This window comes from Mytilus edulis, chromosome 6 (assembly GCF_963676685.1).
Source record: "Mytilus edulis chromosome 6, xbMytEdul2.2, whole genome shotgun sequence".
NCBI lineage: Eukaryota > Metazoa > Mollusca > Bivalvia > Mytilida > Mytilidae > Mytilus > Mytilus edulis.
Genome location: NC_092349.1, coordinates 68155166 through 68216113, shown reverse-complemented (window position 1 = coordinate 68216113; position 60948 = coordinate 68155166). Strand labels below are relative to the sequence as shown.

The 60948-nt window shown below is 32.0% G+C and overlaps 1 protein-coding gene and 3 long non-coding RNA genes across 4 annotated transcripts in view; all 4 read left to right on the top strand.

Moving 5' to 3' along the window:
* Positions 1-323: 323 nt before the first annotated feature.
* LOC139528230 (twinkle mtDNA helicase-like) lies at positions 324-27145 on the top strand. Its single transcript, XM_071324112.1, has 14 exons — positions 324-466; positions 4211-5037; positions 6284-6374; positions 6804-6960; positions 9651-9823; positions 10331-10487; positions 12057-12178; positions 14378-14549; positions 15819-15953; positions 23151-23224; positions 23567-23684; positions 24588-24773; positions 25933-26058; positions 26811-27145. The coding sequence occupies exons 2-14, from the start codon at positions 4383-4385 to the stop codon at positions 27009-27011; spliced, it is 2367 nt and encodes a 788-aa protein (XP_071180213.1). The 5' UTR covers positions 324-466; positions 4211-4382; the 3' UTR covers positions 27012-27145.
* A 10584-nt stretch (positions 27146-37729) lies between these two features.
* LOC139528229 (uncharacterized) lies at positions 37730-47004 on the top strand. The gene is made up of 3 exons (XR_011665551.1): positions 37730-37851; positions 39195-39330; positions 40378-47004. It is a non-coding gene; the product is annotated as an uncharacterized lncRNA (long non-coding RNA).
* A 3247-nt stretch (positions 47005-50251) lies between these two features.
* On the top strand, positions 50252-57663 carry LOC139528228 (uncharacterized). The gene is made up of 4 exons (XR_011665550.1): positions 50252-51417; positions 51810-51877; positions 52860-52923; positions 56612-57663. It is a non-coding gene; the product is annotated as an uncharacterized lncRNA (long non-coding RNA).
* Positions 57664-58163: 500 nt separating this feature from the next.
* The window catches only part of LOC139528227 (uncharacterized), a 5315-nt gene continuing 2530 nt past the window's right edge, over positions 58164-60948 (top strand). The window contains exons 1-3 of the long non-coding RNA XR_011665549.1: positions 58164-58233; positions 59886-59950; positions 60598-60948. The exon at positions 60598-60948 is cut by the window's right edge and continues 1006 nt beyond it. This is a non-coding gene — a long non-coding RNA (uncharacterized lncRNA). The remainder of the gene's footprint in view (positions 58234-59885; positions 59951-60597) is intronic.

Genomic DNA, 60948 nt, shown 5'->3' with positions numbered 1-60948 from the left:
TCTACATAATTCTTCTTAACTTCAATATGTTGAAGATTACAAGATGTCACATACTATGGATTTTTTTTTAATGTAAGATCAGCCAGGGACTTTCTTTACTATTAGAAGTCAGTATAGAAAGTCCCTGGTAAGATGTAAGTTAACAGAGACATATAATACAATATCTCTGGTTGTAACTATTAATACATTTTCAAAATTAAAAGGAGGTCTGAAGTGTCGTCATGTATTTAGCAGATCTTCTATTTTTGTGGGTAAAATCTTCACAGCATTAGCTGCTATCAAGAGGTGCTCCGAATAACGGAGGAATCTACCAGCAAATACAAAGATACATCAACATTGGTTTCTTTCCCCTTCACTTGTATCTCCCTGGTAAAATGCGGGTTTTCAACTTTTTGTAACAAGTTCAACAAGTTTATTATTGATACAAAATAGAAATGTCACATGTTGACATTCTTTAAATAACAAGGTATAGATAACATTAAGTTTCATAATATTATGATACGCCAAACGGAATGTATTTTCTCTAACGAGTAACGTCACGGTACCCAAATAGCACCGTGTACCCAAATTGCACCTGTTTAGCAAACACAGAAGCGGAAATCTTAGAAGATTTCCTAATGACTAAACAATTTGTATATTTATGATTTGATACTATGCACGTTTTTCAACATAGGTTAAAACTATTTACATTTACACAAAACGTTTACAGTATTTAACAACACTCAATAGATGAAGTGATTGCTGAAAAAGCAAAATGTACGTAAACATCGCCATGCGACGTCATCAAAACGTCATCTTTTTAAAATTAGCAAACTTTATACAACATGTTACAAGTATCCATTTCTTAAAAAAAAAAAGAGAAAGCATGGACATATTCAATTGTAAAAAATCAACAAAAGCTCTGTTATTCGACATGAGACAATGTGAATTTAAGCATGGATGCAATTTGGGTACTCCTCATCACAGAATCATTGATAGTTCAGACCAATTTTTCTATGATTCCATACGGGTATGGATTCAAAATTAAATTGGTGAAACCATTAAGTAAATAATGATACACCTACAAAATGAACGCATAAGGGAAACTCTTGCCTGGAGCATGAATAAACGTAGGTTAAAAAACTGTCAAAAATTATAGGTGCAATTTGGGTATACTCACGTTAACATGAGGGTACCCACATTGAACCTATTTTGACAGTTTTTTAACCTACGTTTATTTATGCTTCAGACAAAAGTTTCCATTATGTTTTTAACTTTATTTTGTAGATCGTATCATTATTTACTATATGGTTTCAGCTGGAAAACTTGTAAGATTTCCACTGCCATTTTTGCTAAATAGGTGCAACCTGGGTACTGTGATGTTATACACAACACACAGACACATGCACTTGTTTCGATGGGAAGGTCGACTACCCATAATTTATCATATATATGGATAGTCCATCTTCCCATGGATAGAAACAAGTGCCTGAGGTACTACATGGGTTTGTTACAAATTGCTGTTTTTACTATCCATCTTTACTGCGTAGCCTGTAAAGTTAAATTGAGACCATCAAATCACCAATTGATGCCGTATGAGCTCAAAATAATACAGTTATCTCCTAATTGTAATAGCATAAGATTAAGTCTCTTTGGACGAGAAAACAGAAATTACATCTGATAATGTTGATAAAAAAAATTATTTATTCTTCAATGCGAAAAAACAAGTTCAGATATATGTAATTATGTATCTTCTTCACAGTTAGTTTTTGTCAAGCCTGCAACTTTTGTTGCAGAAAGCTCGACATAGGGATAGTGATCCGGCGGCGGCGTTAGCTAACTTCTTAAAAGGTTTATATTTTAGAAGGTGAAAGACCTGGATGCTTCATACTTTGTATATAGATGCCTCATGTTACGAAGTTTCCGTCAGTCACATGTCCAATGTCCTTGACCTCATTTTCATGGTTCAGTGACCACTTGAAAAAAAAGTTCAGAATTTTTGTAATGTTGAATTCTCTCTTATTATAAGTAATAGGATAACTATATTTGGTATGTGCGTACCTTGCAAGGTCCTCATGCCCGTCAGACAGTTTTCACTTGACCTTGACCTCATTTCATGGATCAGTGAACAAGGTTAAGTTTTGGTGGTCAAGTCCATATCTCAGATACTATAAGCAATAGGGCTAGTATATTTGTTGTATAGAAGGACTGGAAGGTGTACATGTCCAACTGGCAGGTGTCATCTGACCTTGACCTCATTTTCATGGTTCAGTGGTTATAGTTAAGTTTTTGTGTTTTGGTCTGTTTTTCTCATACTTTATGCAATAGGTCTACTATATTTGTTGTATGGAATGATTGTAAGATGTACATGTCTAGCGGACAGATGTCATCTGACCTTGACCTCATTTTCATGGTTCAGTGGTCAAAGTTAAGTTTTTAAGTTTTGGTCTTTTATCTAATATTATATGCCAAAGGTCAACTATATTTGGTGTATGGATATATATTATGATCTATATGTCAGTCCCGCAGGTTTTATTTGACCTCGACCTCAATTGCAGGGTTCATTGCACAGTGTTAAGTTTTTGTGTTTGGTCTATTTTTCTTAAACTATAAGTAGTAGGTCAACTATATTTGTTGTATGGGAACTTTATTAGCTGTACATGTCTGCCTGGCATGGTTCATCTGACCTTGACCTCATTTTCATGGTTCATTGGTCTTTGTTTAGCTATCTTGGTTAATAAAATTGAGAATGGAAATGGGGAATGTTAAGTTTATGCATGTTATGTGACAGTTGTAATTAAGCTTTATTCTTAGGACTATCAACATAATATCAATGATTAGTAAAGAAGGCGAGACATTTCAGTGTGTGCACTCTTGTTTAGTTTAATCACGTGTTAATCGCATAATCAAAATCACTTCATAAAAGGGTTATGAACTGGCAGTTTTTGTATTGGCCCTGTTATAGATTCTAAATCAGCTGTACTGGCCCTCGACTACAGATATCCCTAAATCTAAAACCGGGCCAATACAGAAATTGCCAGTTAATTATATTATAAAATTTCATAAAACAGTAGCTTTATAATAACTTCATGTTCAAAACCCTCGGTTTATCTACAATGTAGCAAAACCTAAAATCATACCTACAATCTTTGCATGTACAAGATATTCATCATAAGTATTGACATGCCGTCGTTTATTAATGGAAAACCTGATTTTTTTATGCCCCCACCTACGATAGTAGAGGGGCATTATGTTTTCTGGTCTGTGCGTCTGTTCGTCCGTGCGTTCGTCCATCTGTCCGTCCGTTCGTTCGTTCGTCCGTCTGTTCCGCTTCAGGTTTAAGTTTTTGGTCAAGGTAGTTTTTGATGAAGTTGAAGTCTAATCAACTTTAAACTTAGTACACATGTTCCCTGTGATATTATCTTTCTAATTTTAATGCCTAATTATATTTTTTTCCAATTTCACGGTCCATTGAACATGGAAAATGATAGTGTGAGTGGGGCAATTCTTGTTTCTCTCTAATTCAGTAGTACTATTGCTTTTATAAATGTAAAAATGCCATGCACAGGACATAAACTGGAATTTAAAACATTATGTTATTTTTTATGAATTTGCTTTGTTTCAAAATAACAAGCTTTTTAAAAGACTAAAAATTGATAGCATAAATTTTGATGAAAATGGTTCTATCTATGTTTTTTATACTAATAACATTTTGACCTTCTTTATTTCAAATAATTATAAAACATAACAAGCATTGTATAATATTTTTTTTAAAACGGCTTTGTAAACTATATCTTATAAAATTAAGTACAAAATGTAGAGGTTAGCTCAATAAATGATCAGCAATACAAGATCTATTCTAGGCTTATGTTGGAAATTATGTGATGAGGCACATAGACCTCAGTGAGTGACACAGGCTCTTATGATTCTCTTGTTATTATTACAAATCTAATACTGTCAAAATTTTTCGCATTTTAAATTTTATAAAAACATTGCAATAATATTTGAATTTTTCAGTAGTTAATTAGGTAAATACATTTTCCCTTGATAAAAGTAAAATAATAAAAAAACACAAAACTCTGAGGAAAATTCAAAACGGAAAGTCCCTAATCAAATGGCAAAACGGAAAGTCCCTAATCAAATGGCAAATTAAAATAAAAATATTATATAATTATTCACCATTTTGATATGATATATATATAATTCAGAATTTTCTTTTTTATATTTGAAGGAAGAAAATCAACAACTAGCTCAACACTACAACTGTAAATAATAACAGAGTAATTAAGTTCAATTGGAAGGGATGAAGTTTATTTTAACAAAAGTCCAATTTCCAAAAAGATGTACTGCAAAAAGAAAATGATCATATCACAACCAAAGATAAAGCATGTGAGAAAATAAACATGATGAACATTAGTTCTTTTGTATTGAGCAGACTTGTATACACTGATTTACGGCTTATTGTTCAACATACAAAAGTCAAACATTATTCAACGTTATCTGTCAGAATATGTCATAAAAACAGTCATGACAGTGCAGTTAGAAATCTGTTAGTGTATGCATGTAGGGGGTTATCTGGAATCTCAGATGGAGGAAATGAACAAAATGTACCAGGAAAGGATACACAAGACAAATCTGGTGATAAAACAAATGATGGTAGTGAGAAAAGTTATGAAACAGTAGAAAATGTGAAAGTGGACATTGCTAAAGCAACAAAAAGTTCTAAAATTACAAAAATATTGCCAGAGACAACAGCTTTGCCTGATGAGAGTGATATCGATCCAGAAACTACAAAAACAAAGAGGTCACGAACTTCAAGTAAAAGTACTACTGAGACTAAAGAAGGAGAAAAGAAAGAGAAACAAGTGAGAAAGAAAAGAGAATCAATAATTGACAATGAAGATCTTTCAGGGCTAGATACAAATGTAAAAAATCTTTTGGAAACTTACAAACTAAGGCGTATAGCTGGACATACATGTGTTATCATTAACTGTCTTAAATGTTCCGTGATAATGAAACCTGTTGTGAGTGATGCCATATATGTCAATAAAACTACAGGTAAGACCAATTAACATGATTAAAAAGATATGTGTGTTTCCCTATCTACCCTATCATGCCTATATTCATGATATTTTAAGTTCAGATATAGCCTACCTTAAAGTTTTAAAGTTTTTTGGTCATGATTCATCAATAAGCACTCTTGAAATCAGAATTTCTTTCCCATAGACAATTTAAAAAAAAATGGTAAAGTTAAAAAAATCCTACCTACCCTATTTTTTTCAAACACTTAATAGAAAACACACATATTATTTTATTTGGCCTAATAGTAACTAATGAGCTTGTATTATAAAACAAATGGAGCTATTTCAAGATTAAGGATGTCTGCTTGTCTGCCTTGTCATGTTTTGGAATTTTTGTCAGATTTTCGGAATCCTCTGGTCATGCTGGTGTTATCCATTTGAATGCATTAACAAATTTTCCCCATGAACCCCCATTTTTCTTTTTATAAATCTTTTATATGTATAATTATAAGCCATTTGTTAAAGTCTTATAAAATTTTATTTATTTTTTAATAGTATTTGAGAACCTTAACAAGTCAATGATCAATGATGATAAAGCTATGAAAAATCAAGAGAGAACATTTTCCGGCCAAACTTCCAATGGCTAATATCTCGAAAACAAGCACATTGACCCCAATATTTGTTTTGCTTTTTGATTCCTCAATTTATTCCCTATCAATACATACTAGTTTTATGAAAAGTTATTTATTTTGAAATTGAACAGCGATCATCCTTAAGAATTTTCTAAGAATCAAGATAATAGAATACGATTTATTGAATAATAATGTTATACATGTATAATGTTCGACAGGTTAAATGAATTAATTTATGATAAATAGGATCAACAAACAAGCACAAATTTGCTGTGATATAGCATTTTTGTGCTGATTTCGGCATACAGCTATGATCAATTACCAATCAATTAATCATGTTCTAAATGTCATATTGAATTTTCACACCAAGTAGAATTGAGAGTTAGAAATATAATGATCTATCTTGAGTTAATAAAGAATAAAGTATGTAGTTTTTAAGTCCTAGGATAGAAAAAAAGAGAATGAAACAAGTCTTAATCTCTTGTTTTATGTTTATATGAATTCTAATTCACAGTCATGACATTGAAAAATATTCAATTATGCAATGAAAATTATTTTAAGTGGCAGAGACTTGAAAAGATTTTAAATGTAGCTGTAACCCTAACTTTGTCAAAATTTTATGCTTCAAGAATTTATATATTGTTTTTATAGGGTATTTTTCATGTTTTACATGTAAAAAACATGGTCCTTTGACCTCACTACAGGAAAACTTTGAAACATTGATAAAGACAAAAGGTGCAAAGTAAGTATTTTTGAGATTCTTTTTTATAACAATAAAATATTTATTCATTGTTGACTGTATACAGAGAAAAACATATACCTTAGTGTTCTCAGAAACACCCTGTAGGTAAATAGGAAATTATGGGAAACCGTAGCACCACATTCATGACACTATCTTAGTATCTACAAATGTATATCATTGTCTATGAGAAACTATTTTTTTTTTTATGCTATAATACGGATAATATTGTAGTATATTGACCATCCTAGATGATGATATTTTATTAAATCTGATAAAAAAATAAACAATCTTTATACATGTTATATACATCGCAAACAACTGAGTTTGAAGTTGATATAATCTTGTTAGTATAATTATAATACAATTATTTTTGTGTAAAACTGCATATTATATTTTCACAATATTAGTTTGTATGTGTACTGTTTTCAGAAAGAACTTTGTGTGTTTTAATGACAAAGATACATACAATGTTTATGATTGGTCAATACACAATGAACAAGCAGAGGAAGCTCTTCGTAAAGGTGAACAAATGAAGAAATTTAAAATAGAGGAGTTCAAACAGATTGCAGAAATACTTGGATTTGAAGTAAGAAATGATTTCTGGCCTTTCTTTTTCAAATGATATATAAATTCAGTGTTCCTACCTTCCCTAAATAGAAGGATGGCCCACTCTTGGTGCCCTTTACCCTGCCTTTCTGCCCACCAGAGCAAAAGATTTCCCCCTCTGCCTTTTCAAACTGTATATTTTAATGTTGTGGTGTTACACAACTTTTAAGCATTAAGCTCTTGGAAACATTTTTAAACAAACAACTTCTCATAATCTGAATGTGCCTATCTGAAGTCATATTCCTGTAATTCAGTGTTTATCTTTGACCACTGTCTGTTTTGTACATAAATAAGTCTATTTGATTTCTTGTTTAAAATGTTTGAAATATTGTCATTTCAGAGCTTTTTATACATATTGTTTTTATACGACCGCAAAATTTGAAAAATTTTTCGTCGTATATTGCTATCACGTTGGCGTCGTCGTCGTCGTCGTCGTCGTCCGGCGTCCGAATACTTTTAGTTTTCGCACTCTAACTTTAGTAAAAGTGAATGGAAATCTATGAAATTTTAACACAAGGTTAATGACCACAAAAGGAAGGTTGGGATTGATTTTGGGAGTTTTGGTCCCAACATTTTAGGAATTAGGGGCCAAAAAGGGCCCAAATAAGCATTTTCTTGGTTTTCGCACTATAACTTTAGTTTAAGTGAATAGAAATCTATGAAATTTTGACACAAGGTTTATGACCACAAAAGGAAGGTTGGGATTGATTTTGGGGGTTTTGGTTCCAACAGTTTAGGAATTAAGGGCCAAAAAAGGGCCCAAATAAGCATTATTCTTGGTTTTCGCACAATAACTTTAGTATAAGTAAATAGAAATCAATGAAATTTTAGCACAAGGTTTATGACCACAAAAGGAAGGTTGGGATTGATTTTTGGAGTTGAGGTCACAACAGTTTATGAATTAGGGGCCAAAAAGGGGCCCTATTAAGCATTATTTTTGGTTTTTGCACCATAACTTTAGTATAAGTAAATAGAAATCTATGAAATTTAAACACAAGGTTTATGACCATAAAAGGAAGGTTGGGTTTGATTTTGGGAGTTTTGGTCCTAACAGTTTAGGAATAAGGGGCCCAAAGGGTCCAAAATTGAACTTTTTGTGATTTCATCAAAAATTGAATAATTGGGGTTCTTTGATATGCCGAATCTAACTATGTATGTAGATTCTTAATTTTTGGTCCCGTTTTCAAATTGGTCTACATTAAGGTCCAAAGGGTCCAAAATTAAACTTAGTTTGATTTTAACAAAAATTGAATCCTTGGGGTTCTTTGATATGCTGAATTTAAAAATGTACTTAGATTTTTAATTATTGGCCTAGTTTTCAAGTTGGTCCAAATGGGGATCCAAAATTAAACTTTGTTTGATTTCTTCAAAAATTGAATAAATGGGTTCTTTGATATGCCAAATCTAACTGTGTATGTAGATTCTTAATTTTTGGTCCAGTTTTCAAATTGGTCTACATTAAGGTCCAAAGGGTCCAAAATTAAACTAAGTTTGATTTTAACAAAAATTAAATTCTTGGGCTTATTTGATATGCTTTATCTAAATATGTACTTTGATTTTTGATTATGCGCCCAGTTTTCAAGTTGGTCCAAATCAGGATTCCATATCAAGTATTGTGCAATAGCAAGAAATTTTCAATTGCACAGTATTGCACAATAGCAAGAAATATCTAATTGCACAATATTGTGCAATAGCAATTAATTTTCAATTGGAGTTATCTTTCTTTGTATAGAATAGTAGTTGATAATATATGTTGGAAATTTGCCAGACATGACTATGATGTCATTTTCTATTTTTATTTGCCAATAACTTAATGTAAATAACTTCATTGGAAATTTGCCAATATAAAATGTTGCTGATGAAGCTTTTTTTCCTTATCTTATCTAAAATGTTTTAGATAATGTATGTTGGAAATTTGCCAGACATGACTATGATGTCATTTTCTATTTTTATTTGCCAATAACTTTATGTAAATAACTTCATTGGAAATTTGCCAATATAAAATGTTGCTGATGAAGTTTTTTTTATTGTTTTATACAATAAACAATGTATATTCACTTTTACTACCAACCAATCTTTACCATTCAGTGATAACAAGCACTTTATTTTACATTTTAATATTTTATGATGTATTTAAAAGAGTAGTTATTGTTGCAAACTCCATTAGAAATTTGAATTGATATCAGTTTTGGAAAAAGGGAAACGGGGATGTGAAAAAAGGGGGGGGGGGGGGGGGGGGGTTAAATTTTTCTCATTTCAGATTTCATAAATAAAAAGAAAATTTCTTCAAACATTTTTTTGAGAGGATTAATATTCAACAGCATAGTGAATTGCTCAAAGGCAAAAAAAAACTTTTAAGTTCATTAGACCACATTCATTCTGTGTCAGAAACCTATGCTGTGTCAACTATTTAATTTTAGATTTAAATAAGAAGAAATCTTCAATTGATTTGTAAAATCTTGACATTTGTTTTGTGTAAAAAAACCCATGTAATGTCAAAAATTTGATCACAATCCAAATTCAGAGCTGTATCACGCTTGAATGTTTTGTCCATACTTGCCCCAACTGTTCAGGGTTCGACCTCTGCGGTCGTATAAAGCTGCGCCCTGCGGAGCACCTGGTTTCAATTAGTTGATAGTAATTTAAACATTTTTAATTTTCTTTCTGTAGAATATCCAGAAGTCTACACTGGAAAAGCAGAATATTACCTATGATAAAGAAAGACATGCATTATTGATACCCTACCTGAGTCCTGATGGAGTTCTAATTGACTGTAAATGTTTGACACCATACTTTGATGAAGATGGAGAATTTAATGGTTTATCTTATTCCTTTACTAATGGGTAATTTGTTTTCTATAACATATATATGTGTATATATAAATTAGAAGATGGGATATGAGTACCAATGAGACAATTCAATATAAGTCACAATGTATCAAAAGTTAACACTTATGACTTATACTTCAAAGTATGGCCTTCCACATTGAGCCCTGGTTTAAAAGGATAACCACAGTTCTTTTTTTGCCTTTTTGTGTTACTTAAAGCAATCACCCATGAATCAATCAATGTTCTTTCAGAGGGTGATTTAGAGGGGGCCCAGAGGGTTAATTTAGAAATATACTGTAACAATTGCAAAAAATAACGAATTTAAAAATAAAAATTGTGTCTATCTGGAAGGGTTCATCTGACCTTGACCTCATTTTGGTAGATCATTGATAATGTTTGAAAGTTGATACATACAGTAAAACCCTAATCTCAAGGTCTTTTAATTTGAAAAAAATCTGTTACGACCATTTACACAGGCGAGAGCTTTCAGTTTGTATATTTTTGATTTTACCATATATACAGATCAGGTCAGAGTTCATTATTTGGATGGAGAAAAGAAGATGAAAAGAAGAAACAGTTGATTTTAACAAAGACAGAAAAGGATGCCCTTGTGTTGCAGCAGACTACCTCAGACTATGCTGTATTATCTCTCCCTAGGGAATCAAATCTGCCACAGGAGGTAAATAAACAGATGCCTTATGATAACTGTTAACAGCAGACTGCCTCAGACTATAGTGTGTTTCTCCCATGGGACCAAATCTGCCATATGAATTAATATCAACATTACATATTAAGATACGAATTTGAAATGTTTTAGAATTATTAAAGCACAAAAATATTATTTCAGGAAAGGTTTTGATATATATAACATCCAGGCGTCAAATTTCTTCAAGTAGTTTTCTGGTAAAGGTGTGGAAGTAAAGATTTCTTTTGTATACATCAATCAGATGGATTGTTTCCAAGATGCAGATACCCCTGCTTTACCTCTGTCCATCTGTCTGTCCCATGAATTTTTTTTTGTGACATGACATCTTTCTCATAACAAGGATTTCTGAAATTTGGTTTTAGGGTTTATATAAAAGTCAGCTAAACTGTGTGATGTGTTCTCTGATTGATCACTCAACAACTTCCTGTTTACAGAACACTTGTAACATTTTACACTTAATAGCCAAGTTGAAAACTTTTGTCACATTTTTCAAAAGGGAATACAATAGAAGGATTTCTGAAATTTGGTTTCATGGTTTATATAAGTCAGCTTTACCATGTGATGTGTATATAGATTCATCATTCAACAACTTCCTGTTTACTGTACACGAATATCATTTTGCAGATGACATCCAAGTTGAAAATTTTCATCACATTTTTCTCAGGAAATACATTACAAGGATTTCTGACATTTGGTTTCAGGGTTTATATAAGTCAACTATACCATGTGATTATACCTGTCAACCTCACAGAGTGAAAATGCAGACCATGACCTGCATTGACGAATCAAACTTCAGGTCATAACACGTACAAATTTTTATTGAGCTGAATTTAAGTATTTAGGGACATTTTGTTATAATTCAAATCAAAGTTTCCAAAACATGTTCAAATGGTTGAGTATAAAAAAAAACCTTTAAACTTCAAAACATTCATAATTCTTTCATTACACTTGAAAGCTATTGATAGGTTTATGTTATGCTGCAATAACACCTTACATGTAACAAGCCACAGAACATTCATTGTGCAAGTTGTTTTTTAGGTATTACCATATCTAGAGAAGTTTGAGAGTGTTATGCTTTGGTTTGGTTATGATAAATTTCTGTTTTTTAGGTATTACCATATCTAGAGAAGTTTGAGATTGTTATGCTTTGGTTTGGTGATGATATATTTCTATTTTTATAGGTTTTGCCATATCTAGAGAAGTATGAGAGTGTTATGCTTTGGTTTGGTGATGATAAATTTCTGTTTTTATAGGTTTTTGCCATATCTAGAGAAGTATGAGAGTGTTATGCTTTGGTTTGGTGATGATAAATTTCTGTTTTTATAGGTTTTGCCATATCTAGAGAAGTTTGAGAGTGTTATCATTTGGTTTAGTGATGATAAATTTCTGTTTTTATAGGTTTTGCCATATCTAGAGAAGTTTCAGAGTGTTATCCTCTTGTTTGGTGATGATAAATTTCTGTTTTTATAGGTTTTACCATATCTAGAGAAGTTTGAGAGTGTTATCCTTTGGTTTGGTGATGATAAATTTCTGTTTTTATAGGTTTTGCCATATCTAGAGAAGTTTGAAAGTGTTATCCTGTGGTTTGGTGATGATATTCATTCCTGGGAATATACCATCAAATTTGCCAGGAAACTTGGGGAGAATAGATGCTTGGTTTTTAGGTAAGACTATTTTTAAAATTTGCTGTTTGATCAAAGTCTATATTTGTCTAAAAGTGGGACGAAAGATTCCAGAAGGACATTCAAACTCATAGATCGAAAATAAACTGACCATGCCCTGGCTAAAAAAGAAAAAGACAAACAGATAAATAATAGTACACAAGACACAATGTAGAAAACTAAAGACCAAGCAACACAAATAGGTTATCTGTACAACCCATAGAACATGATGTACAATTACCTTTTAAACTGTAAGTCTTTTACTGTGCTTATCCAATAACCTTTGCAGTAGTGAATTACCTATTGCCTGACCAGTGTAAAAAATTGTCAATACAATTTGTCCATTTAAATTGTACAATAGGTATTGTGAGAGCTATTATCAACAGGTAGTTAAATTATATTTACCTGGTTTGTTTTTGACAGAGCTAATTTAAATGAATGATAGCTAGCTTGCTTTCCTCATGTCCAAAGTCCTGAATAGACTATTCTATTTAGAGGGTGGTAAAGGGGGAGTGCTTGCACGAAAAAAAACGTGAAATAAGACATAATTTCACGTTGAACGTGAAATAATTTCTGTAATGAACGTTGCACGAAAAATAAATACTTTTATTTGAACCTTTTGTGACCTTCTTGTATATATTAACTCTTTGTTTTACTTGATATTCCCGATTTAGTATACACATTTATGATATAATTGGTTTACAGCTTTTAAAAAAGTATTTCTTGACGATCCCTGCTAAGTGTTTGAATTTTATTTGAAAAATACCGAGCACGCAACATAAGATTTTGAAAATCACTATGCACGTAAAATTAAATAAGCAGAACACGTTGAACGAGGCACCCGTCTTGCACGACTGAATGTCAAATAAAAAAGTAAAAACATGTTGAACGTGAAATAATAAACGGTGATCACGTTGCACGAAAATAACCCTTTACCACCATCTATTTAGGTATGGGACATTTTACATTTAATACACTATTTGTTCTTTCTAATAAAGATATTTATTGAAAATTTATTTATTTTGCTTACAATCACAAATAAATCATTGCTGGTAAATCCCACTTTCATAATGAAGAATAAAGCACTGAAATTTCTATTCGCTAAGCCATTTGTACTTTTTTTGATATATTGAAAATAAATTTTTAACAGTAATTCCAATTGAAGTAGATCCTGAATATTAAATGAAACTTAGCATCACTACTATTCCATTTCAGGAATTGTAATATAACATGAAAATATATCCCATTAGAAAACACCAAGCCACACATATTAGATTCACAATTAGATGGGCTATCCAAAAAAGTCCATTTCACAAACACTTTAATTCCATATCAGGAATCAGAAACTTAAAATACATCCCACATTAAAAACACCATGAAGCAAACATATATCTACTTTTTTATAAACTAAATTCACTGATTGACATTTCCATCTTGACTATTTAGAGACACAAAAAGAAATGGCTTAAAATGTCCCATATCTAAATAGAATAGTCTATTTAGGACATCGGTCATGATACATGAGGAAAGCAAGCTAGCTATCAGTCATTTAAATTTTACCTTTAAGGAATTAGTGAAGATTTTTTACTGGGTAGTTAAATGACCACCTGTTGATGAGTTCTCACAATATCTATTGTACAATTTAAATGGACAAATTATGTTGACAATTTTTTATACTGGTCAGGCAATAGGTATTTAGATACCACAAAGGTGATTGGATAATGACAGTAACTTAATTAAATAGATGTATACTGCTGAAATTAACAAAATAACAACAAAAAAACTGTTAAACAAACTGAGTGATCCATGTTCCATACAAAATAGTTAATATGTTGCTTGTAAATAATGATCTTATCTTTTAGGACATTTTTCTGATAGTATAAATCTGTTTTGCTAAAAAGAAGTCCATTTCATGTTTGGCCCAGTCGGACAATTTCTAATAATAGATATAGGAAGATGTGGTGTGAGTGCCAATGAGACAACTCTCCATACAAATAACAATTTAAAAAGTAAACCATTATAGGTTAAAGTACGGCTTTCAACACAGAGCCTTGGCTATATTTATATTTGTCCTGTAAATATGACCGATTTGGAAGCCCTTACATTTTTCTACTGGAAATACCTTAATTACATATACATCATAGATTTTAGTTTATTAATCAAATATATACCTTTAAATGAGATAATTATTTCTTATTTCAGACCTGGTGATGAATGTTCAACTCCACATGAAATATTGAAAAGTAATTTGAGTATATCACATACTTTGTCTAAAGCTAAACCAATGAAAAATGATCACCTGACTTCCTTTGAGGATTTGAGGTCAGAAGTCAAGGCTCAGATAGCCCAACAAGAATTAGTAGCTGGTGTTCAAGTAAGTATCAGCTGTATAAATATAGATTCCTACACTGCAAAAAGTGTATTACGATATTTCTCCACTCGAGACAGTTAAATTTTATTATTTAAAGCGTGAGGCTTGCCGAGGTTTTTAAATAACTAAAATTTAACTGTCGAGAGTGGAGAAATATCGTAATACACGAGTTATAGTGTCGGAATCTGTTTCTCTAATGATTTTATCCTTCTTTTTCAAAGATTTTTAGAAACTTGTGTACTTTATATGCAAAGTCATCAGGCATTGCCGCCTTTTTTCATGCCGTCACAATAGGAAAATTCAGAAAAAAACAAAACATTCAGACGTCATAATCAAATTTTTCACTAGTGAGGAGAAATATTTTTCTCACACTGGTCAGGAAATGTGAAAATAGCATGAAAACTAGAGAAACTTATTTCCACTGTTTGTATTAAGCTGAATTTTGTCTCTGAATGACCTAAGAACTGATCTGTATAACCTTCCATCGTTACTCAACAATAACTTTTTAGTTGTGATGTCAAATTTTAAATTTTATTTCAAAGTTTTACAGGAACTTGTGCAATTTTATGCAATGACGGACACATTTTCATACAAGTATAAATACGGCCATACCAAGATATTTCAAAATAATATGAATATTATTAGACGTAGTATGACTCCCAAACAAATTTCACCACAGACCAAATGATGTAGAAATGAGAAATTATATAGGTTCTGTACGCCTTCAACAATGATCAAAATCCATAACGCATAGCATGCTTTAAAAGGCTCACTTGACAAATGTAAAACGAATCACATGTGAAAACTTACAGCCTGATAAATGAACGAAAGAAATAGGATAAACAGCATCAAACGACAACCACTGAACTACAAGCTCTTGACTTAGACAGGCAAATACAGAATTTGGCTAGGTTGAAAATGTTTGTGAGTGCTCAATCCTCTCCCTGACCTAGGACAGTAGTGCATTAGCACAAGCTGCACAACATAAAAACAAAGTTTAAAGTATTTGTTTTAAAAGTTTTCATTTATCAGATCTACAAAAACAAATAAAGCAGAACTAAAAAAATAAGAGAAATTTCAAATATTTTTAATGGGATAAAACTTTTTTTTTTTTTTCATCAAAAATATATTGAGAAAAAAAGACTTGCAAATGTTTTAGTGTAAAATAACATGTTTTCCTTCAATTTGACATTATAAGATGCTATCTGTGCACCTAAATATTTATTGATTATGAGTTATTATTAATTTGATTTATAATTTGTTTACTTCTAGTGGAGGCGATTTGCCCAGTTTAATAATGTGTTGAAAGGCTTGCGTCCAGGAGAACTAACTGTCATGTCTGGTCGAACTGGAAGTGGCAAAACAACGTTTATGAGTGAATACTCGCTGGATCTCTGTATGCAAGGGGTGAGAATATTGATTGCTAAATACAGATATTTATTATCAGATTATTACATGTCATTTTTCATATCTCATGTATTATCAGCCCTAGATTCAATATCAGCCCACAAGCTGCATGGCTCGAGGGCTGATATTGACAGAGAGCTGATATTGACCGAGGGCTGTTAATACATGAGATATGATAAATGACATGTTATGATCTTTTTTATCATATGCTTCAACAATGGAGAAAAATAACAGATTCATATATTGATCCTTTTATGTGGTTCCAAAATAGAAGTTCAAAGATTGAAAAGTTCACGGACGTCGGACCCCAGATTTAGTACATTTCATATGAAATCTTTCTATCATATGCTTCAACAAAGAAGAAAAATATTTTAATATGGACGAATTGACAAAAAGAATAATTCAACAATATACATAATGAACACTGTTTGGAAAATTCAACTTTTTTAAATTAACTTTCTAAATTATGTTTGAAACTTTGTATTTTTTTTTTTTTTTTTATTATTATTATTTTACACAATATACTTTCCAGTATCCAAATAATTGTTTTGTACACTACTTTGTAATGTTTTTCACTTAAAACAGGGCATTGAGGTGTATTTTCTGAAATTTCCCGAGTATCATCGGAATGCCATGCGATAACGTTACGGAAAGGCATGTGATACCAATCAAAGCATGTGATAAACTTTTCATATCAGCCCACTAAGCACCAATTCCAAAAATATGGAGTTAATATTAATTTAATGTTATTATCATACAGTAAAAATCATATGTTATTTAGTCTAAGTATATGATAAAAATAAAATATTTGATTTTATTAACTGATTGATAATCCATCCTTTGCTATTACATGTGATCAGTTTTTGAATTGATGTAATAGGCATTGCATTTTGATCAGCATAATCAAGAAATACTTATTAGTTTGTGAATGAGTTTTCCTGCTTTAAATTTATGTTAAGTATATTATAGGGATCTCTGTCTGATTTAAAACAGTATCTATTATAAATATTTCTCTATATTTCCATTCCCCATTTCCATTCTCAACTTTATTTGTCATAGCTCTCTCCACTTATAGCCTTATTCATACAATTAAAGCAAACACCAATCCATCAATGATCTGACAAGAAAAAACGACCTGGGTTGCGTTCTATATCGTAGCAGCTACGTAGTGCTACGTAGATTTTGACTATTGAACATGTAGCTATAGACTAGACTAGTTGTTACATAGATATTGATAGCAGCTATGCTAAGTAGCTGCTACGATATTGAACTCAACCCTGATATCAGTGGAATCTCATACTTTCATCATTTTCATCCTGAAATATTAAGTAACATTTTACAATAGTCATGATAGTAATGTATTTAAACCATTGCACAGGTCATGTAAATGTTTAAGACTATTCCATGTCTATGTGATGGTGGGAAGGGAAGTTAAATTATTGAATGTTGGTCATGGGCCTTTTTTCAGTATGTGTGCTTCTATTACTATTACGCAAAATTATCTTAAAAGTGGTTTTTGGTTTAAGGGATAATTTGAAAGTCCCTTCCTACCCTCCCAAATACATTTTAATGGAATAGTTCTAAACTTGAGAATCATAAAATGTACCCATTATTTTTCTTCTCTTGGTCGATTTGAAGCAAACAATGCTTGGAGGTACTTATGTTTTCCTGTAAAAAAATTGTTGTCTTCAATTCAATTATTCTGATACAGTGAGTTCATCTGATTTTGGTTAAGTATTCATTTTATCACTGTGATATGGCTTGCACTGTTCTAGAGTTATGTTTCTGTATAAATTTAAACATTTCATAATTTGACAAACTTTATTTTGCCTCAACAAAATGTTATGAAACTGATACATGATAATTAATAAGATCAAGAAGGAATTTAGGTTGTTTGACTTTCACTGTCAAGGTTGATCTCTTTATTGTGGGTCTCATTGGGGTCTAAGCGTGACGCGGGATTGCCGATTTTTTTGTAAGTGTGACACGTGAAACGCCCAATCTCATATAAGTCATGCAATGGGATATATTGAATGCATAAGAAATAAAATCTCAATAGTTACAAACTGTATTCGTTTTTATTTTTGAAATATATTGAATTTTAAAATTGTAAAATATCTTGATCAAATCTCAACTACTTTTAAAGATACGAATATCCAAAGACAAGCGCTTTCTGCTAAACTTTTATAAACAGATTCCTCCATAACAACGAAATGACCCTTTAGGATGCATTTTTTTTCTTTTAAAACAATCAAAAAATGCTAAGCCAATTTCTGATTTTTAAACTTGTATATGTATAGAACTGATCTAAATTGATGAAAAAAGTAAGCTATGGTGTTTAAAAAAGTAAAATTTATGAGTTTAATAGATGAATATTTGATTTAATTTGTATTTTTGGATTATAAAACAAACCTTATATGTCATTATTGGTACACTACTGGTTTAACAGCACACTATAAGATTATTAACATTTTTAAGTTCGGTTATAACCCTCTATCTGATATAGATATTGTATGCATATTTTAAACATATTTTACTTAAATGATAATCAAGAAGTAATCAATGATATTGTTACGGAGGAATTCAGTTTAATCAACTTTTTTGGGAGTGAAATAATATGACGTCCTTGTTGTTATATGCATGTATTATTGAACATTAAACATGATGAAGTTCATAAATCTATTTTATGTTTCATGTTTGATAGTATCTACTCATTTATTCACACATCAATTTCTGTTACGGAGGAATCTCATATCACTTTTAGAACAAATATTTCATGTCAGTCATATATAGTTGCAAGTATAAAATAGCAACGTTATAAGTTTTAATACAAATAAACATGGACAAACAAAGAAATGTAATAATTGAAAACAATGTGTCAGAAAAAGCCATTTAAGTTCAATGTTCTGTTACGGAGGAATTAGCAAGAAAAAGTCTTTCAACTTCGATGACTGTGTCCGGTGGAAGAGAGAAAGCACGTCCACTTTTTCCTACAGGTGATGGTTCTTCTACTGTACAAAGAATCTGACTAGAATAAACCCACATAATGTCTGATTTTGATGGATGCTTGAAACTATATGCTCCCCGAAGTTTGGTTTTTGTCATGAAGGATATGTTGTAATCTCCTTCATCAATGTCAATATCAATTACTTGCCCAATATACCAGTCCTTTTGGTATACTGCTGCAATCCAGTCACCATTGTGGTATTCATCATTTGTTGGTTCTGTTTGGACATTTTGTTCAACTGCCACTGGTGTAGACACAGACTTGATTTCATGTTGTTGCCACCCCCCACAAACACTATTTGAACACAACTTGCCATCTACAAAGCATTCCTCGCAAAAGCAGGACTTTTCCCTTGTAATTATAGTAGATTCATTGTGTCCAAAAACTGAGTGCAACAACATTGTTCCTTTAATAGGTTTGAGTTCAGTAGCTTTTATGTCTATATCAGCTTGAGCGATTGAATCCTTTCCAACCCACATATAATTGATTGATGATTCAGACTGTGAAGCCCATGCAAAAAAGGACTTGGCATCTTGAATGACATGTTTGTCCCTTTTAACTGCATTGTCCGCCATTCGTTTTGCCACGGCACCTACACCATCGCAAGGACCTTTGCCGTGACCTGCTTCGAAGTACTGCCAGCTAGCAGGAACACTGAACAGTTTTACGTGATCAGCAACTACATTGAAGATATATCTGTTTCGGTATTGGGATGTCGGGCTGTCTGATATATAGTGTACACATGACATATTAGGAACAAGCTCATGTAGTTTAGGAAGCAATGACCGTAGAAAGGCCAACACTGCTGCTGCTGTATGGGATAGTTCATCTGAAATCATAGCAAATGATTTGTGCTCTATTTTGCCGTTTTCAATATTTCGAAAGTAGACAACAATAGGATGTATAGTGACCATGGTTTTGTTCCAATATGCTGATTGTACTTCGTCGTATGTGGTACAGGTGTAGTTTTCAGCAAAATCAAGCTGCGCTAATACATGGCCATTTGGCAGATTTTCCTTCAATTTGCGTATCTCATCGTATTGATTAGTAACCATGTCAACGTGTTGCCTAAAGATATCAGCACACTTTACTAATTCTTTCTTGAATTCATTAGCTTCAAGCTCAACATTTACCAATCCTATCTTTTTTCGTCCGTCACCAATATCAATTCTCTGCCATTTACTAAACCCTATTTTCTCTTTGTCCATATCATCAACTATCCTTAGAAGATCTTCATTTGAGTTTCTGTAATAAAACTTGTCTAGGGCTCTGTCACTTTTACCAAGACTTTCATTTAGTCCTTTGCTTGTCATCAGGGCCATATTTTGATGTTTTATACATAAGCACGATCTTTTTGTAGTGAATGAGACTGGCATAATATTACCTGGACGACATCTATAGAATGTAGCTCTACTGACCTTGAATGTCTGGTTTTCCAAACGGAACTTATCATATAAATTGTCTATATAATCATTAAGTATTCGTTTTGGCTTTTGTTGGTCATTAACTTTTTTGACGTCCTTCTTATTCGGCATGGTGGTACTATTATCACTGCGTTCTAAAAATTCGATGATTGCGATCTGATATTTTCCTTGCTCTTTCAGTGATCTTTTACGTTGATAGTTTTCTTTTATCTTCAGTTTGGCCATTCCTGCTAAAGTATTTCTGGTCAGTCCTGTTTCTTGAGCTGTGCAACTTAACATTCTATATTTTTTCAGGTAACAGACACTGCTAACTGAATAAATTGAACTTTTGGGTTTAGCTTTGAACTTGTACAATTTGTTAGTTTCTTTTAATTCATTTGTCATTGTATGATACAATACTAGTTTTCTTCTAACTTTATCAGCACTGGTCTTCTTTGAGATTACTTCCTGAATATCTTTGTTAGCCTTGCTTCTTGGGGAATCTGTGTCTCTTAGTTTCTTGTCTATCCTCTGTTGCTTTCTAGTTAGTGCTTGATATTTTCTTTTCAGTTTCAAATTTTCTTCTTCTAAACGCTGTAATGCATTGGTCTTTTCCAACAAAATTTTTTTTCTTCTAGATTTACTGCCATTTGCCTTAGCTGGAAAACTTAGTTTAAGCACCAATACTTCCTGATTTGAATTTGCTTTCCTTTTTCTACTTTCCCTATTACTGGTCAGCTTTTGTTTATTTCTTTTCTTTCTTTCAGACATACTTAGTTCTTTTGATGGAATGTATGCTTTTCTTTTACGTGCTCTTTCCCTCTGCAGGTATTCTTTTTCATTTTTTGCCTTTTGACTTTCTCTGAATTTTTTTTGTCTTTCGGCATTGGTTAGTGCCATTTAAGCTGAAAAATAAATATATATTCATTAGAAGGTGTGGTATGAGTGCAAATGAAACAAATCTCTATCCAAGACACAATGTGATTTGGCATTTGTAAAACCATTTAAAAACCATAATAATTGCTTGAAAATGCCTGTAGCCAGTCAGGAATACTAGGATCGTCTCATATATATTTCAATGATTTCGTAGGTGAGCGAGCTCTTGTATTTGTCGTTTATGATTTTTTTTTCTTTTTACATGCTTGCTCAGAGATTCTGCTGTCATATGTTTGTTTCAAGTACATTTTATAATTGTTTACTTTTATACAGTGTGACTTCAATGGAGAGTTGAGTCATTAGCACTCATACCACATCTTCTTTTATCTATAGCAGTGTAGATCTGGATAATCAGTGTAATACTAATAATAAAATATGCATAAACTTGTTATATTCATTAATACATAGTTGTAGTTCACATTTTGCATCATTACTGTCAATACAATTATGTTACGGAGGAATCGTGATTCCTCCGTAACATTGTAGGCTCTTTTTTATTTGTATTTTTTTCCTTCTGCACCCAAAAGTTGTTTATGTACGTTTTGGTAGTTGTTTATAAAGTATTGTTATTATGTTTTTAAGGTAAAAAATCTTTTAAAATACAAATATACTCTCTTACATATTTTTTCTCTATGAAATAATATATTTACCTTCTCAGAATTTCCAAAATAGTTCCCTTTTCTTCAAATTTTATCGTTTTATGTGGTCAAGCACTTCTTCCATTTAAACAACCCCGCTTGTAAAACTTTTAAAACCACGTGACACATGATTAACCGGTGTATGGATGAAAATGTACCCTGTATAAAATTGTCCCGTTACGGAAGAATCGTTTCGGAGGAATTTCCAAGCAGTTTTTAGTGGTTTTTTTTCAAAAATGCTGCTTAATCAAATAGCATCAAAGCTTGTATTATGTCGAAATAGTATGATTGGTTGGAAGAAAAAGAGAAATTCTTGTTTCTATATTGTACCAATGGTTTAGCCTACGGTTACGGAGGAATCATTTGATGAGCATAATTGGTAAAATGGAAAAATAAAGAGAAATTCTCAGAGATAGCTTGTTTTAATGGACAGATTGAGATACTAACTCAAAATTCAACACTACTAAACCCATAAACAAACATTAAAAGCACTGAACCTGTCAATTGCTCATTTTGAAATATACTCAAATTACCGTTATGGAAGAATCGTGAAACTGACGACACACGTAAATTATTGATAAACATTTTTTTTTTGAGTTTTGATATTATTTTTACTTTCATATTCGAAAGTTCATATCAGGATCATTTGGATTTAATAAAGAAAGAGCATGAAATTGGTGCACAGGATAGTTTTTTTCGGCTGCATATTCCTTATTCGAAATTGGCGACATGGCTTTTTTACAATTTTGTAGAGTTTAAGATCGATATTTTTACGTTAATTGAAGTTTATTATAGTTGAAATGTTTTTAAAAGTAAATTTACATATCATGAGATTTATTATCGACCCAGAGGCTAATCAAAAAGTATTATCTTTTCCACAGTGGACCCATTCAAACTCATGAACCATGTTTGCACGACTTATATGAGATTGGGCGGAAAGTCAAATTATTGTGTCGTGAAAACGGGAAATGAGATCTTTCGGGACCCTGGAAATGACAAAAAAAATGAGAATTGCTTAGTTACATAGTGTAAGCGGGATACGGGAATCTGACAAAACAGTAAGCGGGATCTGGAATCGGAACCCCCCAATGAGACCCCCTTTATTAAATGAAAAATAACTGAGTGTGCAGTATATTAACAAACAGATCTTCTGTGCCTCATGGACACATTCTTCTTTAATTTGCATTGCTGAGTTAATCTTTATTATTTTTAGGTTAATACACTATGGGGCAGCTTTGAGGTGAATAATACAAGACTGGCTAAAACAATGTTAATTCAATATGCTAAGTAAGTATTCATCATTGCAGTGTTTATTTGAATAAGAAACTTTAAGGAAATTGTATAATGGCTAATGAAAGAGGTTCTTGAGGGCATATGCGGAATGGAGTTAAAGGGTTAAAAATAATTGTGGAGACTCATTCGTCACTGAAGAGTGATGTGATAAATTATAAATATTAAATAATAAATGGTTAAAAAAATCAGGATGATTGCTTAAATTTGAAAATTAACAACCCACATACTAAAAAAGAATGTTTATTGCTGAAATAGAATCTTTTTTTCTTAATCTTATGCTTAAATATTTTATACTAACTGAGAATTGGTTTAGGATATATTGTTTTATATTTTCAGGAAGAAACTCTCTCCAGAAAATTTGAATGAATTTGATCAATTTGCTGATGAATTCCAAAAATTACCAATGCACTTTATGACATTTTTTGGTCAGAATGAAATAAAGAAAGTTATAGATGTAAGAAATATCTGTTAATTTGAGAATAATTTATATATAGAAATAAGAAGATGTGGTATGACTGCCAATGAGACAACTCTGAATCACATAAAAGTAAACACCATACAGCCTTCAACAATAAGCAAGCTATAAAAGGCCTTGAAATGACAAGTGTAGAACAATTCAATCTAGAAAACTATCGGCCTCATTTATGTACATAAAGCATTTCATCAGCAGGTCATATCTAGCACATACCTTTCTAAAATACTAATAAGTGAAATTTTTTGGGTAAAGTTTGCTCAAAACTCTTTTGTCACTGATTTGCTTGGTATATTTTCCAGGTTTCATATCTACCCTTGAAAACACAAACACCATAGTGCAGTGAAGCAAACATTCTTTCAACTACTCAGATATTCAAGTTACTAAACTGTGTCTATCTATTCTATAATTATTTGAACTGCAATAATGGTTCTTATTAAATACAAATGTGTTCTATTGCTCAGTACATAACAATGTTTAATTTTAAGGTCCACATTGCAAAATAAAAGCAATCTCTACTCTTTTTGGCTCACAAGCACTTTGGTTTTATATGTAATGTATAAATGAAATATATGTATAAATGTACCTCCTACATGAACAATTATGAAAAGCTTGTGTACAATTTCAATAAGAAAAAGCAATTAAAAATTAGTAAACAGCTTTGGGTTACAAACATTCATAGAATTCACTTTTCATGATTTAATGACCTTAGAACAAATGTTTAATTGACTGCACTGATTGAAATAGGAATGTATATTAAGTTTACTTTGTCTTTTGCTGACATGAAAAATAACCAAGATTCTCTCTTCATATTTGACTATGTTAAGAAATGAACAAAAAGTCATTTGAAACCTAAATGTGTAATGAATATGTATTTTCTTCCAGACCATGGCACATGCAGTATATATTCATGATACCCAGCATATTATAGTGGACAATTTACAGTTTATGATGGGGAGTGACATGGATGTTACTGATAAGTTTTCCAAGCAGAACTTAGTGTATGCTGCCTTTAGAAGATTTGCTTCAGAGCACAATGTTCACTTAACATTAGTCATTCATCCCAGGAAGGTCAGTATTTATTATTTTTTATACTTCATTTCAAAATGCCAGATTTTATTTGTTTTATACCAGGGAGATAATTTACTCTATCCCATGGCTGCGCAGGGTCGTGATCAATATCGTAGCGGCTACGTAGCTGCTATCAATATCTATGTAGCAGCTAGGCTAAATATTCGTTCAATAGTCATAAATCTACATAGCCACTAGGATATTGAATGCAACACAGGAGACAGTTAGTTGAATGTCACTCCCTCGTGCAGACCAATCAAAAATATGAATTTAAAGGACAATAAATTGAAATTACATCAAATAATAAAAGACAATGCTTGAGTTCTATGTTGTGGCTCAGAACTTTTTCATTGACTGTCAAAATAAAAGTAACACATCTTGCTTCACCTCTGTTGTTTTTTCTAATACATGTAATGTTCTTATATATGTGACGCCACAGTAAAGAAATTTAAATTTAAAATTTAACTGTAAAAGACAAAAATAAAAGATAATTCAGAATAATCAAGTCAATATCACATGGCTTTGCATCAGTTGACAATGTTTTCTTGGGGTAACAATCTGCTCTATCACCCTCTCAGCTATGTGTTATTTATGTATGGTCCATCTGGACCATTTTAGCTCTTAACCAAAGATTGAATTTTAATATAACTTTTAGATAATATTTTTTATGTAACTGTAATGTGCATGTGCCAAGTTTTTGGAGTTTCATTTACACAAAAAAATACTTTTCAATTTCATATTATTTGTGTTGTACATCTCTAATCCACAACTCCTTCTTAACCAGTGAAATATTTCAGTCAAACCTTTGTGTTAGTAGTCCGATGTACTAACCACTACAACTACACCTACACAACTATTCCTTAAACTAGTGAATTCTCACATTATAATAGTTTGTATTCATTTCTATGTAGTTACTTTTTAAGGGTTCCCACATCAAAATGTTAAATTCTGATGTCAAGTGGATATAGTGAGAGAGATATAAATTTTCAAGCTCCACTCATACTACTGTTTAGATTTTTTATAGGGTGGTATGCAGAAATCAGAGATATATTTGGGGGAGAGATATCATTTTTTGAGATTTTTTAGTACACGAAATCTTTAGATAATGCTTATATTTTAAAATGCATCTAAACTGGTGTTTTACATTATTGGTTAACAGGAAAATGAAGATACAGAATTAACAACAGCATCCATATTTGGGAGTGCCAAGGCAACACAGGAGGCAGACAATGTTATCCTCTTACAGACGAGTAAAACAAAACGAGGAGGCAAAAAATATATAGAGGTATGCTAATGTGTAAGGCCATGTGAGAGGTATGCTAATGTGTAAGGCCATGTGAAAATAAATTACAAGTTTACTAAACAACTAGGCAGTGTGAGGATTTGGACATTGTTTTATAATTTTTGACAGTAAAAATATGCACACAAGGTATAAAATGGGAAACAACTCTGTTTGAGTGTAAGTTGTAAATTTTGGAAATAACGTCAATTGTTCTGAGTGATAGGTGTTGAGACTTAGAGAATTGGATATGATTGATAAAAAAAGCTGGCATTGGGTCGTTTAATTAGGCCCCCACCTTTAGGCGGGTCGCCCTATAGTGATCAGTCTGTCCTTCCGTCCGTCCGTAACACTTTAACTTTGACTTGACATCCATTTTAACCAACACCAGAGGGTGTGTCATGATGTATGTACAACTTCCTAGGTCAAAGGTCTGTCTGTCTGATGTAATAACTTCAAATAATGCTTCATATCAGATTATCCATACAACTTATTTACCCCACGTTATTGACAGCGGGGCCCACAGAGATGGCTCCCATCTCAATGGTATCTAGTTTTGACAATTAATCAACTTTATGTCAATTTTTAATAGAGTTAATAATATTTTGACTTGTAGATAAATTGATTGGGTATATTGCATGTTTTTTAATAGTCATTAAATAAAATCCACAAATCATAACACTTCTGACAATGAAAGATAATATTTTTTTTTTACAGTTCTTAGAAATTTAAATTCTCTTATTTATATAATTTTATAGGTTACTAAAAATAGATTTGATGGAGAATTGGGAAACATATCACTGAAATTTGACCCAGAGGACTTGACATTGTCTAATGCTGGAAAAAAGGAGAAAAAATCATTAGAAAGTAAAATATCGGACGAAAAGACAGAGTATGAAGATTTTACTGACGAGTATGAAGATGAGGAGGAAGAAAAACAGAAGGAATTTATAATGTGATATCGTAAAATCGAATAATTTTAGATGGACAGTGAAGTTCTGGTAAAAAAAGGGACCAGTCTCATTCTGTCAAGGATTTAGTCCACACTGTACTTTTATTTTTTGTCGATAAAGTCAAGGGCAAAAGTATTAAGATCTTCAAACATATTGCATTACATGTAAAATAAGGCAACTACATGCCGTTATGTTATAATTAAAATTTTGCTCATGTGACACAGAGAAGCAGGTGAAAACGTGCCTTCTCAATATGTAATTACAAATGCAAATTCTGTCCATGTGACTTAGGCATAGAGAAGCAGGTTAACATATCTTGCCATTTGTTATTAAAGCCATTGTGTTCAGATCAGTTCAAGGGTACAATTGTATATGTTATGTATTGAAAGTTTTATTAATTTGTAATTTTTAAGAATCTGTCAGATGCATAGTACATAAGGTCAGATGTGTATTATATAGAATTTGTATGTTATATACTAACTGTATTCAGACAGTTTTTCTGTCAATAATATAAATTTTACATTTTAAATGTAGCACTGTTAATCTATACCTGCCAATTTTTCTAATCTAATTTTTATGTAAGAACTCTTTTTAAGAGTTACAAGTTTCATTGCATTTTTGATACATGTTTTATCTCCACAAATACCATTAAGTGTCAATCTCTTATTTTATGCTCCCAATTTTCAAAGCAGGGAAATATTGTACTGGAAAGTCTGTTAATGGTCTTCTTGTTTATTTATTTATCCTGTTTTACTTTTGTATCCATTCATGTTCCTGAGCCACTAAAGATATTTTTTTGAAATTTTCACAGAATCTTACTCACATGATGTATTTGCATGCACTTATGCATTGGCGGATCCAGGGGGTTCTGGGTGTTGGAACCCCCCTTTTTTTTGGCTGATCAATGCATTTGAATGGGTACATATAGTTGGAACCCCCCCTTTGTCCTGGGTTGGGAACCCCCCCTTTTTAAAATGGCTGGACCCGCCCCTGCTTATGCAACATCTATTTCAATTATTCATCCTAATGCATTGTGAAAGTTACTTCATAATAACATGGACTTTTTATTATCTGCACAATGTTGTAAACATTTATATCTACTCACCCTTCCTAAACCCCTTACTATAAATCATTGAAACTTTCTGAGAATCTTCACCATATAACACCATTATGCACCTCTTATTTTGATTTCTGGTTAAATTATTTTTGGGTTTTTACCTTGCCAATGCTTTATTTTGGGGTATTCATTTTGTATCCTTTATGCTTCCTAAACCCCTAATTACATCTTATTGAAGCTTTTGCAAAATTTAAACCTTTGATTTCTTGTGGTGTTATGAAGATGAAATTATAATCCTTCCTTTCTTTCTTTTTTACACTGCAAGATTTATATTGTACTTTTTTATGTTATGAAATACCAGCATGATCTTTTTGTGTAGGTGATAACTGACTGTTCAGCTTTTCCTTGTGGGCGAATCAAACCTTTATGTTTTTTTAATTTGAACTTTTGACCAATGGACATTAGTCATGTACCACAGTCATTATTAAATAGACATTCATGTTTTACAAAACTTAAAAAAATAGAATATCATTTTGCAAAAATCTATAATATTTTTTTAGTACATTTATTTTCTATTATTATGGTGTTTCTCCACCAAGCATTGGACATTAAAGAGTAAGAGGAAAGACAGGTTGGCTCCAAATCTGAATAGTGACATGTCTTCCTCCGTAACCTTGTGGGCCAACACATTTGAATTCTAGCTCAATGTGTTCGTTTTACCTCAAATCAGAGTTCATAATGATACCACATTAGCATGTTCATGATCTGAATATCCATTTTAACTTGCCATTGGATGATACACTGCCCTTTGCCATCTCGTATGTAGTCTATTAAAAGATCTGGTCATATTATAACAAGAGCTGTCATTCTTGTTCAAGTGAAAATGCTAGTCTAAGTTGTCTTGCTAGTTTTATAATGCTTCCTTTTTACCATTTTTTTCCCCAACAGAATGTTTGGGTACTTTATTTCACATTCTTGGACAACATACAGGAAAATGTAGGTATTTTTGTAAAATATTTTGAAGATCTTACAGCTTTAAAGAACATGTAATTGATGTTTAAAAATTGTTATAATTTTTTATGGCATTATTTATTGTTATGAATAAAATATGAAATTTTTACATACAACAGTATATTGTTATTGTTTGATACCAAAGAAGATGGTAAGACATACTTTTAAACCAACTTAATTCACAACTTTAGCAAGTAGCAAAAGAAAGTAAATATAAGTTGTCACAAATATGACCAAATGGGATCTTCCCTCATAAGAACACTTTTATGAAGCAGTTAAAATAAATCATGTGAAGTCAGCAGGAAAGATCTAACCTAGAATACAAGTACCCCAAGAAAAGTTAAGTTTACAGTTATGTGAGCAAAGTTTCATGTTAATTAGGTTCCAGTTATTAGAATGTTTACTACTGCTATGCAGAGAGAAGACAATTTCTTCAGTATGACAACTTTTTTGGAAGATTGTAAATTATATAAATGAATAAAATAAGAAATGTGGTCATAATTAATGAGACAGCAATCCAACAACACTATATATCCAACAAAAAATGATTAAAGGGTCAAATATTTCTATCTATAGAAATTCTTTTTGGTGGTGGTGGTGGTGGTGGTAGTAGTAGGGGTGGGGTGTTCTTGTCTCATAAGAGGTACAAAGATAGAAATGAATTTAAGTATATTAAAAGTAATTAGTGGGTTATAATGATAATTATAAAATATTGTAATATTGAAAAAACAATATGTGTGGTTCTCTCCAAAATCTAAAAACAATGAATTTGGAAAGACAAGTGCAACAGAGAATAATACTTGAAAATGGGCTGAATAATATTCTAATATAACTATTGGTACAGGGGCGGATCCAGACACCCAGGACAAAGGGGGGGGGGTCCAACTATATGTCCCCATTCAAATGCATTGATCTTCCAAAAAAAGGGGGGGTTCCAACCCCCGGAACCCTCCCCCTGGATCCGCCACTGTGGTAGTACATGAACCTTTGACCTATTGTAACTGAATTCTTTGTCCATTTCACTTACATTGTAAGTTTAGCAGGTTTGTTCAGATATTGCAAGATGCCATGTGGGATTTACAAACTGAGTTTGGTGCACTGTAAATGTATAATTGAAAATACCAGCATGAATTGGAAGAATTGTATTTATAGGGCTGGCAGTGCATGAATACCAGCAGTGGTAATGTTAACATGATTGTATTCAGTGGACTGGCAGTGCATGAATACCAGCAGTAATAGTGTCCATATTCTTTGATAAGGGTTTACAGTGCACAATTTTTAAATTTGTTATATTCTAAGGGTAGACAGTGCACAAAAACAAGCAGTGGAAGTGTTAAAATGATTGAATTCGAAGGGCTGACAGTGCCAGCAGTGGTAGTGTTAAAATAGTTGTATCCTTAGGGTAGACAGTGCACATACACTAGCAGTGGTAGTGTTAAAATGGTTGTATCCTTAGGGCAGACACTGCACAAAAACCAACAGTGGTAGTGTTAAAATGGTTGTATCCTTAGGGTAGACACTGCACAAAAACCAGCAGTAGAAGTATTAAAATGGCTGTATCCTTAGGGTAGACACTGCACAAAAACCAGCAGTGGTTGTGTTAAAATAGTTGTATTTTTAGGGTAGACACTGCACATATAATAGCAGTGGTAGTGTTAAAATGGTTATATCCTTAGGGTAGACACTGCACAAAAACCAGCAGTGGTAGTGTTAAAATGGTTGTATCCTTAGGGTAGACACTGCACATATACTAGCAGTGGTATTGTTAAAATGGTTGTATGATCACAATCCTTAGGGTAGAAACTGCACAAAAGCCAGCAGTGGTAGTGTTAAAATGGTTTTATCCTTAGATTAGACAGTGCATAAATACTAGCAGTGGTAGTGTTAAAATAATATCCTTAGGTTAGACAGTGCACAAATACCAGCAATGGTAGTGTTAAAATGATTGTAACTTTTTGGTAGTTCGTTTTAAAATTATTGGTTCCTTAGAGCTGGTAGTGAAAACATTCAAGTAGTATTAGTAGTGTAAAGTAAAATGATTGTAACCTTAGGTTAGACAGTGCATAAATACTAGCAGTGGTAGTGTTTAAATGGTTGTATCCTTAGGTTAGACTGTGCACAAATACCAGCAGTGGTAGGGTTAAAATTATTGTAACTTTTTGGTAGTAAGTGCACAAATACCTTCATAATTCGATTTAAAATTATTGGTTCCTTAGAGCTGGAAGTGAAAACTTTCAAGTAGTGTTCATTGTGAAATGATTGTATCCTTAGGGATAACAGTATACAGATACCAACAGTGATAGTGTTAAAATGGTTTTGTAACCTAATGGTTATCAGTGCACAAATACCAGTAGTGGTAATGATAGAACGAATGTATCAAAAGGGACGGCAAGTGCACAATTATCAGTAGTGGTAATGATATAACGAATGTATCAAAAGGGCTGGCAGTGCACAATTATCAGTAGTGGTAATGATATAACGAATGTATCAAAAGGGCTGGCAGTGCACAATTATCAGTAGTGGTAATGATATGACGAATGTATCAAAAGGGCTGGCAAGTGCACAATTATCAGTAGTGGTAATGATAGAACGAATGTATCAAAAGGGCTGGCAGTGCACAATTATCAGTAGTGGTAATGATATGACGAATGTAACAAAAGGGCTGGCAGTGCACAATTATCAGTAGTGGTAATGATAGAACGAATGTATCAAAAGGGCTGGCAGTGCACAATTATCAGTAGTGGTAATGATAGAACGAATTTATCAAAAGGGCTGGCAGTGCACAATTATCAGTAGTGGTAATGATAGAATGAATGTATCAAAAGGGCTGGCAGTGCACAAATATCAGTAGTGGTAATGATATGACGAATGTATCAAAAGGGCTGGCAAGTGCACAATTATCAGTAGTGGTAATGATATGACGAATGTATCAAAAGGGCTGGCAAGTGCACAATTATCAGTAGTGGTAATGATAGAACGAATGTATCAAAAGGGCTGGCAGTGCACAATTATCAGTAGTTGCAATGATAGAACGAATTTATCAAAAGGGCTGGCAGTGCACAATTATCAGTAGTGGTAATGATAGAATGAATGTATCAAAAGGGCTGGCAGTGCACAAATATCAATAGTGGTAATGATATGACGAATGTATCAAAAGGGCTGGCAAGTGCACAATTATCAGTAGTGGTAATGATATGACGAATGTATCAAAAGGGCTGGCAAGTGCACAATTATCAGTAGTGGTAATGATATGACGAATGTATCAAAAGGGCTGGCAAGTGCACAATTATCAGTAGTGGTAATGATATGACGAATGTATCAAAAGGGCTGGCAAGTGCACAATTATCAGTAGTGGTAATGATATGACGAATGTATCAAAAGGGCTGGCAAGTGCACAATTATCAGTAGTGGTAATGATATGACGAATGTATCAAAAGGGCTGGCAAGTGCACAATTATCAGTAGTGGTAATGATATGACGAATTTATCAAAAGGGCTGGCAAGTGCACAATTATCAGTAGTGGTAATGATAGAACGAATGTATCAAAAGGGCTGGCAGTGCACAATTATCAGTAGTGGTAATGATAGAACGAATGTATCAAAAGGGCTGGCAGTGCACAATTATCAGTAGTGGTAATGATAGAATGAATGTATCAAAAGGGCTGGCAGTGCACAAATATCAGTAGTGGTAATGATATGACGAATGTATCAAAAGGGCTGGCAAGTGCACAATTATCAGTAGTGGTAATGATATGACGAATGTATCAAAAGGGATGGCAAGTGCACAATTATCAGTAGTGGTAATGATATGACGAATGTATCAAAAGGGCTGGCAAGTGCACAATTATCAGTAGTGGTAATGATATGACGAATGTATCAAAAGGGCTGGCAAGTGCACAATTATCAGTAGTGGTAATGATAGAACGAATGTATCAAAAGGGCTGGCAGTGCACAATTATCAGTAGTGGTAATGATATGACGAATGTATCAAAAGTGCTGGCAAGTGCACAATTATCAGTAGTGGTAATGATAGAACGAATGTATCAAAAGGGCTGGCAAGTGCACAATTATCAGTAGTGGTAATGCGTGTTATAAATGGTGAACCCTAAGGGGCTTGCAGTGTACATGCATATACCAGTAGAGCGGTGAATGATAAAATGAATGTATCATAATGGCTGGTAGTGCACAAATATCAGCATTGTTAGAGTTAAAATGTCATTTTTTATGGCTCCGTTTCAATACATCGTTCACTGAAAGCCTTAAGATTTTTACAAAATGCAGAATTGTTTAAAATACTAATGTTATTTTGCAAAGAAAGTGGTATATATATCCGATCATGCGAGATCTCCCATTGCAAGGCTAAATAAAACCATGAAAACATCAAACAAACTAATCACCAAATCATTCACTATTACCATGATTACTACAGCGGTCTCTAAAATCACCGCAAAGGACCTCCTATGTGCACGATATACTTCAGTAGTATATTATCTAAATGACACCAGCATTCCATGTTCGTAATGAATGTAAGACAGAAAGTCACAGGACAAAAAGTTCTGGACAAAAAGTCACAATTCAGTTTTGAGATTATTTTTCTTTGGACAAGAAAACATTTATTTTGAAAATATTTTTTAATTTTTCTTAAAGTTTTATATTTGAAGTAACAAGTTTTTTTCAATAAAAATGGTTCATTCAACCTGTGCCAACATTTTGAAATTTAGGTATAAAATTGTATGAAAATATGTTGGCATAGGTTGAAAAAAATAATAGATTAAGTGTTATAAAAACAAAAATTAATGAGGGGGGGGGGCAAGGGGTTTAACTGTTATGCTGTTATGGAGCAATTTAATTCTTTGTTATCTGTTATTTTGAAAATATATTTGCTGTTAGCTGTTATTGTCTTATTCTTTGTTAGCTGTTATTGGGCTTTTAGTTTTTTTGTTATCTGTTATTGTGATAATGTATTTGCTGTTAACTGTTATTGAAAATTGGAATGTTAGCATTTATTTTGACAGTCAATATTCGGTATAAATTGAAGATCATTGGCCATTGGGGTATACCACTACTAATATGTTTGTCCCGTATTCAGAGAAGGATTCCATTAACATATACCCATCACAGTGAGGTCCAGGACAATTCAAGTATATCTTATGATTATCCTTTGTAATAAATTCCATTTTTTTTTATGAATGTGTATTTAGAATTATCTTAATTTTTTGTATGAGAATAATGTTCCTTGTTTTTCGTACGAACATATTAAATTAAAACAATTCTTAATATGACAAAAAGGAAAACATATGGCCAGGAATATCTGACAAGGATCTCAATTAAGGACTAGGTCCTAACAACCACTTAACCTTTTATATAATATGGTACATAGACTCAGCTCTGTGATTCTTTTCAAAGCAGAACCAAATGCATTGTACAATGAAAGTTCCAACCATGTACTTGGCTCCGAAGCTGCACATAACTCATTACAAACAAGATTTATTTCGTTTCAAGCCATTGTTTCCCTACTAAACTATGTATTCTACTTACTAGTACACTTGGTACAATCAAAAACCTCAGCTGATAAAAAATTGTTCAAATAAGGCCTTTGAAAATAGTGGAATAAATTGCTTTTAGAGTGTGAAAATTCGTTCGAAGTACTTGATAAATTGCATGCTTATAATTGGTGCTTTTGATTTTTCTACCCTATATACCACTTTGTCTCAAAGTTTTATTAAGAAAAATTCACACACCTCATTAAATGGTCATTTAGAAAAAGTCAGAATATTCAAACTCTTTTAGGCCATTTTTTTTATTAGCAACAAAGGGAGCTTCAGTCAATATATATAAACAATGTATCAACGTTTCATGAGAACTGCTGAAAACAATTTTGTGTTAATGTCTGAAAACTGGGAAATCACCCCTTTTTAATTAATAAAACCCGTTAACTCGGAAACGTCAAATCTAAAATTTATAAAAATTGAAAGTTACCTCATGTTAATAGATATAAACAATTCACCAAAATTCCTTGCTCTGGGAAAGCATTTTTGAGATATTATCAGAAAACTGAAAAAAACCCCACCAATTTTATTGAATAAAAACCCATTACCCAGAAACTTAAAATCTAAAATTTATAAAAAAAAAAAAAGACAAAAAAGGGAGCTCACGTCAATAGATATAACCAATTTCCCAAAGTTTAATGCAAATGGTTAAAGAGTTTTTGAGTTAAAGTCCGACATGTTGACAACAGATGGACAACAGTATACCATAATACGTTCCGTAAACGAGCGTGTAAAAAATATTATACTATACTGAGTAGTAATTTAAACACATTCTAGATACATAAATTAATACTAAAAACATAGTCATAAAAAATGGAATGCATTACAAAGGATTATATCCGTAATAAGAAATACTGATTTGTCAAAGACCGAATTATTTTAATATTTCATTTACTGTTATCTGTTTTTGTCCTTTCTAATTCCTTGTTATCTGTTATGAGCCAAATCAATTTGCTGTTTTGCTGTTATTGGGACCCCCCTTGCCCCCCCCCTCATTAATTAGAGGCCAATCAATTTACAACCAGTTTAAAATTGGCGTTAAGTGTACACAAGACTATTTTTGTTACTTGTAATAGATGTTTTTATCAAAGTTGTACAAAATTGAACATGTAAAATGTTATTTGTTTATAGTTATAACACGTGTTTGGTTACATATATACATGTACTTATACATTTACAAGCAAGACACACAATATATAAATAAATGATATATATGGCAACAGCCGTTTTACTATTTATTCGAATTTATTCGAATTTCAAGATATAATATATAAGATATCTTATATAATTTCATTTTTTGACAAAACTCGCATGCTCGACAAAAATCGTCGTTGACGCACATATTTGGATTTTCGAAACAAATAATATGAAGATTGACAAAATCGCTACAATAACGGGACATTAATATGTGAGATGAATATGCTAAACATGTAAATTAAAATTTGCACAACACTTTTATAACAAGCCACATTTTACTCATTCGTGTGTAGTATTTTGAAAATCATATTGATTCACAGTGTATTCACCGTGTAGAACGCCACTTGCGGGGTGTCGGTTTTGTTTGACATGGGGTGGCAATTTTGAAGCGACGAAAAAGTAAGAAGGTAAGTTCAAGCATCAAAATTTCTTATTTCTAGAACTCTCAGTACCATATAATGTATTGCACGGAAGGAACTGCAACATAATCTATTTCCTGAAAGCAGAAGCAGTCGTTTTCAGTGCTCAGTTTTCTCAAACACCTCGCCCTAGTTTTCCGTGTTGCAGATTTTGAGGCTTTATATGCAAAGGAGTAGGTCCGGTAAGGAGTAGGTCCGGTAAGGACCGATTTTGGCCTCAAATTTCAGGTTCATCTGACGAAAGATTTTGACCACTTTTTAAATACTTAAGTGTCTATTTTATTTGACTTAATTAGTTAATGGGAAAGATTTTAACTGATTTAGTCATTAAAAACGATCCGATTCAAGCTCAAATATGAAAAATCTACCAAATATGCCGAAAAATGTCACTTTTCAGATGGTTTTTGGAAAAAATGGAAGTGGCCGCATCCGTGTTCATCCTCAACCTTTATATATGTTATGTATTATCATCAAATACAACTTACATTTCAATATTAAGGATGAACACGAATGCGGCCACTTTCGTTTTACACGAAAACCGTCTAAAATTTAACTAAAATGCTAGAATTGTGAAGGTTTCAGTAATTTAGCATGACTTAATGGTGCTAGTACCGGATATATATGCATTGTATTGTCAAAAACAGCCCATATTTATGTAGCAGAAGCATTCCACTGTCCAATAAATAACTAAAAGTTTACATTTTAACAATTTTGTAAAACTGTTATATTTTGGGGCCAAAAAGGGGTCTTACTGAACCAACTCCTTTCGGTATAAAAAACTATTTTACACAGCCATCACCCGTATCATTTATATAGAATTATATTCCTCTCATTGACTTATACCAAATACCAGTGTCTTAGTTAAAATTAATTGGTTTTAAAACTGTTATTCATCAAAATATGAAGTGTCGCTCGGGGTGTCAAATTTTGTCCTGCATTTTTTTTTTAGTTGTAATCTCTGTCCTGCCTTTTTATTTTTCACTCTATTCGGTCCTGCCTTTTTTGTTTATTATAGTTTATCCTGCCTTTTTTTTTACCTAAATTGTCATCCTGCCTTTTTTTTTGCAAAGTGTCTCATCCTGCCTTTTTTTTTTACTTAAAACTCCTGTCCTGCCTATTTTTTTCAAATTTCATCCTAGCCCCCCCCCCCCCCCCCCCCCATAAAAATCAAATGGTAGCTCCCTAAATGATTTGGAAAAAGGGGGGGGGGGGGCGTAAGACGAAAATTTTCGTAAACTCTTCACTTATTAAACATCTACCTGAAAACCAGTTTCCATGATTAAAGGGAAACTTATGTCATTTTTCATATCAAATGTATTAACAGACCTTTTTATGCTCGATTTGAGATCTTAAGTTTATTGGCCTTTATTGTTCAACAAGACTGTGGTCAAACAAATTTTATGAGTAGTTTTAATACCGAGGGTGTGTCTTGTTTTGTTATTTCTCATTGGTTTGAAGTTTTACGACCCTTCATTTTCGGCCATTGGAAAACTTCCCGCCAAAGTGTTTCAAATAGCACTTTGTCTTCAAACGAACAAGATGGACACAATTTACAGAAGCAAAAGATTTACGATGTAAACTTTGAAACTGTTCGTGAAGCCACAAAACCCCAAGGTAAATATTCACCCCTTGATATGCTTCCAGATTATTTTCATTATATGGATCATTCAGAACACCGCTTTTAAAATCTTTTCTCAAAAATTTTGGATATGAAAACAGAAGACCATCTGAAGAAATTTGAGAAGCTGGCTCGTGTTCATTTATCGTTCTAAATATGCATGGAATATTTGCCACTGGACGTTAAGCAACCAACAATAAACTAGACTAGGTTGATGCAGTCATGATTTGTCAAGCCTGTCAAGTTTGCCATAGCAAATATATTGATGTTTGTAAAAGTCACACCAACTGAAAAGGAATATTCATTAATGTAGAGCTCAACTATCGATAGCAAAGTTTTGAAAATTCTTATTTTTATTTTTTTCGTATTTTACTGATAAATGGACTTATATTTTTTTTTACAGTTAACATGAAGATGCAGCCTGGGGTTGAAGTGTATATATGATTAAGCTATATTTCAAAAGAATTTGATTCTTCATATCTGTCCTTGGTCCACTTTTTAGTTTATCAGTTTTCGTGGTCAAACTTTGAATGCAGGTTCTTTGAGCCTCATGCTTAAGATTTTACTGTTCTTTAACAAGTTAAAAAGAATTCCCTTGAGGGCAATTCTTTGTTATCTGAGCAAAATTCAGTTACATATTTTTTTGCAATACTTTTGTCAGGTGAAAATATTTGGCTACACGGATGGTTACTCAAGTGTGAAGTGAGAAGATTTGAGTGTACAAATTATCATGTGATCAACAGGTTTGAATTGGGCTTCATTTTGGTTTAAATCTGTCTTTATCTGTGTTTTTCCTTAAAATGTTTGGGGACATCAAATGAGTTCAAAGTTATAGAAGATTTAAGGTATCATTTATTTATCATAAATTTCTTTAATGTGATCTGTTTTGTTTGATTTACTATTAGAGATGTAAAACATCTTTTTAATGTCTGTGTATGTCTATATATACAAGCTTTACTTGAGTTACAGCATAGAGCTTTTACTTTAACCATTTAAGATTCATGATTGATTGTTGGTTGCATAATGTCCAGTGGCAAATATAACAAGAAGAATAGAGCTCACATTCATGTATCTGTCTAGGGAACAATTAACAGTTTAACCAATCAAATTTAGGTAAAGTTTTTGAACTGGTTGGCAAAACTTACTGAAAACGTCTATGTTGAAAACCTTGTATTGTAGGGTCAATACTCAAAAATATTGAATCTATGGGAGCAACATTGCTAAATCCAAAAATTTCCCAACAAAACTTTAGGGAAGGTATGGGTACAGTAAACACACATACGTTTTTGTTTGCAACATATTTTCTGGAATAATTTTAATATTAAATGTTTCTTTTCAGTACTTTGACACTACAAACTTAGTCATCTAAAATCTAAATTGGTATTCAGATGCATCTAGGAAAGCAGGACAGTATATCAACTTCATTTCACAAACATGTTGATTTCCCCTTGATACAGTAGACCAAGTGAATACAGGTATAGTCAAATAGTTTATTACAAAACTTAATCATTTTTTTTTTACCATCCGGATTACTGGCAGGTTTATCTGATAATATATTGACAGGGGCAGATCCAGCCATTTTAAAAAGGGGGGGTTCCAGCTATATGCTCCCATTCAAATGCATTGATCGGCCAAAAAAAAGGGGGGGTTCCAACCCCCGGAACCCCCCCCTCTGGATCCGCGCCTGTATTGTACTATATGTATATTAACAATTAGATTGTAAGTTTCTGTGGTGATCTAAACTTAATATACCTAACAAAAAAATTCATAAATGTTTGAGACCGAAAGCTTCTGGATTAGTTTTTTGATGATGAATTTCTCCAAAAATTCTTTTTGATAAACTTTTCTCAGATTTGACTACTATTATGATTTGGACATTAAAGTATACAGCGGTATACATCTTTGATAGACCTAATGCTACAGTTTAGTAGCTGGTAAACAAAGAATATGCACACAGGAATATCCATCCAGAACACAAAATCAGTACATAGACAGCATAAATAAACAAACAAAAGAAAGGAACAGTGCTTTTATTGCTGTTCTTCATCTCATACATAATCAATTTGCACAAAGTTTATCATTTTTACTCAAAAGTTTGAATAAGTTTTAAAAAAAATTAAATTTATGAAAATATACTTTTTGTTGCTATTGATATACAAGACATTTATACAGACATACATTTTATCAATGAAAGATATCATTATAAGTTATAATAAGGTAATATAAGTTAAGTACTCTTTTTTAGCTCACCTGGCCTGAAGGGCCAAGTGAGCTTTTCTCATTACTTGGCGTCCGTCGTTGTCGTCTGTAGTTTGTTGTCGTTCATTCTTACAAAAAATCTTCTCCTCTGAAAATACTGGGCCAATTTAAACCAAACTTGACCACAATCATCATTGGGGTATCTAGTTTTAAAAATGTGTCAGGTGACCTGGCCAACCAACCAAGATTTATAAAGAATGATAAATAATATAGAGTTTTAAGTTCCATTCTTTCATATTTATTTAAAAGAAATGATGTTTTAGAGGAGCCAACAATTGAGCAGAGAGCAGAAGAGAGATTGATGACCTTGAAGAGTAAGCAATGTGAACAGTAAGACAGCTGTTAAGTATATCTGGGGTTACCAAATATTATGGTAAGAACCTCATCTATAATCAAACTTGGTGAGTATTCTTTTTGTTGGTTAGATATTATGCATCATTATGAAAAAAGGGGGATGTAGGGTATAAATCAACAAGGCAGCTACCCAATGAAAATAAATAACCAAAGACATCTACAGGTCTTCAACTATAGACTGATGTTTATACAATACCTGAACTTGTAAATCATCCAAAGTCTAAAAGATTTGTGAATAAAATGAACAGACTAACAAATAACTTACATACACACCAATATCTGACCTAAGCACATGAGCATGTTGCAGGGTGAAACTTTTTTATATAAAGCCCACCCTTTTTTTGCAATGCCTAACCAAACTACAAAATTTCATACAGAAAACTTTTCAAATTGAAGGGTTTCAAATTTTGAATAAGCTAATTTGTTAAATTCTTTTAAACAAAAAAATGCCAGATGCAATTAACAAACAACAAAATATTTGGAAATCTTGACTCCCCCACAAGAGAAAAATGTCACTCTTATTATTGAGGAAAATAGCCACTACCTCAATGGTCTTTAAAATTAATTCAGTTGCTCTGGTCATTTTTCAAAGTTTAACAAGTGAATGGAGTTGTTTTGATGAAGCTTACCTTTAATCAATGGGAGATAACTGTGACCACATGGATCATAATTCTGAAAACTTATCCTGAAATCCTGGGCTTAAAAACTCGAAATCCTGAGGTCCCGAATTCAAATAAATTTAAATCTTGACATCCCGAAATTTGAAAAAAGAATTCCCCGGATCTTGAAAGGGTCAATCCCCAAATCCCAATAAAGGTCCTATCCACCCTCATATCTATAATTGATAACTAAGATAAAAGAAATACAGAAATTGTTTACATTAAATTGCCTTTTGCCATGCTTTCATCAACAAAAGATTTTTTTTTTCATTTTCCAAAATAAATTCAAGGCTAAGATGTAGGATGCCATTCTTCTAACAAAATACCACAGCATGGAGACCCAAATCAGCACACTAAAATGTCCAATGTGTGTCCTACATCTTGAAATAAATATCATTTTATAAATGTTCAAATATCTTCAAAAACATTTAATATTAATTTATTTTACTCATTTCTACTCTGTTGAGACTATTTCACTAGCACTGCACTTTGACTTTGACGAAGACAAACAAAATGTTTATTGAAGTTGAATGGCCTTAGTGATGACTTGGTTGAGGTCATGGAAAGCATTTTGTCATTGTTGGTTGTTTCATGGGCTTTGACCTCTTGAGTCATAAAGACCTTATGTATGTAAGTTTTATTGAAATGTTCAATGCATTGTCAATGCCAAACATTTGATTGACTTTGACTGATTTTTTTTTAGTTTCTGAAGAGTATAAATGAGTTTGAACAAAGTGCGGCATAACTTTTTCTACTTGATAAGAAGATTTGATTTTAATATTTTCACCAAATTTACTGATGATAGCAAGGCTTATGGTTTGTGCAATACTAGAATATGCTTTTTTTCACGAGGAGCTTGTCACTTTCACTCAAAAACCATTAAAGAATCCATCAAATTTGTAAAGCTAAGCTTAAGGTTTGATATGTTATACACATAGGAGCTTGAAATTGTTAAAAAAAATAATTACGTAATTATTTTGTGTATTTATGTCAGCTTCCATTCACTTTTAAAAGTTTGAAAAAATACATTAAGAGGCATTTGCTATAAAAAAGACAATAAATAACAGCACTTCATTTTTGATAAACATAAATTAAAGTGGAATAATGAAGTAATGACCTGCAATTAGCAAGAAGATTTGGGAAGATGGGGTGTGAGTGCCAATGAGACAACTCTCCATCCAAATAACAATTTATAAAAGTAAACCATTATGGGTCAATGAACGTCCTTCAACATAGAGCCTTGGCTCACACTGAACAACAAGCTATAAAGGGCCCCAAAATTACTAGTGTAAAACCATCCAAACGGGAAAACCAACGGGTAGCAGTCTGTTTAGTTAAATTTTGTAAAAATGAGCTAAAAACATTGCTAATTTTTTTTTTCTTTTTCCAAGACTATAATTTAACCTCATTTTGGTCTGTATGCATGTAACATTTAATAGGTACCATTGTAGTAGACGGTTGCTCAGCTTGGTCAGATAATAAAAAGATCAGAATGTCAAACTAAAAAAATGAAACAAGGGAGCCACCGCACACAACAGGTTTGGTGACCGGTTTTTCAAACAAAAAATATGAATCTTATACAAAATTGAAAATAATGTCAGAGACAACAACCCAACCAAAGAGCAGAAAACAGCCGTAGGCCACTAATGGCTCTTCAACTCAACCAGAAAACTCAGCATCAGGAGGTAGGCTTCAGCCGGCCCTACACAAAAATGTGTACTAGTTCAGTAAAAGTGGATGTCATACTAAACTCAAAAACATATAAATGAACTAAAATTAAAACATGACTAACAAAGGCCAGAGGGTTCTAACTAGAGACAGGTGCATATATACAGTGGGTTAAACAGGTTTGAGAGATCTCAATCCACACCTATACCTCTAGGAGCCAACGTAGAAAAAACAATTCACACAGTAAAACTCATTTAAAAAGAAGTCTGTGTCCCATGTCAGAAAAGGTAACATAAGAAACAGACTAACTAAGCCAAATGGCAATAGTTTTGGTATTTTTACAGCAGTTACAATGCTAAATTTCATGGAAAAATAAAGTAAAAAAAGTTAATTAAAAAAAAATTAAATTTAAATTTTGAATTTTACTTTAAAGAAAATAGAATAAAGTTTTATTGATTTTATTCTTATATGCCCGTATGTAATGTTGTATATTTATTTATGTTTCATTTCAGAGTTCACCAACAGATGTTTAATTTTATAATTTTGAATTTTGCAGATTGCAGCAGGGGGATGTTACAGTCATGGACCTTGAATAGACTCCGTTGTACTAGACCAGGGAGGGTAGCGCATAGTTTCCGCAGCACTATACAATAGTAACAAGATCACTCTACCATGAGCTTGTTAAAGGGCCCGTTTGATGAAAGTGACACCAACGTTCTCCAAAACACTACAGATTTTTTTTGCAGATGCAGCCGAGAGGATGTTTCAGTCATGCAACGTTCTCAAACACTAATAATTTACAATATTTTTTTTTGTAGATGCAACCTCAGTCATAGACCCTAGAGTATGGCTCTGTTGTAACAGATGAAGAAAAGTGGCATATAAATTTCTGTATGTCCATTTTATTGATGTAAGTGACAAATTACTAATCTTTCTTCTTCATATCCATTTCAGAGTTCTTACTAAGATGTATAGGTATACGGTATTTATTATTTCTGTCTTTTAGTGTATTTTTGTCAATGAGATAAAACCCACAGAACAAAATCAATCAAAGTATTTACTGGTGTTATTTGAGACAGAACACCCCTATGAACACAAGAAGTATCCCAGTGACCTCACAAAATTTAACACATGAGACATCTTACTTTCACCTTTTTTAAATGAAGCAGCACATCGTGTAATCAAGAAGTTATTCATGTCCTGGAACATCTAGGAATAGCATATCGCTAATAGCATTTCTAGAATTATCCTAAAAATTCAAACAGTCAGGTACAATGATAAACAAGAGATACACAAAAAAGGAATATACCAAAGGGCCAATATTAAACCATGTGGTGAAAAAAGACAAGACAACACATAACCAACAGAAATGACAGAAAATTGTCTACACTGATCACAAAATATTGTACAGCAACAATCCAACCAAAGACCCGAGAGGTTCTCGGGCACCAAGCACCAATCCAACCAAAGACCCGAGAGGTTCTCAGGCACCAAGCACCAATCCAACCAAACACCTGAGAGGTTCTCAGGCACCAAGCACCAATCTAATCAAAGACCAGGGATGATCTCCAGCACCGAGCACCAACCAAAACAAAGAATAGGCATGAACTAGGGCAAAGAGCACCAACCCAACCAAAGACCTAAGAGTTTTTCAGGCACCATGCACCAACCAAACTTAAGAGCCAGGGATGATCTCGGGCACCAAGCACTAACCTTTCCGAAGACCAGGGATGATTTCAGGCACAACACACCAACCTTACCAAAGACCAGGAATGATCTCAGACACCAAGCACCAACCAAAAAAAAAATAAAAAAGGTGATCTCAGGCACCACAGAATGGTAGCAAGTAATTGATATGTTAACTTATTTACTAATTGTTTAAGTTAAATGTTTTTTTTTCATTCTTTGCTCCATTTTTTCTATCAAAAATTGTCAAAATGCAACATGAATTTTTTATGTGTTTTTTCATCTCTTTCTTCAAAATGTTTTACTTAATATAATAAGTAAATAATTTCTTGAATAGAAAAAAAAATTGGAAATGTTAATTTACTTTAATCAACGAATGAAAAAAGAAATGTTCAAACCTTTTTCATGCCTAACCAAATTATTAAATGTGTTAAATAAAAGATTATAAATAACAAATTTCTATATTTTTTGGAGTAGATTGAGATAAGCTTCTATGAATTTTTACAATTGAACTGTTCCAAAATTTAATAATTTATCTTTTTTTACAGAAAATATAAGGTAAAATAACAAATAATGACTCTGGTTTACATGAAAACACTGATATCTTGAATGACAGTAGCATAGGTGGATCCAGGGAGCCTTGTCCCCACCCCCCACCCCTTTTTGTGGGAAGATTATATAAGGAATCACTGTAGCATGACTGGAGCGGGCCCCCTCATGAAAAGTTCTGGATTCGCCCCTGAGTAGTGAAATAAAAATTCAACAAATTAGAAGGGGGGTTAAACTTGTATGAAATGAGGGTTTCAATACGATATGGTATTTCAACTAAGTGATGCAATTTTGCTCTAAATTTGTGAAGTAAAATTCAGGTACACTATATGCCAAGATTAAAATTTATGTATATTTTACTCTGGGAAAGTTGAGGGGGTACATTATTAAACCTAGGGTATTTTATTATTAATATATACTGCTTAAATGTGATGCTATCTGAATTAAAACCAGTTTGCCCAGGTGAAAAAGCCTCCTCCACTATTTTATGGTAGAAGCATTTAGTAATTTGGAAAATGTGATTGAATTTGATTCTGAATTTCTGAAACTAGTTAATATTTATATATAAAACAAAATCATTTATGATTATCACAAATATTCACCATCATAATTTTTAACAATGTTTCTGGATTATGATAAGCCATTTTTAATTATAAAAGTTTTCCTCATGTTATTTATTACAGAAGCCAAATGATCACTTAATTAATAATAGCCAAGTACATAACACCTTTTTCTTTATTCTCATATTTAAAAATATATTGAGATAAATATGCCGATATAAATACAAGTGGTACTTATTACATTCTTGTCGGGGGATTCTTAAATAATTTTCATTAAAAATTCATATTTAAAACTTCCCAAAAAGTATTTTCTTTTAGAACATATTCAGTTTGCATACATAAATGACAGTATTTTTATTAAGCATTTCATGAGAACGATGTAGTTAGAATTTTGACCGGAAATATGGGGCATTCAATAGTGATGTATAGATACAAATTAGAAAGTACTATAAAAACTGGAAATTAAATGGAAAATGCAGAAAGAAAATTGATTTGATTTGGTTACAACATACACAAAAAGCATCCCCAGTTATTTAACCATTGAATAAAATTTTCTTCTGGAATGCAGTTAAATGATTTTCCCATCAATTTCAGTAGTTCAATTTGGCATACTTTAATATGCAACAACATTTGAAGCTAAAAAAGAGGTTGGAGATTAACCCAGAGTGGATTGCCCACTTATTAAATTTGTTAATTTTTTGTCAAATTGACCCATGCAGAAATGGTGATAGTTGAAATAACTTTGGATGAGGATTATTAAGTTGTAAAACATTTAGGTCTGTGGGTCCAATGATCAACAGATATTAATAAAACATTTTAAAACATTGTCTTGTTTGCATTGTCAGTGTTTTTGGGTGGTTGAAATTGGGTTGGCCAAAATATCCATGCAGTGTTTTTGGGTGGTTGAAATTGGGTTGGCCAAAATATCCATGCAGTTTTTTTGTGGTACACTATAGTTAAATAAGATAAAACTGAAATTTCAGATTTATTATTAAACAATTTCCCTAACTTTTTTTTACTGTTTTCAATACATCTTGATTGTCAAATTGGTACATTTGTACTTGAAACTAAATTTAGGTCACAGTGATCTGCATTTAAAGTTTCATTGCTGAATATTAATGTTCATCTTGAAAGTTGTTTTTGAGGACAAAAAAACAAATATCAAATTATCATTTCAGAAATACATTGAACTTGGAGCGCTGCGTCTCTTACTAACAGTTTCTTTTTGGTGTAGCTTGCAGTAGGGTCTGGTTGTTTCTTTTGTTTTTTCATTGGTTCTTTGAATGGTGTTATGGTTTTCAAGTGTTCAGGATATGGTGTTCTACTTTCAAGGAAATCTTTATATGTAATTCTGAAATGAAAGTATTTGATATTTGTTTGGTCATTTAATTATTTGAAAAAAATGTGATCTGGATCTTAAAGCTATTTGAACATTAAATCTGTAAAAAAATAATGTATAATTTTCGACACAATGTCAAAAGCAATTAAATGTCTTAAATCAAATTCTAAATTGTATTTGATATATTATGATGTATTGGAAACCAAAAAAATTAATATATATTTGTATCTTAGATTGAATTCAAATACAGTATTGTGAAAAATGTCCCAAAATGTTATTTACATGAGCGTCAACAAAATTATTTCACTGGGTATCTGTTTCTTTAAAGCACTTGTAATGGTGAATTTCAAAATTATAATCTAATTGGATGCATCTCTTATCTATAAAAATCACTTAAATCTTTAACCAAATGGGAGGAACAATTAATTAAATCATTTCAAACCCGGGTTACCCCAGCCCCCCCAACCCCCTAAAAAAAACAACAGAAAACAAACTTCATTCTGAGTTATCTAAAACTATCATCATTTCCAAGAGTTATTTAAATAATCATCCCTAGTGTTATATGGTAGTAAAATCTGTTTTGCGGCGGATATCTCATTCTTGGGTTAATTTTACAACTCTAATCCCCAATAATATGCTTTCATTCAGACATTTTACAAATTCTTCATACAAATCCCCAAAAAATAATCTTGTGAAAAACTAAAATTTGTGGTTCACATGAATAAAAAATAAAAAACTGTCAATAATAATGAATCCACAGTATTCACTTTTTGCTTGCAACATACTTGAAATCAAGTTTCATCATTAAGCCTCAAATGTTGTATACAAGCCTTTGACTTTAGTTGAAAAAATGAGACATAGCTATCCTACATTCCGTCGTCGGCGTCGTCCTTGGTGGCGTCAACAAATATTCACTCTGTGGTTAAAGTTTGAAATTTTAATAACTTTCTTAAACTCTCTTTGATTTTTATCCAGATCGGACAAAAGCTTGTTTATGATCATAAGATAGTATCCAAAAGTAAATTTTGTAAAAATAAAATCCAATTTTTTCTGTTTATCACTTATATATGGACTTAGTTTTTCTCCTGAGAAACATTACATTCACTCTGTGGTTAAAGTTTTAAAATTTTTAATAACTTACTTAAATTCTCCTGGATTTGTACAAAGTTTGGACAAAAGCTTGTTTATGATCATAAGATAGTATCCAGAAGTAAATTTTGTAAAAATAAAATTCCATTTTTTCTGTTTATTACTTATATATGGACTTAGTTTTTCTTCAAGTAATTAACATTGTTAAAGTTTTTTAAACATTTATTAGATTCATAAACTATCCTGGATTTTGACCAAACTTGAACAGATACTTCTTTCAATCAAAAAATAAGAAAAAGACTAGGGATTGCTACAGTGAATCAATAGATCCTATGGGTCCTTTATCAGGATTGAAACTAAAGGAGAGTACAGAATTCTGTTATGAAAATTTGCATTTCACAATGACACCATCAGGATAAATTACAAATAGGGAGTGAAGGTAGATGTTAACTTTAACTGGAGCAAGAATGTTAAATAAAATATGTTTTTGTAAATTTGGACGACATTTGACTTGCAATTATGTACCATTTACGATGTTGGATGTAGTACAGACTTGCTTACCATACTATTTCAACACTTGAAGAAGTATGTTTGTCTGAGCGAAGCCAATTGGAAGCACGTACCTCATGGTGAAGCTAATTGGGAGCACATACCCTCTGTCTTGATGCGAAGCTGATTGGAAGCAGTACATATATACCTCTGTCTGCTAAAGCTATTTAGAAGCAGTACCCCCGGCAGAGTGGTCCCAATTAGAGGCAGTAACTCTGAGCGAAGCCAATTGGAAGCATGTACCTCTGCAAAATTTGATTAAACACTATTCAACAAATTTTATTTAACATTCTTTTTAAACTTGACTCCCATTATTACCTTCTTTTATTTTTTATTTATTATTTTTCCTCACTTCACCATTTTGTACACTTTAGTTTTTATTCTGATGAAGGTGCCATAGAAATTAAAACATGCCAATATAGTTTATTTACTCCAACAATCCCTGAAGTATTGTTATAAAAATTATCATAAGTGAATCTTTTACCAATTCAAATAAAAAAAATACTATGTATTTTACTGATTATATATTTTACTGGGAATTTCACTTAATGAAACTGTAAATGTAAAATACCATTAATATTTTTTGTCCAGCCTTTAACTTTAGTTGAAAAAAATGAGACCTAGCCATCCTACATTCTGTCAGCAGTGTCGTCGTTGGCGATCACAAATATTCACTCTTTGCTTAAAGTTTTTGAAATTTTAATAACTTTCTAAAACTATTCTGGATTTCTACCAAACTTCGACAGAAGCTTGTTTATAATCATAAGTTAGTATCCAAAAGTAAATTTGGTAAATAAAACAAATTAATTTTTCCATATTTTACTTATAAATGCCAGGATACAATACATTCACTCTGTGGTTAAAGTTTTTAAAATTTTAATAACTTCTTAAAATATTCGGGATTTGTAACAAACTTGGACAGAAGCTTGTTTACGATCAAAAGCTAGTATCTAGAAGAAAAATTATTTAAAACTTTGTTCCTGTTTTTCCGTATTTTACTTATAAATGGACTTAGTTAACCTTAAATACAATCTGAAGTTAAAGTTTTTAAAACATTTATTAGATTCATAAGCTATCCTGGATTTTTACCAAACTTGGACAGAAGCTTCTTACAATCAAAAGATAAGAAAATGACTAGGGATTGCTACAGTGAATCTCAGACACTGGGTTCTGGGGAACCCTTACAATTTTTTTGATGATCAATGCAATTGAATCAGAACATAAACTAGTTTGAACCCTGCCTTTTATCCTGGATGGGAGCCCCCTCTCTTTAAAAATGGCTTAGGGTTTAGATAATTGTTTTTTTATCATTTGAAGATGGAAATAACTATTTACGTTATTACATGGGATTTGTTTCCTCTACAAATGGCCAAAAAGAGCTGTTTCCTGTCTGTGTATTGACTGGAGCTAGTTCTGACTTATCCTCCATTGAAGGAACCAGTCATTCCAAGAGTTACCTTGTGCTAGTCCATCTCTATTAATGTCAAGATATCAGTGATTTCTCTTCTTTTCAAACAGAGGGTTTTGGAAGCAGTCTTAAGCAAAATGTTAAGAATTTTTTTTTTTGACATCACCTACAATTAATATGATACATGTATCAAACTTGATTTGGGAACAAAAATGTTTCTTTTGAATTGTAAATTTTGGATCTTCAGTTATCAAAGTTTAAAATTTAATGATTTTTATCACATGCAATTTGAATTTGGACAATTGTTTTTTTTATTCTAAAGAATCAGCATTTTTTTACCATTTCTTTAGTTCACAATTTTTCTTTCTAAATTTGGTCCTAAAATGATTTGCTACTTCATACCACTATTTTGCATTTAATAAATTTGTATTTTATATTTTCAGTGTTTCTTGTACCATCAAAACTTCAATGAAAGATTGCACTCATGTTGAAGTTGTGTAACTCCTAGTATGAAATTGTTTGAGGAATTTTCCCCACTTTTCTAGAATTTACAGACGGTACCAGTTTTGTTTAATTATAAATTAAACTTAACTGCAGTTTGAAATGTTTATAATTTTTCAAATTTTTCTTGAAAATTTTGGGAGCTTTTTATCTAAAATCTTTTAAGAAGGTAACAATTTTTGTTTCGAACTCATATCTTTAGAACTCTCATAATGAGCATGCAAATTGATTAAGATTGATTGACATCACCAATTTTTGACCTTTTAAAATTCCATATGCCGTATTTAAATTTCAGTATTTAAAAGATCATTCTCCATTGTTAAAGGAAAATATGAATTTGCACAACTGAGCTACTTCAGGCTATGATCAATTTTTGGAGTATAATTTTCATGCTTATGATGTGCATGATGATAAACTTAAAAGAAGGGATATTTTATTAAACTATGCTCCAAAGTATTAGAAAATGTTTGTGATTTATAGGTGTTACCGGTAGTCAATTACTATTCTGTTTTTTTTTTATTACCTCTTTTTTTAGGTCTTAAACTTTACATATCAGATGTCTCCAAACTAATATAAGAGCTATTATATAGAGCTCTCTAAATAAAAGAAAATACAGGTTACCAATTTAAAAAGCACACCTGGTATTTTTACTGTATTTTATGTATGAATTAAAAATATTCTTTGTATATTATATTGAGAATTACTTCAACTGCCATGAATGGAAAAAGAAAATATTGTGAGATGCTTTGGAACATTCTTGGGACAATTGTACACTTGATTAAATACAATGGAAAGGACATTTCGTTAAGTGGATTCAGTGAACTGACCAGCACAAAGAATTATGTTGAAAAGCATGAAAAAGTAACCATGGTAGCAGCTCCAAGGAAGATGGTTAAATAAATCTTCAACCAAGTCTGAGGCTTTACCAAGAAAATAAGAAGGCAAGTTTAATTAAGTTAAACAAGTTCTATACATTCTATACATTATTTGATAAAGTGTATATTTAGAGCATACAATGCAGTTACAGTGGAGAAAGTGATGTTGCTAACGTAAAATGTTATTTTTTGCCTGTCAATGGGAGATAACTCATTGTAAAATGTGCAGAGGATTTACCTTTATGAACAATAAAATATGCTTAAACCCTTATTTTTGAAGTTGAAATTCAATAAGTAAATTTATAAGACTTTTTTGTAATTTTTCATCTTTGACATTGATTTTACAGTTATTGATGTTATACTTTTGTGTACACGTAGTCAGAAATCCAAACAATATTGGTAAATGTAGGGGAAATGGAAATAAGTAAAGTATATAAATTGTCAATTTTTATATATAGGTTCCATCTGTGAGATGATTTCATGGTGTGGGAATAAGACTTGGTGGTCTTATACAGCTAATATATAGGTAGGTACCAGTATACAGTTTCGAAAAGAAGAAAGAAAAAAAAGATAAATGTAGTACATGTATACAAATAATTAGATCCATTTTTTACTTTCCTTGCCATGAAATAATCAAACAATAAATTTCTGTTATTCATTTCTACCCTCTCTTTTGATATCGGTACAAATACAATGTAACATGACGGTACCCAAATTGCACCTATTTTGACAGTTTTTTCACCTACGTTTTTTTTATGATAAAGGCAAAAATTTCCATTCTTTGTTTATTTCGTAGCCGTATCCTTCTTTATTATATAGGTACACCAATTTGATTGTTAATCCATATGGAATCATAGAAAAATTGGTCTAAACTGACCTCCAAAGTCCAAACCATCAATGATTCTGAAATGAGGAGTACCCAAATTGCATCCATGCTTAAATTCGCACTGTCAAAATTCTAATAACAGAGCTTTTGTTTAATTTCTTCAAATATTTTGAACAATTGGATATTAATCCATGCTTACTCTTTATTTTTTTTTTAAATGAATACTTGTAACATATTGTATTTGATCATTTTAAAAAGATGACGTTTTGATGACGTCGCATGGCAACGTTTCAGTACATTTTGCTTTTTCAGTAAACACTTCTCCTGTTGATAAATACTGTGAACGTTTTGTGCATATCTAAATAGTTTTTCCTATGTTGAAAAATGTGCATAGTATCAAATCATAAAAATACAAATTGTTTACGGTCTCTAGGAAATCTTGTAAGATTATTTTTACTATTTTGGCTTAATGGGTGCAATTTGGGTACCGTTACGTTATAGTGTAAATTGAAGGATCTAACAAGATTATAATTGGTTTGTTATGTTGTTAGAATGCTGTCTAGTCAGTATGTTCTCAACATCTAGTACATGAATATACCCCATTTCTTTTTAATTTTAATACAGTAACAAGTGATCCTTTTAAACCATTTTATTAATAATATGACAACATTTTATATTTCAGATTAGCTTCACAGCTTGTCTGTAAGGATTGAAGTTGGGAATGGGCATTGGAGCTGGCTTTTATGGTAAGAACCAGTACATAAATTAATGAATTATTCAGCAAAGAGCTTGTACAAACCTAGTTCTTCATTATGCTAAGAAGTATTAGGCCGTGTTCATATTGACCTAAACTCTGTGTTGTGTAAGTGTAACTCACACGTAAACTAAACAAAATTACGTTCCCATTGATAAAATTCAATGTTTACATGTAGTGTAAAACATGTTTTGTCTACATGCAGCCGATACTCGATGTAGGCCTTGTGTAGATTAAGTGTACACAAAACTAGGCATTTAAAACATTAGTTTCACCGTGTATATTTAAGGAAGAAACAGTTTTTGAATAAAATTGATATTTATAACAATTATTAATAAAGTTCTTTACAGAACTATTTGTCTAAACTTGATGTATTTATTTGGTTTTTTTAAACTTAATGTAGCTTTATATATTAAGCCCTTATCAAGACTCAAGGCAGCATCATTGCCGAACACATAATTCATTTGAAAATTAAGGTCTTTCCGAATCGACTTGACTTGCACAGAAATGTTTACCACTGGTCTATACTCAAACAACGATTCACTCATAAATGCATTAATTAAAAAGAGTGAGGTAAATGTATTGTTTGTCTAATACATGTATCTCGGATCCATTAAATTACCCTTAAAACTAAAAAAAAAACATTACCCCCCCTCCCTTTGCCAAATACTCCTTGGAGAAGAAATACATTTGAAACAAACAGAAAAGATAGAAATATAGTGATCCCTAATATATCATTCCTTCTTCTCCTTCAATCTCTGTTCCGATGTAGTGCAATGGCTTAATGAGAATAAAAATATACATTCTTTGCCTGTAAGCACGCTGCTGTAGCCTACGTTTTCTAATGCTTAATCGAGACATCTTTATTATTTTTAAACTACTGCAAATCATCAAAATGGCTTTTGAACAGATATATCATGTTAAGGAGGGGTATTTGCGAAAAATACCAGTCTTGAGAATGAATTTCCCTCGCCTTACGGCTCGTGAAATTTAACATTCTCTCGACTGGTATTTTTCGCAAATACCCCTCAATAACATGATATATCTGTTTAATTACACCGAATGTTAATGTACTAAAACGCATTGATGATCGTGACGTTACAAGCGTCCAGTCGGATAGAGTATTTTTTGGCAAATACCACGGCAGAGAGGGTAAAAAAGGCATATCCTTTTAGCAAATACCCCGGCGGCGTTAAAAATGAACGATATTCATTTGATAACAGTAAATTGGTGAAAAATACACTGGCTATTAACCAATCAAAACCCCGGATTCTTACATAAGGTGTAATTACATAAAGAAGCAACCACTTAACTTAAAAAGGGGGGGGGGGGGGGGGGGGTATTTTGTTAATTTATCTGAGCCAGTAATTTTTCCTTGCAAACGTTTTATTCCGGTTTTTAGCTCACCTGGCCTAAAAGGCCAAGTGAGCTTTTCTCATCACTTGGCGTCCGTCGTCCGTCGTCCGTCGTTAACTTTTACAAAAATCTTCTCCTCTAAAACTACTAGGCCAAATTAAACCAAACTTGGCCACAATCATCATTGGGGTATCTAGTTTAAAAAATGTGTCCGGTGACCCGGCCAACCATCCAAGATGGCCGCCATGGCTAAAAATAGAACATAGGGGTAAAATGCAGTTTTTGGCCTATAACTCAAAAACTAAAGCATTTAGAGCAAATCTGACATGGGGTAGAATTGTTAAACAGGTGAAGATCTATCTGCCCTGAAATTTTCAGATGAATCAGATAACCCGTTGTTGGGTTGCTGGCCCTGAATTAGTAATTTTAAGGAAATTTTGCTGGTTTTTGGTTATTATCTTGAATATTATTATAGATAGAGATAAACAGTAAACAGCAATAATGTTCAGCAAAGTAAGATTTACAAATAAGTCAACAGGACTGAAATGGTCAGTTGACCCCTTTAGGAGTTATTGCCCTTTATAGTCAATTTTTAACCATTTTTCGTAAATCTTAGTAATATTTTATAAAAATCTTCTCCTCTGAAACTACTGGGCCAAATTAATCGAAACTTGGCCACAATCATCTTTTGGGTTAGTAGTTTGAAAAATGTGTCCGGTGACCCGGCCATCAAACCAAGATGGCCACCATGGCTAAAAATAGAACATGGGGTAAAATGCAGTTTTTGGCTTATAACTCAAAACCCAAAGCATTTAGAGCAAATCTGACATGAAGTAAAATTGTTTATCAGTTCAAGATCTATCTGCCCTGAAATTTTCAGATGAATCGGACAACCCGTTGTTGGGTTGCTGGCCCTGAATTAGTAATTTTAAGGAAATTTTGCTCTTTTTGCTTATTATCTTGAATATTATTATAGATAGAGATAAACTATAAACAGCAATAATGTTCAGCAAAGTAAGATTTACAAATAAGTCAACATGACTGAAATGGTCAGTTGACCCCTTTAGGAGTTATTGCCCTTTATAGTCAATTTTTAACCATTTTTCGTAAATCTTAGTAATCTTTTACAAAAATCTTCTCCTCTGAAACTACTGGGCCAAATTAATTCAAACTTAGCCACAATAATCTTTTGGGGTTAGTAGTTTGAAAAATGTGTCCGGTGACCCCGCCATCCAACCAAGATGGCCGCCATGGCTAAAAATAGAACATGGGGTAAAATGCAGTTTTTGGCTTATAACTCAAAACCCAAAGCATTTAGAGCAAATCTGACATGAGGTAAAATTGTTTATCAGGTCAACATTTATCTGCTCTGAAATTTTTAGATGAATTGGACAACCTGTTGTTGGGTTGCTGACCCTGAATTGTTAGTTTTAAGGAAATTTTGCTGTTTTTGGTCATTATCTTGAATATTATTATTGATAGAGATAAACTGTAAACAACAATAATGTTCAGCAAAGTATTAAGATTTACAAATAAGTCAACATGACCGAAATGGTCAATTGACCCCCTTAGGAGTTATTGGTCTTTATAGTCAATTTTTAACAATTTTCATAAAATTTGTAAATTTTTACAAACATTTTCCACTGAAACTAATGGGCCAAGTTCATTATAGATAGAGATAATTTTAAGCAGCAAGAATGGTCAGTAAAGTAAGATGTACAAACACATCACCATCACCAAAACACAATTTTGTCATGAATCCATCTGCTTCCTTTAATATTCACATAGACCAAGGTGAGCGACACAGGCTCTTTAGAGCCTCTTGTTTTTCGATGCTGGTAATCAATTTTTTTTTCAACATGTAACACTATAATGTATTGGGAAACTCTTGATTTAGAAAATTTCGTATCATCTGTAGGACCTTTTTTTTTTTTTTTATCCAATTGGGGTTCGGAATATTTCCATCAATGAAATAACTCTCCCAAAGACCAAATGACATGGATGTAATGGTCACTGTATGGCCTACAACAATGAGCAAAACATATACTTTACAATTAACTATGAAACAGAAAGTAGGCAACATGAAAAAATGTGAAACAATTCAAACAAGAAAACCAACAGCTAGATTTATTATGAAACAATGAAATAATAACAAATATGTTGGATAACAACCAACTACTTGTCATCCCTTGTTTGCTAAAGAAGACTCACTTTAAAACAAAGTAAATCAATTTTCTATGCATCATCAATGCAATAACCAGTTACTGATTCCTTTGCATTGAATATTGTTCTGACAGATATTAGAATGCATATTTCTTTTTCAGGTGACTTCAACTGTGGCTGCAGGAAATTATTGTGCAATACAACTGAATAAAAAAAGAATGTAATACAGACTATTTTTGTGTATGTTTGAAAAAATGTTTATAATTTTTATCACAAAAAAAAAAACAATGTAAAGATTCTCCATTTTCAGCAAGACTGGAAGTTGTATGCTAAATTGATACTTCAGAATTTTACAATATAACTTGTAGACCTACTTGAGACTATCTTAATAATGGTCCATGTGTATTCAAAACATTTCCAGTAGGTTAAGAATGGAGAATCTAAAAAAAAAAAAAAAAAAAAAAAAATGTATTTTTTATTTTTCTTATTTGTATGATATAAATATTTTTCCAATGTTTTGTTATTTTTAGCATTGTTTTTTTTAGCTCATACAAATTATTTCAAAATAATCATAGTAAAGAAACATCCTTTAAGTGTTACTCACCACTTTCAACAATATTGATTATATCTAGGTGACCATTATTTTAATGGTTGAGAAAGTAATGGGAGAGAACCACCAAGGTGCTAAATATTTTTTGTAAATGTTTGAATATTTTATATCAAATTATTTATTTTTAATTATAGCTCTACCATTTTGTATTTTTGTTATTATTATAGCAATGATGTGGAGTTCCAACAGGTGATTTTTATTTGGCATTGGGAGGTAATAAATTCCACTGTTTAACTCCTCATTGATTTTCACATTTGTTTTTGCTTTGATATCAGATGCATACTAGCTAATACAAAAAAATGTATATTGACTGTTATTCAGAGTTCTGTAAATAAAAAAATGTAAACAGAGGTCTAGATAATAGTTTTGAGGGTGGGAGAAATCATGGGTCATTACGGGTAGAATTGATTTGGTGAAATTTTCAAGATATGTGATTGAGAGTGCATCTGATATTATTTTATTTATTTCTATAAATAATGGACCAACAACTGAAAGATTGCAATTAAGATAATGATGACAGCGACCCTGGCAGCCAGGAGAGCAGCTCAAAGGAAGATGGTCAATAAAATCTTCAACCAAGTCTGAGGCTTAACCATGAAATTGAAAAGGCAAGTTTATTGAAGTCAAACAATTTCTATACATTTTCTAGAAATCGAGTGTATAATTGTTAAAAAGTACATATTCATCTTTATTTTCTGCTTGAAAATCTTTGAAGAATTTATTTACAAGTTTAATATTTTGAGATAGCAGGTACATTAACAAGAATTTCTATTACAATAACAAGAGTAAATCCTGAGATAGGAATCAACTTTCAAGGGGAGACTAGTTTAACAGCAAGATTTGTTTATTCAATGGGAGACAACTCATTTTCATTATTCAAAGTAGTTGAGTGCAGAATTCAAATCATAAACCTTTGACTATTTTTGTTTGTTTTTCAATCTTTTATATAAATATTACAAAATATGTGAATGTTAAACTATTGGTACATAAAGTAAGAAATCAGAACAACTTTAATCTAATTTAATTTAATTTAACAACAGAGTAATCTTTAGGTTGACATATAAATTTGTTTGTAAAGTTAATAAATGTATTAATTTCTTTTTAGATACTTTCTGTGGCGTGTTTTCATGGTGTGGGAATAAGACTTGGTGGTCTAATACAGCTAATATGTAGGTAGGTACCAGTAATATTAATCCTGTTTAAAAGAAAATAGTTCTATGAATAATATTATTTGGAAATAAATACTGACTTTAGGGTTAAGGTTTACTAGAACACACCCGCGAAATCGCGGGCATATACAGCTTGTAAACTGTTGTACGATGAATTTCTGTAAAAGATATTATGACTGGAGAATTTCATATAAGGTATCAAAAGCCCTTTCCCTTTTTTCAAAGTCCATTATATGTTTCCTTTCTGTTAAATTCAATTATTTTTCATGTTTCTGGCATTATACCACAATTATTCTTCCCCTTTGCTACCATGCATTTTGTTTGGTAAGTCAAATTAAATTAAAATTAGCACTGCTTCAAACATGAAATAAATGAAACTGCTTATAGAGCATTTATTTTATTATTCTAATAAAATGTGCTTCTAGGACAATCCATCAGTGCTTTTCCTTTTGAGAACCCTATTAACATACCAATGGTAGGATTTGAATCTCGTATAAATGACTAAGGCTCATTTGAGGGGTGGTTTGAGGGGCCCTGATCCGAAAATCCCCGGGTTAAAAACATGAAATCCTGAGGTACGTATTTTAACGAAATTCATATCCCCACATCCCGAAATTTAAAAAAAATAATTCCCGCATCCCGTAAAGATCAATCCCGAAATCCCAAGCTAAAAACACCCGATCCTGACGTCCCGAATAAGTCTTGCCTCCCTCTAATCTCTACACTATCTTCATTTTGGCCAAATCACTACTTTCACTTTCAACAATAATTTTGTATGCCCCATTTATGGGAATTATGTTTTTTTATTTTGTTAGTCCGTTCTTCCGTCCTACTGTACGGCTTCAGGTTAAAGTTTTTACTTTCAACAACAAATTTTTATGCCCCATTAATGGGAATTATGTTTTCAAGTCTGTTTGTCCGTTCGTCCGTCTGTCCCGCTTCAGGTTAAAGTTTTTGTCGAAGTAGTTTTTGATGAAGTCCAACCAACTATAAACTTAGTAAATATGTTCCCTATGATATGATCTTTCTTCAATGGATATCTTTCAAAAGACTTAATGCAACATAAAATAAATCGCTTCTTTATAATACATTGTAGACTATAATTAACTATATTGGTAGTTATCATCAAAATGCGATGATTTTATGGATTTTCTGACCTAAAACCTTTAAGAATACCTTATGTCCAAAATGTTTAATAAACTAATGGTGCTAAGGGTAATATTTAAATTACAAGAAATAAACTATTTCTGGATCAGGGAAAGTGAATTATGCTAAAAAAAAGTTCTGAATTGTGAAAAATTGGGCCTTCATTGGCGCTTTTGCGAAAACAGCAGAATTGCATAATCAACGGGTCATAACTTAGTAGTTTATATTGTGAGGTGCCAAAAAGATGATGTGGTTATTTTGTATCAATAATGATACCACAACAATGTACATATCAAATTTGTAGTTTTTGGGCCTGAATCAAAAAAGATTAAAATCTTGTGGCCAACTTTAGCTTTTTTAAACCTTACCCCTTATAGGATTGAATTGGGTTGTTAGTTTGATGTCTATTATTATATATTTTACCCATTTTATATACCTCTAATGTAGATAGAGTATTCCAGAAGTGATCCTTTAAAACAATTTTGATTGACTAAGCATTTTATATTTCAGGTTAGCACTACAGCTTGTCTGTAAGGATTGAAGCTGGGAAAGGGCCATTGGAGCTGAATTTTATGGTAAGAACTAAAAAATAAATTGAACTATTCATCCAAGAGTATGTAAATGCACCATGGATTTTATTATGTACACATGTAGATCTAACATTTTTAAAATGTTTTTCAAATTAAAAGTTTTTAATTATACCGGTAATCATAAGGGTATATAAGAATAAAGAAAGGTTATAAGATTGCCAACTACACAACTATCAATAAGAGAAGCAAATTACAGTCACCGTAAGACATTCAACAATGAGCAAAATTGTTATGAATTTTAATAATACAACTGGTTGAATATCACAATAGGTACTCATATTCATTATTCTAATCTCTGATACATAACTTTGAAGATAGATTTTTCTGAAATCGGTAATATTCATATTACATTTTTGTCCATTTATTAAAAAATCACAAGAATAGATGCATGCATAATTTTTGAATTTACAGTACCAGTTTTAAAGTAAGCAATAACCCTGAATATGACAAAATGTGTAACAATTTTTAAACACGAAAACCAACAAAATGATTCATAAAAAAGAATAACGAAAATTAATCAAGACACACATTGATTACTTTTTCGTCCTTGTTTGCTAATAATTGTATCAGATGATGTTTAAATTTTTATATAGGTTTGATCATTTGTTTAAGAATGTTTATTTCTTTTACAGGAAACTCTGGCTGACGCATACATTGATTATGTGATATAACAGTGAAGAATGTTATTCAGAAATTTTTTGTATATGTTTCAAAAAATGTAATTTTTTACACCAAAAAAAAAAATGTGTAAAGATTCTCCATTTTCAACTAGATTGGGAGCTTGTATTTAAAATTTCAAAATTACTCTTACTTTTCTTATCGTGCTTATGGATCTTATTCGTTATTCCCCACCCCCTGTAACTGTATTTCATTTTTACCTTGAAAATGAAATGAAACGGACCAATTTTACTTGTAAACTTAATAATGGTCTGTCTAGTCCAAAGGCTTCCAGTCAGTTCAGAATGGAGAATCTAAAAAAAAAA

Bases quoted from the DNA above. Each gene is read 5' to 3' on its own strand.
- LOC139528230 (XM_071324112.1), top strand. From the start codon at position 4,383: ATGATGAACATTAGTTCTTTTGTATTGAGCAGACTTGTATACACTGAT. The intron at 6,375-6,803 runs GTAAGTATTTTT...TACTGTTTTCAG, and splicing joins ATAAAGACAAAAGGTGCAAA to AAAGAACTTTGTGTGTTTTA. The intron at 9,824-10,330 runs GTAATTTGTTTT...CCATATATACAG, and splicing joins TCTTATTCCTTTACTAATGG to ATCAGGTCAGAGTTCATTAT.